This window comes from Vombatus ursinus, unplaced genomic scaffold (genome assembly GCF_900497805.2).
Source record: "Vombatus ursinus unplaced genomic scaffold, bare-nosed wombat genome assembly UNPS02001287.1, whole genome shotgun sequence".
Lineage (NCBI taxonomy): Eukaryota > Metazoa > Chordata > Mammalia > Diprotodontia > Vombatidae > Vombatus > Vombatus ursinus.
The window spans coordinates 12,097,371-12,161,463 of record NW_020941065.1 but is presented as its reverse complement, the minus strand read 5'-3'; the positions used below and the strand labels follow the sequence as shown (position 1 = coordinate 12,161,463).

At 48.4% G+C, this 64,093-nt stretch overlaps 1 protein-coding gene across 8 annotated transcripts; it reads left to right on the top strand.

The window, feature by feature from the left end:
- The first annotated feature begins 7,265 nt into the window (after positions 1-7,265).
- On the top strand, positions 7,266-57,071 carry GIT2 (GIT ArfGAP 2). Of its 8 annotated transcripts, none has more exons than XM_027863245.1 (20): positions 7,266-7,336; positions 17,767-17,900; positions 19,415-19,527; positions 20,341-20,446; positions 23,287-23,373; positions 23,537-23,667; positions 25,938-26,032; positions 27,273-27,318; positions 28,227-28,275; positions 29,301-29,373; positions 29,814-29,911; positions 30,676-30,787; positions 33,772-33,914; positions 35,216-35,365; positions 40,061-40,309; positions 42,320-42,409; positions 46,154-46,236; positions 47,044-47,232; positions 53,519-53,582; positions 54,128-57,071. In XM_027863245.1, the coding sequence occupies exons 1-20, from the start codon at positions 7,285-7,287 to the stop codon at positions 54,338-54,340; spliced, it is 2,277 nt and encodes a 758-aa protein (XP_027719046.1). In that variant the 5' UTR covers positions 7,266-7,284; the 3' UTR covers positions 54,341-57,071. The 8 variants fall into 8 exon arrangements, with proteins under 8 accessions (XP_027719046.1, XP_027719052.1, XP_027719037.1 ...); XM_027863251.1 differs by having other exon boundaries at positions 28,224-28,275; positions 35,216-35,320; XM_027863236.1 differs by having other exon boundaries at positions 28,224-28,275.
- The last annotated feature ends 7,022 nt before the right edge of the window (positions 57,072-64,093 follow it).

Below are 64,093 nucleotides of genomic sequence, written 5' to 3'. Positions count from 1 at the left end.
CACAAAGTGCTGCATGTTCTGACATTTAAGTCTGTGCTTCCTGGGAGGGTATAACAGTGGTTATTACTGCTGCTTGTTTCAGTTTCTGTCAAAGTGTACTCATAAGAGTTTTTGGGTGTAGCATTTCTTTTGCATGGAGGAAATAAATACCTGTCCCATATCTGATTTACTTTGTACACTGAATAAGTTTCTACTCTACCCTTTGGCAAGACTCTATACCTGAGTCAAAGCCTATGTTTTAAGTAATTTTTCCCCAGGGAGCTAGGATGGAGGTGGGAGGTATATATAATGAACCAAAGAATTTGAGTAAAGAAATCTGTTTGATTTTTCCATTCTAGGATTAGGCTGTCCCCAAATTGAACCCCGTGCAGACTGTGCATGTGAATGCGACCAGTGGAAAGAATGCTGGATCCTCCTCCGTCTCAGAGGAATTGTCAAACCACAGGACAAAATCAGAGATGGCTCAAAGGCTATCTCAGCCCCATCAAGATATAGAAGTGAAAACTGAGGCCCACGAGGAGTAAATGATTTGCCAAAGATCACCAGGTGGTAGATCTGAACCCAGGTCATCTGCCTTCAAACCCAGGGCTCTTTCCACTAGAGGAAAGAGTGCGCTCCTTGGACAGGAGCACTGATATAAGAAATATTCAGTCATTTCAGTGTTGTAAAGACTGCTGGTTACTGTTGAAGAATTCAATCCTAAACCTTCCTATTCATCATCTTATTTCCCTGTGACTAATTTAATGATCCTCATACCAGCCTGTGAGGAAGAAGGAAGGAGGGAGGGAAGGAAAGAAGGAAGGAAGGAAAGAAAGAGAGAAGGGAGAGGAAGAATGGAAGAAGAAAGGATGGAAAGAAGGAAGGTAAGGGAAAGAAGGAAGGGAGGAAAGAAGGAAGGAAAGAAAGAGAAAAGGGAGAGGAAGAATGGAAGAAGGAAGGAGGGAAAGCAGGAAGGTAAGGGAAAGAAGGAAGGGAGGAAGAAGGAAGGAAAGAAAGAGGGAAAGGAGAGGAAGAATGGAAAGAGGGGAGGAAGGGAGGGAGGGAGGGAGAATGGAAGGAAAGGAGGAAGGAAAGAGGGAGGGGGAGGAAGAATGGAAGGCAGGGAGGAAAAAAAGGATTTCCTAAGCACCTAGTATGATTCAGGCACTAAGCTTAGTGCTTTACAAATATATCATTTGATCCTCACAACAACCCTAAAGTTATTTGGTTGTTTTTCAGTCAAGTCCAACTCTCCATGACGCCATTTGGGGTTTTCTTGGTAGAGACACTGGAGTGCTTTGCCATTTCCTTCTCCAGCTCATTTTACAGATGAGGAAACTGAGGCCAGCAGGGTAAAGTGACTTGCCCAGAGTCACACAGCTAATCTGTCTGAGGCCAGATTTGAACTCATGAAGATGAGTCTTCCAGATTCCAAACCCAGTGCTGTATCTACTGCACCACCTAGCTGCCCCTGTAAGATATTATCTCTATTTATATTCTCTCTATTTTTATAGTTGAGGAAACCCTATAAAGTAGGTGCTACTATTATCCACATTTTACAGTTGAGGAAACCGAGGTAGGCAGAGGTCAAGTGACTTGCCCAGGGCCACAGGCCCTCCTGACTTCTCCAGGCCCAGGTCTCTATCTACTGTGCCACCTAGAAAGTACCATCCTAAAGTTGGGTGGCTAGGTGGCACTAGAGAAGAGTACCAGGTTGGAGTGAGGAAGACGTGAATTCATATCTGGGCTCAGAGACTTACTAGCTGTGAGACCCTGGGCAAGTCACTTCACCTTATTTACCTCAGTTTCCTCATCTGTAAAATGAGCTAGAGAAGCCAATGGCAAACGACTCCAGTATCTTTATCAAGAAAACTACAAATGGGGGAGAGAAAAGTCGGACAAGACCGAACATGACCATCCTTATGTACAGGGATGTGCCCTGCCCAGAGGCTTACAAGCCATGCGTCCGCTGAGGCAGAGGAGTTCTCCTAACCAAGGGTCATTCACTGGACTTTGCTGCTTTCTGTATTGTCCATCAATGGTTACCAATGTCTGGACAAGACCAACTTCACGATGAGCAAGACCAGCTCTAGGGAGGGAACCACCCAAGGGGAAGCCAGATGGCCGCCCAAATGGATGGTGTTGTATGGGAGATTCCAACTCAGATCTGGCCAGCCCTGGATGAGTCCTGGAGGCCCCTTCAGTTCTGGGATTCTAAGCTGGGAATTACCACCATAATGACTGACTTGGATAACGACTTCCTCAAAGAACAAACTGGCCAAATAGAGGAGGTGTGTTTGCTGAGTTTGTACGAGGAATGACATGGAATCAGAGGGCCCCGGTTCACAGAGGCAGTTGGGTATAGTCAGGAAGACTTGGAGTTCAAATCTGGCCTCAGATACTGGCTGTGTCACCCTGGGCAAGTCATTTTACCTTTGTCTGCCTCAGTTACCCCAACTGTAAAATGGGGATAATGATGATAATAATAATAATAATAATAGTACCTCCCTCTTAGGTTTGTTGTGAGGATCAAATGAGGTAATATGATGTCGCACATAATAGGTACTATATAAATGCTTATTCCCTTCAAATCTCCTCAAATCTCACTTTCTTCTATAACCTTGGGCATATCCATTTCCCTCTGACCCTCAGCTTCCAGCAAAATTGGATTGGAAGAGAAGGCCTTTATGGTCCCTGTCAATCAAAGGTAGTCTCTGATTCTCTCAGGGAAGGAGGAATCGATGTGGGGAATGCCGCTTACCCTGGCATGATCTTGGGTACGTGACTTCCCATTCCCCGGCTTCTATTTGCTCTTCTGTAAAAAGGGTCAGATCAGATGAACGAGGAGGCGCCTGACATCACTAAATTCTTGATTTTAACGTGACGGGGCCTTGGGAAAATCACTTCCCTGTCTAGGTTTCAGCTTTCTCCTGTGTAAAATGGAAGAGACCTAATCATTTTGGTGCCTGCAGCAAATAATACTAAAATGCACCCTCAACTCAACTCTGTAATTCGTGATAAGAAACACAATGAAAAAAGTGATTGAAACAAATTGAGTTGATTGAGAGAAAAAATTCCTTGCTGTGTTCCTGTGTTATGCAGGGCTAGTCACTTAACCTCTGTCTGCCTCAGTTTCTCATCTATAAAATGGCGATAAAAATAGTACCTACCTCCCCGGGTTGTTGGAGGATCAAATGAGATAATAATGCAAAGTGCTTAGCATAGTGCATGGCACACAGAAAATTCTATCTAAATGTTAGTTTTTATTATTATATAGTAAGCAATATAAATATATACTATATCTTATAATATAATATATAATAAGCACTATCTAAATGTTATTATATAGTGAGCAATATAATGTATACTATATCTTATAATATAATATATAACAAGCACTATCTAAATGTTATTATATATTGAGCAATGTAATATATACTATATATTATAATATAATATATAATAAGCACTATATAAATATTATTATATAGTAAGCAATATAAATATATACTACATATTATAATATATAATATTATAAAATTATATAAAATAATTATAATATAATATATAAGTACTATATAAATGTTATTAGATAGTAAGTACTATAAATATATAATATAAATATATAGCAAATACTATAGAAATGTTGTTATTATATAGTAAGTACTATAAATATGTTATAATGTAATATATAAGTACTATATAAATGTTAGTTATAATATAGTAAGCACTAAAATACATAATACATTATGATAGAATATAAATATATAGTAAACACTATAAAAATGTTAGTCATATAGTAAGTGCTATAAATATATAATATGTTATGTAATATATAGTAAGTACTATGTTAGTAGTAGTAGTAAGCAGTATAAATATATATTATAATATATAGTAAGCACTATAAATATGTATTATGCATGATATAATATACAGTATGTAGTAAGCACTATATAATGTTAGTTATATAGTATTATAAATATATAATATATTATAATATATTATAATACATAATAAGTACTATATGTTAGTAATAGTAGTAAGTACTATAAATACATATCATAATGTATAGTAGGCACTATAAATATGTATTATGTATAATATAATATAATACATAGTATGTAGTAAGCACTATGTAACATTAGTTATATACTAAGTACTCTAAATATATAACATATTATAATATATATGTCGTAAGTACTATATGTTAGTAGTAGTAAGTACTATAAATACATATTATAATATATAGCAAACACTATAAACATATTATGTATAATATATGATAATATAATATATAATATGTAGTAAGCACTATATAAATGTTAGCTATTATCATTATTATAGCTAAGAGTGGTTACCAAATTGGGAAGATCTAAGCTCAAACTCTCCTATGATACTAGCTGTGTAACACTGGGTAGCTAACTCCTGGAGACTTAGAAGGCATGCACGGCACCGGACTGCTACTGGGCCCCCAGGGCCAGGGTGCTCAGCTGTCCCAGCTAAGGGGCAGGAACCCCAGGCTTCAGTCCTGGCGGAGTTTTCCTGCTCAAGAGAAGGGTCGAGTTCTTCTTCCTCCTCACTGCCCCCTCACAGCCCGCACTCGTCATCCTGGGGAAGAGCCGTCAGAGCTCAGGTTTGAACCATGGCTGGGCTGTCCCCAAGGGGACCAGCAAGGACCCCTTCTTGATGTACAAAGTAGATCAGGTTTCTAGGTCAGTTCTTTATTCTCATCCACTACAAAAGAGATGTTTAAAACACCCAAGTTTTGTAAGCACGTGTTAACAAAGACGTAAAACAGGAGACAGTGACCTATTTGTCCTGTGCTGCCGTCCGAGGAAGTTGATCCTTTAAGCAGAGGACATCTGGTCCGATTGTGGGTGGGCATTTGTCCTTCCTCCCCTTGGCTCTGCCTTGTCTCCACAACTGCCTGAAAGTCCAAGGCACTGGAGAAGCCAGGCCAGGGCCGGAGTTCATCCTCCGTGCGGTGGTCATTGTATCCTCAGTGCACTTGGCACTGAGTGAGGGACCCAGGAGCTCATGAGGTCTCCTCTCAGGCTGGTAAACCCTCTGTCTCTGGACCACTACTGGCAGAGCCTTGAGGTCTAGACTCTGCTCAGTTCTGAGCCCAGATGCCATGTGGGAGCGGCTGCCAGAGGCACTGGGAAGGAGAACCTCCAGGAGTGGCCCAGAGACAGAGAATTCCATGCCACGTTTCCAAGAGAGAAGTCATCGCTCCCTTCAAAGTCGAGAGAGGAGACAGAGAGAGACAGAGACAGAGACAAAGAGAAACAGAGAGAGAGAAGCAGAGAGAGAAGAGAGAGAAAGAGAGACAGAGAGAAACAGAGAGAGAAGAGAGAGAGACAGAGACAGAGAGAAACAGAGAGAGAGAGAGAGAGAGAGAGGTTCTTCCTGGCAAAGGCTCTCCCTACTCGGTACCATCACAGGACCAAGAACCCCAACCAGAGGATTATGCACTCAGAAGTACAAGTCTTCCAGCACTGAGCTGACCCCAAAGGCAGATACTTACCTGTTGGGTGGCCTTGGGCGAGTCATTTAACCTTGGCTGCCTATATAACCTGTATAGAGCTTGCTTTGTACATATTTGCTTAGATGTTGTCTCCCCTTTAGATTGTAAGCTCCTTGAGGCCAGGGATGGTCTGTTGCCTCTTTTTTTATTCCTAGCACATAGTATAGTACCTGATACATGTTTAATACATGGTACATTAATGTTTATTGAATTAAATTGACTTGCCTTTCACATCTGTAAAATGGGGATAATAAAAGCACCTACCTCCCATGGTTGTTGTGAGAATCAAATGAGATAACAGTTATAAAGTGTTTAGCCCTTATATTACATTATAAAGGGTCGGGCTGGTGGTTAAGTGCTATATAAGTGGTAGTTCTTCCTCCTCATCCTTCCTCTTCTTCATCATCACTGAGGTCAGAGTTAACGAGGGGAGGTAACCCGGCTCATCACCACCACCAGGACGTGGCCCTGTGACATCACAGCCTTCCTCCCCTCGCTCTCCAGACTCTGTTCGTAGGGCCAGAGACTTCGAGTTAGAAGGGCCTCAGGAGACATTCGGTCCCTCACGCTACAGAGCGTAAGCTCCCACACCTCTCTGTGGAAGGAACCTGAACAGTAATTTCACAGATGAGGAAACTGAGGCCAGAAAGGTCAAGAAGTGACTTGTCCAAGTTCCCAAGTCTCCATGAGATCATAGACTTAGCCTGGAAGGAGACTCCAAGGTCATTTCATTCAACCCCTTTGTTTTACAGATAAGGAAACTGTGGCCAGGGAAGTGAAGTTACCTGACCTCCAGTGGCTTCCTCTAAGTCCCAGCTAAAACCACACCTCCTACAGGAAGCCTTCCCCAACCTCCTATTTCTCTGGTGGCCTTCCCTTGTTAATTATTTCCTATTTATCCTGTACAGAGCTTGCTTTGTATACATTTCTTTTTTTTTTTTTTGGCAGTTGGGGTTAAGTGACTTGCCCAGGGTCACACAGCTAGTAAGTGTCAAGTGTTTGGTCCGAAGCCGCATTTGAACTCAGGTCCCCCTGACTTCAGCGCCGGTGGCTTCTTATCTCCACCATTGGACTGTAAGATCCCTGAGGGCAGGGATTGTCTTTTGCCCCTTTTTGTATCCCCAGCCCTCATCACCTGCCCCGCACTTAGGAGGCCCTTAATAAGTGTTTATTGAATTAACTTAAGATCACAGGGGTAGTAAGTATTCCTGTGATCACAGCTTTGGATCTGGACGGGGCCTCAGGGGTCCTTTAACTCAAGGGCTTCCTTTTACAAATGAGGAAACTGACTCGGCCAAAAGGGATGCAGACATTCAGCACCAAGGGCAGGATTTGGACCCGGACCTTCTGCCTCCCAACCCGAGTTCTTTACACCACACTGGTTATTTCTGAGGACTCGAAAGCGTTTCTCGGGAGTCCCAAGCCGCCGCCCCGACTCTACTTCGGCGCTTCTTGGGGGCGGGCAGCTGTGACATTCCCGGAATCCGCCAGAAGGAGCCGGGAAAGGGCGTGGCGGCCGCCCTGCCCTTACCTAAGATGGCGGCAGGCGGCCGCGCGCCGCTTCCGGCCACGTGACGGGCGCTCCGCCTTCGGGCGGGGCGGCAGAGCCGGGGCGCCTGCGCGGCGCGCCTGCGCGCTGCCCAGGGGGAGGTGCCGCCGCCGCCGCCGCTGCTGCTGCCCCTGCCGCCGCCGCGGGGCTGCCAGCGCTGACGGGAGCGGAGCCGTCGGAGCGGAAGCGCCGCCGCCGCCGCCGCTGTCGGGCGCCCGAGGCGGGAGCCATGTCGAAGCGGCTGCGGAGCAGCGAGGTGTGCGCCGACTGCAGCGGCCCCGGTGAGTGAGCGGCCCGGGTGGGCCGGGCGAGGGGCGCCGCCTCCGGCCCGTCCGGCGGCGCCCCCCGGGGCAGCCGCGGGGAGGCGGGAAACGAGCGGCGGCTGGGCCCGGCCCGGGCGGAGCCCGCGGCAGGTGTCAGCCGAGGGACCCCGGCGTCCGCGTCCCCGCCGGGCCGGGCCGGGAGCCGCAGGGCCGAAGGGACCGGAGGGACCGATCCCCGGGGGGAAACTGAGGCCCGGAGGGGGCGGGATGGCCGGATCTCGGAGCCAGAGCTGGGAGGGTCCGAGGAGGCCGCTTAGCTCATCCCCCATGTTGTGGAGGGGGACTCTGGGGCCCCTAGGGCTGGGTAGGGCGGCGAGCACTTATTAAGCGCCTTCTATATGCCAGGGCTCGCGCTGAGGGCCTTGGGATGTAGACTAGAGCAGGAAGGGGAAACTGAGGCTGGGGAGGCGAGCTGTGCAGGCCTCTTTCCCTGCAGGACAGGGAACAAGCGTCCGGAGAAGCCAGAGGGAAGTGGGGGGCTGGGGAGGTCCTGGGCTCCAGCACCCCTACTTTGAGTGGCTGGCACCATCTGGTGTGGCGCCCTGCTCTCCCTGCAGATGGGGAAACTGAGCCAGGAGGGACCCTGAGGTCACCCAGGCCAAATCCCCTCACTCTACAGATGGGGAAACTGAGCCAGGAGGTCACCCAGGCCGAATCCCCTCACTCTACAGATGGGGAAACTGAGCCAGGAGGTCACCCAGGCCGAATCCCCTCTCTTTACAATGGAAAAGACCTTAGGGGTCATTTTGGCCAGGGGTACTCGAGCTGGGGCTGAGGATCCCTGAGTGTCCGGGGATAAATTTCAGAGAATCTTGTGAACGTGGATGGGAACAATTACATCTTTATTTTCACTCCCCTCTTAACTAAAATGCTGCATTTCTTTCAGTCGTTTAGAAACCTTCTGAGGAGGTGTCTCTCGGCCTCCCTGGGCCCCCCCCCCCCCAGGAATCTAGAGCACGAGAAGGATGAGAACTCACATCTCCTCCAGCCCCCTCCATGCGCACTGAGGGACCTTCCAAGTGCAGGCTTCTACTCCCTTACTTGACTGATGCTACCAAGAACCTCAGAGGTCCCCTTATTTTACAAGGGGCCGTTGAGGAAAAGTGGCCTGGCCTTTGGTGCCGGCAGCCCTGCCCAGGCAGTAGACTCTGTGGAGAGGTCCGAGCAGCTTCTCTTTTCTGTCATTTCCAGCCAACAGTCAAATAGGCTGCCCATTTTACAAATGAGGAAACTGAGGTACCTTGACCCAAGGGATGTGTTAGCCCAGGAGTTTGAATCAGGTGTTTGGCTTATGATCCAGGGCTCCTTTCACTTTATCTTCAATGAATCAACAGATTTTTATGAAGTGCGTCTTCTGTGCCAGGCCCGGTGCTAGGTGCCAGGGATCCTGAGTTCTGGCATCCTCTGGGAAAGTGACTTCATCACCTCACAAATGGGTCTAATCCAGCCTTGACATCTTAGGATCGGCTGGCGCTGGGGTTATTTACCTCATTCGCGTTCTGAGCCACCCAGATAGACAGGAGAGAGAAAGATGGGCTCGTCAGTTATGAGAGCTTATTTTCTTAAGATGTGTTTTTTGTATTTATTAGTTTGTTAGCTGTCATTGCCTTCTGGGCTCGTGAGGTTCTCAGAGCTTGTGGGGTTTTCTTTTCATCACTGTATGAGGGTCACCTGTTTATTTTAAAATAAGTTTTGTGTTGTTCAGTTGTTTTTCAGTTGTGACCCACTCTCCGTGACCTCATTGGGGGTTTTCTTGGCAGAGATACTGGAGTGATTTGCTTTTTCCTTCCCAGCTTTACAGATGAGGAAGCTGAGGCAAACAGGATTAAATGACTTGCCCAGGGTCTCACATCTCGTAAGTGTCTGAGGCCAGATTTGAACTCAGGAGGATTCACTGCCTTTAAAATAAGTTAGATGTATTCAACTTTTTCCTTCACTAGACCAACCTGTATCTCTCCTCACTTGCTCAGCCAGAGTCCTAGGGAAAAAACTGTTTCTAGTGGTTGCCTCGGATTCCTCATCTCTCATCCCTTGTCCCCTTGCAGCCTGGCTGCTGACCTCATCACCCAAATGAAATTGTGGTCTCCAGCGCTATCAGTTATCTCTGAATTGCCAGATCTGATGGTCTTTTCTCCGGCTGCATTTGATAGCCCTGACCTCACTGTCCTGCCTCTCCTCCCTGCCTGCCCATCCCTCACGCCCTCATCGGGCATTTCCTCCCAGGCTCTGACCTGGGCCCTCTTCCTCCCTTGGTGCTTTCTGTCTGGGTGATCTTATCCACTCCATTATCATCTCCAAGCACATGACTCCCAGATCTGTCCCGGCAGCCCCAGGGCCACCTCTCCTCCTGCCTCTGGGATCTCAGACTCAGCCTGTCCAGACAACTCAGTCTTGATCCTGGAACTGGCCTTTCCTAGGCACCAACGTCCCTGCTTCTTTCTTCGTTATTCTGGTGTCCAGGTACAAAGCTCCTCATCTGTCATGTCCAGTCAGTGGCCACATCTTCTGGTTCTCCAGCCTAAAGTGCAGGGTGAACTCTCAGATTCCCTAGTCTGTAAGCTCCAGGGGCTCTCTGCTGCCTTGAGGATAAGATACAAACTTAGTCTGGCTTCTGAAACTCTTCTCCAGCTGGCCGTGGCCCACCTTCCCAGCCTCCTCTAGTGTTCCTTTCCCCGTCCTTGGCGTTCTGGCCAGCCTGGCTGGTCCCCTCCATGCCCGGGACGCCTTCCCTGGGCCCCAGAGAAGCCCTTATTTCAACACTCCCTTCAAGCACCACCTTCTGTAGTAGTCTCGTTTAGTTTTTATTCTGGATATAGTCATCTATATACACATGTCTGTGCATGTATGTGTGTGCATACATGTTTGTGTATGTGTGCATACACAAACATACATGTTTATGTGTGCGTATACATGCTCACACACACACACGTACATTGTCTCTCCCAATAGAATGTAAGTTCAAAGGGCAGGGGGATTCTTTGCTCTTTGTCTTGGTGTGTCCGGTACGCGCAGGTCCTTACTTGTAGTAGATGCTTGATAGATTCTTGTTGATTGACTAACTGACCTCATCGATGGATGCGGTGAAGTGGGATCGTAGGAATTACAGGATTTAAATTTGGAGGGGGCATAAGGGGCCATTTCAAAAGTAAAGAAAGTAAGGCCCCAGCTAAATAATTTGATGGAAATTTCACATTTGGAAGCAGCCAAGCCGGAATTTGAACCCTGATCTTCTGATTCTTCACCGAGGCCTCCTTGTTGGCCTCTCTGTCAGCCTTCCCCCTGCAGTCCTTTCTTTGGAGAGGGCGAGAACACTCCTATCCATGAGGGAAATCTGCCGTTTAGAATTCACGTCATCTTCCATTTGACTTTGCATGGAGAAGTGGCTCCGTCTGCCTTTGGGATGAGGTTGCTGTTAGCTGTTTCCCGTCCTCATCCCCTTCTGAGGCAGGAGACTCAGGGTGGACTCTGGAGCCCCGTCCTCTCTGAAATAAGGATTTTCCATGGAATCGTTGGACATCAGTGTTTCTGCACCCATTTTTAGAACGTCATTCTTGTCGTGTTGAAGCTTGGCCTGAGCTTTAAAATGGGACTGAGTTAACCAAAACCTCATGTGGCAGCGTGAGTGCACGTCTAGGACAAGCAGGGTTATCCTTCCCTTTGAAGAGAGGGAGGGAAGGAGAGGCCAAGTTTTAAAAACAGCTGTTGCAAGAACTAGATGAGATTGGGTCCAGGAAGTGCATCTGACCGAGAATATCTTTATTCTCTGAAATTACAATTCTCTGAGTTTAACTTTCCACATTGCTTGTCTCTCCTTTCGCTTGGACTGAAGAGATGTGTGATTCAGATAAGTCTTGGGCCCAGCTCTCCCCTTTATTTCTGTGAGTCTTTTTTGACTCCCCAAAAGATTTTTTTGGCCAAAGAAAGATTGCTTCCCCAGCCCCAGGATGAGTGCAGACCCGGCCTTGTCCTCTCTGGGGCATTTCTCTGCTTTTCAAAGCCTCCTCATATCCATTGTTGCTGTAGGCCTGATCTGCGGGGCCTTGAGTCACTTCCTTCCTGTTTTGAGTATACTTAGAATACCTTGAAATGTGTGGTGAACTTGTGGACCTGGAGATTTGGTTTCTTTTCCTGCCGACGGGACCCAGAAGACTTTGAGTGGCTGCGGTTTAATCTTATTTTTGAGGAGTAACTCAAGTTTCACCTGTTGAAAGAACTGTGGAGACCCTGCCTCATGCCAGTTGACGGCTTAACCAGGGAACCTGTGACCCTCTAGGTCCTCAAGTATGGCCCTTTGACTGAATCCAAACTTCTCAGAACAAATTTGTGACATGTGGCCTCGAGGCTGCTGGCTCCCCACCCCGGCTCAGCCCCTTGACGGCCCATCCTTTCCAAATTAACCCTGGCGTTTTCTAATACTTGTTGGTAGATGATACTGCAGTAGTCAAAGCCCTTTGAGCCGAAACGTAGGGTGCATGGTTTGCACAGACCTGTGTCACTGCATACCTGCCATTAGTCCTACCGTGCAGATGTCTTTCATACAGTCACTGTATCTTGGGATTCCTCGTCTCCCGCACTCGGCAGGTGTAATGACCAAAATAGTATCAGAGATTTGGGCAGTTAACCGCATGGGTAGCTGTTTAGTTTTGATCCCCAATTTCTGGACATATTTTAATATTTTGGCGTTCTAATCAATCATTAAACTTTTATGAAGCGCCTACTGTGTGCCGGGCACTGTGCTAAGTGCTGGGGATACAAAAAGAGGCTAAAAACCATCCCTGCTTCAAGGCGCTTACACTCTAACGGAGGAGACAAACATATATGCCAAGCAAGCTCCATCCAGGATGCACAGGAAATGGTTAGCAGAGGGGAGGCCCTGGAATTAGGAGGTGGGGAAGGCTTCCTGGAGAAGGCCAGTTTTAGCTGGGGCTTTGTTCTAATTACTGTGCCTCGTTCTTGCTTAATTAAGTGGCTTGACAACCCCTCTGAGATTTGTGCTCTTGCATGGAATGGGACAAACTTGACTTTGTTCGCTGCTCTGCCTTGCGGCCCTTGTGGTCAGTTGGGTTTCCATCATACCTGCATGTGCTAAACAGACATGGCTGGAGCTGTGTGCGTTCTGATTTACGGTATGCCTATAGAGGGTGCTCTTTTCTTCTGGAGCGTAATAGAATGAGGATACTGCAATTCTCTGCTGCTCTTCCTCCCTTTCCTACTCCCTTCCTGGACCCCCTAAATATGTGAGTGAGTCCAGAGAGTCACCTGTATTGTGTGTATTGGCACCTTCGGTCAGGAGAAATGGTTCTTCACAAATCACCTGCTGTTGTGAATTGGCCTGACCATTCTGAAAAGCAGTTTGGAACTCTGCCCCCCAACGCTGAACCTACCCGTGACCCAGGGATTCCACTACCATGTCTGTGCCCCAAAGGGATCAAAGGAAGAGGACCCTCGTGTACAGAACTGTTGAGAGCAGCTCTTTTTGTGGTGGCAGAGAATTGGAAACTGAGGGGATGCCCATCCTCTGGAGAATGGCTGTGAAGGAGAAGGTGGTAGAATACTGGTGTTCTGTAAGAAATGAGGAAGGGGACGATTTTAGGGAAGCCTAGAAGACTTGGATGAACTGATGCAGAGTGAGGAGAAGGTTTTATTCAGTAACAGCAGTGTTGTAAAAACAGACAACTCTGAAAGGCTTCAGTACTCTGATTGACTCAGGGATCAGCCACGATTCCAGAGGACGCAGGACACATGCTCTCCACCTCCCTACAGAGCAGATAAAGACGTGGATGTATTTTTCAGCCGTGGCCAATTTGGGAATCTGTTGCTTGTCTCTGAATTTGTTACAAGGCTTTGTTTTTGTTGCTTTTTCACTGGGAGGTAATGGTGGGAGGGAGAAGAGGTGACTTTTGATTAATTAGAAAAAAAATTATTTAAAAAAGCTGCTCTTTTTTCCTTGTAGATCAGATGCTGGTTGATAACTGTCAACATCTAGAAAAAAAAAAATCAGTTTCTCACTACTCCTAACTTTTTGTTAATTTTCAGATAATTTGTAGAGAGCTGTGTTCAGTGCTTTCCTGTTTTTAACTCAGCTGAACGATGACTTTCTGTCCCAGCTTCCATCCTTTAGAATTTTCATATTTTCACTAAATGTTTAATTACTTCCAATCTGGGGCTCTTTCTAGTGATAGTGAAATTGAGTGAGTTTCTGAAGATAGCGGTATAATGCATGGAAAATAATTTCAAAAAACAAATTTGTCATTCGTTTGTTTTTCTTCATAGTTTAATAGATATACAGAAGAATTAGCACCTTCTACATGCTTGTAGGTTTGTACCAAGTCCGAAAAGCAAATTTATCAGGTGCAGTACTCAACTCAAAAATCCTATTAATTTTTCACAGTGTAGTTTGTAAGGGTCTGTATTTGGTAGTTTAAAAAAAAAATAAAGGTCCTCTGTGTTTTCCCAGTGATTTGGGGCTACTTAGGGGCATTGCAGATTTTTTTTTTTTAACACTGGAAGGACCAGCTATGTCAATTGATACAAGGACTTTATTATAATTTTACTTTGAAATAACAATTTTCGTTATGGATTTTAAAATGTACAACATTGATGCAGGTTGGTCCTTCAAAGTATTCTGAAATTCTGGACTTTCTGGTGTCAAAGGATAAAATTCTCTCTTTAAGGTAACTTGAATGGTACCCATTTTTCAAGCTGTCAAATGAAAAGGCAGGTTTCATTCATTTTTATTTTTTAATATTTAATGGACTTTCGTCAAGTTAGTCTATTTACTGAGTTTTTTTGTTTGTTTGTGTTTTTTTTTGCTAGGCAATGGGGTTAGGTGACTTGCCCAGGGTCACACAGCTAGTAAGTGTCAAGTGTCGGAGGCCGGATTTAAACTCGGGTCTTCCTTGTTTCAAGGCCGGTGCTCTATCCACGGTGCCACCTAGCTGCCCTTATTTACTGAGTTTAAATCTCATTTGTTTTGAAAGCAATGAGGCTAAGTTCTGTAGAATTTTATAGAGCAGAGATATGAACACTCAAAATACAGCTTTCTCATTTGAGATCTTGGCCCCCTATGGCCCCCTGGTTTTCCACCTCTTAGAAAAATGGAACATTTACATTTATTCCCTTCTGACTTTGATCACAAATTGCCCCCATTCACACCCGCAGTATCATTATTCTCTTTTATCTTCTTCCTTGCTTCCAACAAATATGCCCGTCTTCCCTGTCCCTCAAAACCTCTCTTGATCTAATCATCCCCGCCAGCTAGCTACCTCCCTCCCTACATTTCTCCTCCCTGTCTTGACTCAGCTCCTGGAGAAAGCCACGCACAGTTGGCCCCTCTACTTCCTCTCTTCTCACTCTCTGTAGTCTGGCTTCCCCCCATCATTCACTTGAAACTCCTCTCTCCAGAGCTCCCATTGACTTCTCAAGTACCAAGTCCAATGGCCTTCTCGCACTCGGGTTTCTCCTTAGCCTGCAGCCTTGGGCCCAGTCAATCCCTTTGTCCTTTAGGCTGCTCTCTCCTCTCCAGGTTCTCTCCTGCCCCCTCCCGCTGTCCATTTGCTCCTCCTTGGTCTCCCGGCCTGGCGTGCCCACTCCCCGTGGCTCTGTCTGGGCCCCCCGGCTTCTTGCTCCGTGCACTCTCTCTTGTCGATCCTGCCCCCTCCCATGAGTCTCGTACTTGATTGCCAGATCTGATCTCTCCCCTGATGGCGGGTCTTGTGTCTCTAACTGGCTCTTAGACGTCTCCAACAGGATGTCCGGTGACATCTTAAACTCAGCTCGTCCCAAATGGAACCTTCAACCCCTCTACCTTCTGGACTTTCCTCTTCACTGATACTGCCGTCCTCCTACAGCCAGGGTCTAGTCCAGGCCCGAGGGCAGTTGCCTTCTAACTGGTCTCCTGGCTTCCTTTCTCTCCCTGACTTGAGGTTGCTGGTTGTGTAACCCTAGCCAAGTCACTACATTTCCCAGGGTCTCAGTTTCCTTCTCTGGAAATAATGAAGATAATACAATACCACCTCACATCGCTGAAAACCAACTTGGAAAATCTTGAAGTTCTATGGAACTATGACTCATTATCACATATTCTAGAATGTGAGTTGGGAGGGACTTTGAGATCCTCTGGACGAATCCCTGTCTGAAGAGGAAGTCCCGCTGGAACCCCCTAGAACAGGTGGCTCTCTGCTCGAAGAGCCCCAGTGACAGAGAGCTGTATTTCCTCTCTATCCATCCTAAACTTGTCTCCTTTCAGCTTTGATCCACCGTTCCTGATTCCACCTTCTGGAGCGAAGCAGAAAAAGTCTAATCCCTCTTCAGGCTAAAGATCCCCTCCCCACTCCCTTCACCCAACCCTGGTCATCTTTCTTGGACTCTCCAGCTTATCAGTGTTCTTCCTGCGCTGTAATGGCCTGAACAGAGCCCAGTGCTTTAGAAGTGGTCCAAGCAGGGCCAGAGGACATTGCTGGGAGTGATTGTCCCTCTCTTAAGGAACCCCACAGACACATTCGGTTTTCTGGCTGCCAGAACACCGCCACTCATCGAGTTTGCACGTCACTAGAAACCTCAGATCCTTTTCAAAACAACTGATGTCAAACCGTGACTTCCCCACCTTCCCCTGGTGAAATGGATTTTTTTGAACCCAAGTGACATTAATCTCTAATGAACTTGATTTAATTCATCTTATTAGCTGCAGCTCAGTGCAGTAGCCTGTCAGTGGCTTTTTGGATCCTGACTTGGTCCTCCAGCTCACCGTCTTTCCCAGTTGTGGGTCATCTGCAGAGGTGCTGAGCATGCCACTTATGCCTTGATTCAGGTCACTGATAAAGTGTTCCACGGCTGAGCATCAGTCCTTGGGCCCTCCACTGAGGACCTCCTGCCATGCTGACATCGAAGCATTAATGACCACTTTCATGAGTCAGACTATTCAGCCAGTTCCAAATTCATCCGATTGTCTTGTCATCTGGCCTACGTCCCTCCATCTTTTCTAGAAGAAAAGATACTTTGCTAAAAATGTGGGTGGGGCAGCTAGGTGTCTCCATTTGGACGGAGTGCTGGGTCTGGGACTGTTTGACCCTGGTCAAGTCATTTCACTCTGTTTGCCTCAGTTTCCTCGTCTGTAAAATGAGCTGGAGAAAACCCCGAATGGGGTCGCGGAGTCAGACACGACTGACAAATGACTGAGCAACAAAATCTACGCGCAGTTTAGTGACCCTGTCACAAAAAGCGTAGCGTGTCATGACGCGATGAGCCCTGCTGCCCAGCTTCCGTTCTGAAATGTTCCCTAGCCTTCTCCTGAATGATCAGTTCAGAATTTCCCCAGGAATTGATGTCAAGTCCATTGGCCTGTAGTTGATGTAAAGTAAGGAGTGGCTGCATCTCTGCAGAGACTTCTCAGCAGAGGTCAGCTCTCTGTATGACATCAGAGCCTTCCAGTAACTTCTGGCCCTTGTCTGGGATGATCGAGGCTTCTGTTGCACTTGGTGCTGCTGCTGTAAGTGTAGATCCACTCACAATCTTCGTAAAATTAATTGAGATGGTTTGATTGGAATTGTGATTGGATCCAGCTGCAGACAAGTAAGGACGTTTGACATCCCAGGCCCATGGAGCTTTGTTATGGAGGGGTTCCTAAGCTGTTGCTCTCCCGAGTGTTTGCACCTCCTGTAATAAATACGTCATCCTGGGCTCCTAGCACCGGTTTGTGATTCACTTGAAAAGTCTCTGACTGTTGGCTGCATTGTGGAGCCTGAAGCAAAATGTCAGGCTTGAGGTTTGAATGGACACTGTCCTTCCTCTGCTCCATTGAATAAGATGATGGTACCAGTCTTCTTAGTAGGGCTGGTGCTTTAGGCTCTTTTACAGATTTAGAACGTCCCTTTTTAGTTCTAAAGTTGAATTTAGTTTAAATATAATTTAGTTTTAATCTAAAATTTAGTTCCAAATTCCCATTTAGAACATCTGTGCATTCCCACCTTGGGTCACTGTCTGAGCTTACGTTAAGCTGAAGTCTGGCTATAACTTACCCATGTGGAGATTGAACATGTGACCTGAGTATCATTAGCACTTTGCTTCGGGCCAGGCACAGATTAACTCTCCATCAGTTCAAGTCAGCAAATACTCATTTATGCTGGGTGCACAGCATACAAAGACAAGTGATAAATCATCCTTGCTCCCGAGGAGCTCTGTTCTGCTGAGAGATACAGCATGTAAACAGATAGGTTTAAATAAAGTAATCTAATGAGAAAGAGACCACTGAAAACTAAGGGAGCATGTGTGCTTTAGGTTTCTTTGGGAAAACTGAATTCAGTTCGTAGCTCATTTTGCTGTTTTTGCCTATACTGTATCCCTTTGTCATATTGTATAATATAAAATACTGCTTTGCTTTCCTTTCTTAGATCCCTCTTGGGCATCAGTCAATAGGGGAATTTTGATATGTGATGAGTGCTGCAGCGTACATCGGAGCCTGGGACGTCACATCTCTCAAGTGAGGCATTTGAAGCACACGCCGTGGCCCCCCACATTGCTTCAGGTAAAGGCATGGGTTGTATTTCTGCTGGTTTGTGATGTCAATTAGATCGGACCTTCTTTTCATTAGTCAGGGTTCTGTTTGCACTAGGCTATGGCATGAAACTTACATAAATGCTTGAGCAGCATGGAATGAGGTTAGCATTGAAGAGAGCTTCTGTTTTTGCACCCTTCTTTGATGGATCCCGTATGACCTGACCTGGCGCCCGGCTCATGCCTTCAGCTCCAGGGAACCCTCACCAGCTCGGCTCCCTTTGTGACAGGACGATAGCATTTGTGTTCACCTTGACTCCTTCCAGTAGCCAGCACTGCCCTTTTTGTGTGGTGAGGTCTTGTGGTGGTATAATAGAAAGAGGGCTGGACTTGGAATTCGTCCAGACCTGGGTTCAAATTCTGCCTTGACACTGGCCCTGTGACCAGATACGAGTTAATCCCTTTGCTTCCGCTTCTGTAAAATGGAGATCATAGGACTGGGGTGGCTCCTGCACAGGGTGGCTCAGAGGCTCAGATGCAGCCAGTCCTCGGAGCTAGACAGATGTCCGCAGTCATAGTTCTTTCCCCAGGCTCCTGCCACAGACGATGTTCATCATTGTCCTTAAATTCCTGGGTACCTGCTAACGTTTTTGAACCGTATTTCTGCAGTAATAAAGACTTCATGTCTTAGGACACTTCCACTTTTCTAAAGTTGGTACTGGTTGGGGTTGCTCTAGGTCCTGCCGGTTGTGTCTCGTCTTTCCTCTGGCCGGTGCTGGGTGAAGTCCTGGCTGGGTTTTTGCTTTTTGCTTGAGGCCCATTGTAATTTCATACAGGTTTCTATTTTGGTTTGACACGTTTTACAGGCCGGGGCGCCCAGAGTTAAGCATGTGTTTCTCCTCCTATATTTGTCTCGAACACACGTTTCACTGGCGCTGTGGCCAGATACTCGCCTCATCCATCAAGCACGGCCTCAGTGACCTAAGCCCCAAACACATGGTGTTTGATCCTTTCCATAAAACTGTCACACGCTGCTGTGAAGGCAGGCACCTTAGTTGCTGGGTCATCCTTTCTACTGTAAGTGGGAATTGGGGTAGAGGGCGGATTAGTAATGATGAGCTCTCAAGTTCACAGCAGAGCCTCTGTTCCATTCTGTTGCAGAAAGTGGTGCTCTGTGAATTTTAGAACCAAAGTATGGTATTAGGTTTGTGATGGATTTAAGATGTGAGTGCCTTTTGTTCTGAGGAGTCGGGAAGAACTCTTCCGAAATTATAGCCTCTGACAGTGGTGCAGTGGAGCTCTGGGGAGAGCACCGTGTGTTTTGTGCTTCTGCTCCTCAAGCATACCACTCTCTGATGCTGAGAACTAGGGCCCTAGGCACCCTCTTTATTCCTGACACTGATGTCAGGGGGTGGCCAGCCTTTGCAAACTAGAACTCTCCAGTTTAGTTTTCATGAACTCTACAGAGTTCATTTCCATGCATTGCTCATTACTAAATGAGCAGAAACTAAAATGTGACTTTTTTTTTTTAACCTTTGCTTTTAGATGGTTGAAACTCTGTATAACAATGGTGCTAATTCTATCTGGGAACATTCTTTGCTGGACCCTGCCTCCATCATGAGTGGGAGGCGGAAAGCTAATCCACAGGATAAAGTGCAGTGAGTGGAAAGTTTATAAATACCTTTTTTCTTTGTAACTGGGGGGGGCATTTAAAGCAGTGCTGTTATTTTTGTTTAGTCTCACAGGGGCAGCAAAGGAAATGATGAGCCTGATCTTAAAGCAGGCGGCAGTATTGAGAACGTTGGAGAGATTGGTGTGGATGAGCTACTTACCGCAAACATAGTCACCTTTATTTATTGTACACCTTTGTTGATTTGATTCTCCATTTGCTACCCAAATTACCAAGACAGTCATTATAGTATATAAAACAAACTTAGGAGGCTAAATGAAATGTAGTATCATTTAGTAGAAAACGCCCTGAAGTGCTGTCAGGAGCTCTAGGTCCTGTGCACCCCTCTGTCTTGGCCAGGCATCTTGTGTAGCTCCCTTGCTTTCAGTTCCATGGTAGTATTATGAAAACAAACAGGTATAGGAGCAGCTAGGTGGTAGAGTGGATAGAACACCAGCCCTGGAGTCTGGAGGACCTGAGTTCAAATCCGGCCTCAGACACATAACACTTACTAGCTGTGTGACCCTGGGCAAGTCACTTAACCTCAATTGCCTTGCCCCCCCCCCCCCAAAAAAGGAAGAAAAGTAAACCGGTATTGAGGTGCATAGGTAGGGGAGGGGAGTCGTATTCTTGCTACTGCTGTCCCATAGTAGACATCGCCAGGCCCCACTAACCCCTTCAGTGTGGAACTCGAAGCCATTTCAGCGTCTTGTAAGGCTTGTGGGTCTCCTGAGGTTTAAAGATTAGGGAATGATAAATCGGAATTCCGAGCGATTGATTTTCGGTTTTGATTTTTAACTAGTCCCAATAAAGCGGAATTCATCCGAGCCAAGTACCAGATGCTGGCTTTTGTTCACCGCTTACCTTGCCGTGATGATGACAGTGTTACTGCCAAAGACCTTAGCAAGGTAAGCCTGGGACTTTTTCCTTCTAAAAATCACTGCAATTCTAGGCAAACACTCAGTGTTTTTGAACCATTTTTATTTTGTCAGAAAAATCAGTTTGGTAAAAACCATGCATTATTTGTAGCCTCTGGGTCATTGAGAGCTCTGTCACATGAGGTTGGCGGCCCCTGCACTGGAGATGGACAGAATCTCCATTGCATGGAGGTCTCCAGTGCTGGGGAGCCGCCACTAGGCAGGACAGCTGGTTCTATTTTGGGGTCAATCTGATGATCACTTTTGGATAATTGTAATTGTTAGAGAGTTCTGCCTCCTCCCCCCATCACCCCCATCAAATTTAAATTTGTTACTTTGCCCTCTGGGGCCACTTGCACATGATAGACCTTTAAAATTGCTGTTATCACACGTCTCAGCTGCCATCCTCCCAGCCATCTCTTCGCCTAGACAAATGTCCCCAGTTCCTTTAACCCAGCCCTCTGTGAGAACTTGAGGGCCTTCACTCCCCTGGTCCCGTCTTCTCTGCATCCTCTCTACAACCCTGATCAGAGTTCCTTCTCAAATGTGCCTGAATACAGTGCTTCAGGTGCAGTGGGGCCAGGACGCTGGACAATGGGATTTTCCCCTTTGTAGTCCCGGAAGCTTGGTGGCTGCAGAATCATACCTTGCAGAGCTAAAGCTGAAATGGTCCTCAGAAACAGTCAAGACCAGCTCCTCCCCCTCCTTGTTTTAGAGATGAGAAAACTGAGGCTTGGCGATGGGAACGGTGAGAGGCAGGATTGGAGCTCGAGTCTTCCTGACTCCCAAGGGCAGCACCCTGCCCCACATATGCTGCTGCCTCTCCAGTTCACGTTAGCTGTGTTTGGCCAAGAAGGGAACGCACAGTCTGCATTTCATACAGATGTTTTTCAAATTTGGGGTTTTTTTTTTTGATGTTTTAAAGTGTATAAAGTGAGGGAAATTCTTTGTTTCTAAATACTTATGGATATTATTGAGTGGACACATTTCATTTCCTTTCTGTCTCTGCCCTTGTAGCATTAGTAGTGAGCAGAAGAAAGCCAGTGGAAGAATGTGAATCTTTTCAGGCCTGTGGGTGACGGTCCACGGAGCAGACCGTGGGCTGAGTGGCCTTCGTGTCTGAGTTCTTGAGCTTGGGGTCCTGTGGGCTGACTCAGCTGTTATCTGTGGAGGGCCCACAGCCTTCTCGTGCCTATGAAAAGCTGGCATGAAAGGAGGAGACTGCTTTTGCTTTGAGAATATTGATTCTGGGCCTCCTTCTCCCTCTTTTCGACTCCTTGGCAATCTCATTGGCTCCCATGGATTTAATTACTCTCTCTATGCTAATGATTCTCAAATCTATCCATTTTGCCCAAATTTCTCTGCTGACCTCCAGTCTCGTGTCTCCATCTGCCTTTTGGGCATCTCACACTGGATGTCCAGTAGACATCTTGAACTCGACGTGTCCAAAACTGAGCTCGTTATCTTTACCCCTGATCCCTCCCCCGCTGCCCATTGCTGTTGAGGGCACTGCCATCCTGCAGGTCCTTGGGGCTCCCAATCTAGGAGTCATCCTGGACTCCTCACCGTCTTTCACCCCCCAGATCCAATATGGTACCCAGGACCAATACTGTACCTTTGAGGCATCTCTTGAATATGCCCCCTTCTCTCCTCTGACACTGCCACCCCTCTGGTGCAGGCCGTCATCACCTCACATTTGGACCATTGCCATAGCCTGCAGGGGGGGGGTGTGCCTGCCTCAGGCATCTCCCCTTTCTAGTCCAGCCTCCGTTCAGCCACTGAAGTGATTTTCCTAAGGTGCAGGTCAGATCTCTCTCTCTCTCTCTCTCTCTCTCTCTCTCACACACACACACACACACACACACACACACAGCCCTCAAACACAGTCACACTTACTCTCTCTCTGATTTGGCTCCAATGGCTTCCTGTCTCTTCTGGCATCCAATAGAAAAATCATCCCTTTGACTTTTAAAACCCTTTCTAAGCTGCCTCTTCTGACCTTTCCAGAATTCTTACTCCTTCTTGGGTTCCTCCCTTCCCCTGCACTGTCCCAGGGTGATCCAGCCCCACCCTGGCCTCCCGGCTGTTCCCCTCAGAAGACGCCCCACCTCCTGACTGTCTCACTGTCACCTGATTTCTCCCCTGTCTGGGACTCTGCTTCCTCATCTCTGCCTCCTGGCTTCCCTTGTTTCCTTCCGGGCCTAGCTAAAATCCCACTTCTGTACAAAGCCTTTCTCAGTACCCCCTAATTCTGTTGATTCTTTCCAGTTTATCCTGGACACAATTGTTTTCCTGCTGTCTCCCCTATTAGACTGGGAGCTCCTTGAGGGCAGGCACTGGCTTTTGCCTTTCTTTGTGTCCTCAGCACTTAGCGCAGTGCCTGGCACATAGTAGGCCCTTAATAAATGCTTAATGACTACCCAGGGAGTACGTCCACCTCTGCTCACTGACAAGGTTGGCCTTATTCAGATTCTTTGTACAAGCTGCTGTGACCCTGGTCCTTCGCTCTTAGAGCTGGGGCACTGACAGGACAGTAGATTACTCCATGTCCCTGGGGATGGTTGGATTCCAAAATTCTTGGTTTGACCCAAGAAGAAGGCACAGGTAATTGTCATCTGAAGACACTTAAAGCTTTAGCACAGCTCAGCTGGTTGGATTCCGGACTTGGGTACGACGGTGGTCCTCCTCAAATCCCATTCATGGCATGGAACTGCCAGAGTCCCCTTCAGAGCCTTGTAGAGAGGGAACCGAGCTGTCCCGGACCAGCGGCGGGTCTAGGGTGCTGCTCCTTCCCTTTCTTCTTCTAATGCACCTTTTCTCCTCTTTTTCAGCAACTCCATTCGAGTGTGAGGACCGGAAATCTGGAAACATGCTTAAGGCTGCTGTCTTTAGGAGCCCAAGCCAACTTTTTTCACCCTGTATGAAAGTATATTCTCATATTAGCATTAAGTTAGTGCTAAGTATGTTTGGTTTATGCAACGGACAATCAAGTTGTTTGGTTGTATTTTTTAGAAAACATTTGTTTGTCATGATTCTCTTGTGTAAACATCACGTCTGCTTCTTATTACTTCTTACTCCTAGGAGAAAGGAAACACCCCACTCCACGTGGCTGCCAAAGCGGGACAGATTTTGCAGGCTGAGCTATTGGCAGTGTATGGGGCCGATCCGGGCACCCAGGACTCAAGTGGGAAAACCCCCATTGATTATGCAAGGTAAGAGCCCCAGATTGTGCCTGTGCGCCTCTCCATCAGTGACTGGTGAGCTTTGTGTGAATTTATGAGGAATTCCACGGCCATGGAATTAAAGTGCTTGCAATTAGCATCTAACGCCCCTCGGAGGTAAAGACCCACTGTCATCTCATTTACAAGATGAAGACATTTGAAACAGATGAATGAATTGCTCCCAAACTTAACATTGGAATAGAAGTCATGTGTCTGTAGGTTCTGGGTCGAAGGCACAGTGCCATTTGGCCCTGTTCTGGCTCTGAATGGAGGCGCTGTCATGTCAGAGTGTATAGCAGGCTCCTTTCCTAAGCTGGAAAGCTGACACGGAAGCCGTGTGAGGAGCAGGGAAATTGTTCAAGGTTCACTTTCTTAAGTCGAGAAGCACTGGCTAAGCTCTCAGCACAGGTGAGGCTGGATAGCAGCAAAGAGGCACAGTCGGGCCTGTCTTCACGGGGTTTAGAGTCTCCTTGGGCAGACGAGACAAAAGCATGTGAACCAGCTCAACGGTAGTTACAACGATGACGATGTGGTGAATCCAGGTGCCGCGGGAAAATGGCGTGTCGGGGGTTGGGTTTCTTCCCCTTCTGATTTCAGTGAAAAATATTGATTAGATGCCATTCTGTGCTCCTCTAGTAAATCTTCTTACTGGTTCTATTAAACTAAAACCTCAGATTCTCTGCGTTCTTGGAAATTCCTTGAAGTCACCATTTGTACGCATTGCCGCCACTCCTCATTCATCTGGCGTCTGATCCCGCCTCTCGGCTGAGCGAGCCTCCTCTCCGGGGTTCCGAGGGCCTTTTGAGCTGCTGAATCCCTCGGCCTTCTCTCAGTTTTCCTCCTCACTAACCGCCGCCCCCGCCCCCTTGGTGGTACTGCTTCTCCTCCAGCCCAGCTGCCGATGCCTTCTGCCCGCTCTTGGCTCTGTCATCGTCCTTTTCCTCCTCACCAAGTGAGGGGGTCCCCCGTTGACCTCACCTCTGCACAAGGGACTTCCACTTCTGGAGGTCCAGCCACAGTCTCTGCTGAAGTGACTTCTCACCTCACTGGCTGCCTGCCGGACATCTCTCTGTGGGTGTCGCATCAGCCGTTCAAGAAGAAAACGCCTGCAGTGGATCTGCTCTCCCCCTAGAGTGCTGCGTTTCTCTCAAAGCGGTTGTTTGCTCTTTCTCCTCCTCAACCCGCCCAGCCTATCACTGGCTGGGTGTTCTCAGTGCTGCCTCTGGGGCATCTCACCCCCAATGTCCTGCCCCCTGCCCCTGCTCAGGCCCTCAGCAGCTCACACCCAGACCGTTGGCATGGCTTCCTAATTCGTTTCCCTGCTGTTTCTGACTTCCCTCCTTGCTAGTCCACACAGTTCCCTAGAAAAATCTAGAATGACATGCCTAACTGTGTCATTCTCCTTCTCAGAAACCTTCAATGGCTTTCTGTTGCCTCTAGAACAAAGAAAACCACCTTCGCCTGGCCTGGAAGGTTTCTTGCAGTCTGCCTTCCAACCATTGAGGCAGCTGCTTGATGCTGTATGTAGGGTCAGGAAGACCCGAGTTCACACCCAGCATCCATAATTGCATTTCTCTTCCAGGATTGTCGTGAGGCATCTTTGCAAGCCTTAAAGCCTCTAGAAATGCTGGTTCTGAATGTCGCGCCTCTTTATAGCCTCTGTGTTCCAGCCCATTTGGGCTACAGGCTTTTCCTTCAAACCACTACTCTTGTGTATGTCCCTCTCTGGTCCATTCCTCTGGCAGAATGGAAACACCTTGAAAGCTGAGTTTTTTGGTTGGGTCTTTTTTTTTTTTTTTTTTTTTTTGAGGCAGTTGGGGTTAAGTGACTTGCCTAAGGTCACACAGCTAGTGAGTGTTACGTATCTGAGGCCAGGTTTGAACTCAGGTCCTCCTGACTCCAGGGCCGGTGCTCTATCCACCGCACCACCTCGCTGTCCCTGGTTGGGTTTTTTTTATCCTCAGCAGCTAGGATTGTAGACCATAGGTGATTTAAGAAATGCTTGTGGTTGAATCCGATTAAATTCTCTGCCAAATATGTGTTCTGCACATGAAAAGGAATGGGTCTGTATTTAGTGCAGTCTTGCTTTTATAAAGGTGGCTGTAACCAGAGGATGTTCCCCTGGTAGAAGGAGGCTGATTGTTCTAGACTGGCAGTTTTGGTCAGGCTTTGGAGGTGTCCTCAGAAGCGTCTTTGTCCTTTGGTGTTTTAAGCCAGTGAGCCGTGTGTGACACAGACGGTGCTTTGTTTTCTCTCGGCAGACAAGGAGGGCACCGAGAGCTGGCAGAACGTCTGGTCGAGGTGCAGTATGAACTCACGGACAGACTCGCCTTCTACCTGTGTGGCAGGAGGCCAGGTGAGCAGGCCTGCAGCTTCCCTGCATCCGTGAGCCTGGTCAGATCATTGGGGGCAACAGGCCAAGGCCAGCTTGGGTCACGTTAAGGAGCTTTGCACAGAAAGGTTCTTTGGTGAAATTATAGAAAACTGCCTGCTGGTCCTTTATAGGATGGAGGTGGTATGAGGCCAGAACACTTGGATTTGCCCCTTCTCTCCATCTTATCCAGAGGGTGGAATATTAGAGAGGAGTCAGAGCCCTATGGCATAGCCAGGAGTAGTGTGGCCACTCTGTAATGTGGAACTTCTTGCCATGCTTAGCGGATCTTGTGTTTGGGTTTGGTTATTGAAAAGAAATGGGAAAAGTCAGCCTTCTGATCATAGACGTCTCTCAGTTATGGAGGTGGGAGGGGGGTCATCCCCAGAGATAATGGCCTGGAAACAGGATTCGTTTTCTTAGAGTTAGTGTGCCAGCCAGATCTTTTTGATACAAGCTGGGCCTTTTCATTTACTAAAATGATATAAATTCTTTCCTCCAGTTTTTCCTGGTTTGTGTTTGTAATGTAATTCCAAAATGGTATGGCCAACAGGGATTATCCTGGTAGAAGTGTGATATTTCTGGCCTTTCCTCATGCCAGAAATTGCCTCATTCATTTTGCATCATAGAAACCCAGAGAACAGTGTTTAGCAGCAAACATATTGACAGTTCACTCGCACATAGGAAGGCATTTGACCCTAGGCCAGAGCACCATTTGAAAAGCTCAAGTTGGGCTGTCAGTAGGAAAGTCTGGACTGTGGAAGGTCCTTTTTAGAGCATGAACAACTTCCTTCCCTAGTCCTGCTTCTAGGAGATTCTGTGCCATTTAATTAATTCAGAGGTAGTCCTCAATCGTGATGAAGCCCGGCAAAGTCAATAGCATGTGAGCAGTCCTTACCCCAAACCAAGTCACCTTTTCTAAATGCCCCTTCTGTGGCTGCAGACCACCACATTGGAAAGGACTAAGACGTAAGGGTCAGCAGAGGAGGTGGGCTCCTGGCCCATTCTGCCCCATTATCTGGGCCTTGGTTGGCCCCAGAGGCCCTGCCTGAGTAATATGGCTCAGTGGCTGCTGAGCAGGCCTTCAGAAATCCAAAATAGCAGCCTGACAATTTAAGTGGAAAAACAAAGAAGAATTGGAAAATGTGAATTGACATGAAGTCCAGAGAACTTTTATAGTGTTTTCAAGGCATAAAAACAAACCTTAGGTTGGTTTCTATTTCAGATCATCAAAATGGACAGCACTTTATTATACCTCAGATGGCAGACAGGTAGGATCGCCTGCATTCTAAAATCCATTTTACACACCACTGATGTTAAGTGTCTCGTGGCCTGTAAGTGTCTTGTGGCATTGTGAATAATACATCATAACAAAGTCCATACATTTTTTTCTTTTATGGCTTTGCAATTGGAAATAAGACAGCTGTAAGTAAACCACTGTAGATTTTAGTTATTTATAAAATGCAAGTTTGCAAAAAATACACAATGGATTTACTTAAAAAAAAAAAAGAACAACAAAAAACCAAACCAAAACAGCTCTCCTGAGTCACCATCATTATTTTAACCAGTTGATCAGAGTCTGTGTTTCTCCTCTTAGAAGGAGGATCCTTTTGCTTCTCAGCCTGTTTCTCACCTAAAGGAACTTCTCCAGGCCCTTCTTTAGCCCCCAGATCCCACCAGTTTCTGAGAGAAAATTCCCAGAGCCTTCACACAGGGTTCCTAGCAGAGGGCCAACCCCTCCTCTCCCCAATATGAGCATATTGTGCTTTTTACCTCACAAACCATAACTTCTCCCCCAAGAAGTATCAGCTTGGGAGTAATCTATTTTGTCTTTTAATTTGTAGGAGGGTTTTGGCCATAAAATATTCCCAGCATTTAATATTTCAGGAAGGAAAGAATTAATATGACCAACTGATTCTGCTTAGAATTTGCCACTGAGCTCTGCTGGGGTATCCTATGGCTGCTTGTATTGACTGTCACAATTATATCCCAGGGTTATAATTAACTGTAATATGATTGTGTTGGTGGTGTTATAGTATCCCTTTGAATTGTATTATAATTAGGTATAATGTTGGAAACTTGGATTGTTAATTAAAACTGTTACAGAGCTTATGAAAATGGCTTTCTTAATTGTTTTTCATATTGAAATTTGTATTAATTTTGTGAATTTTCTTAGCAGCCTGGATTTGTCTGAATTAGCAAAAGCTGCTAAGAAGAAACTTCAATCTGTGAGTATCTCCATATGCTATTAATAAACTGTAGTGTGGAACTCATAGCAAAGCCAAATACCAAGAGAGGTGGAACTCCATCGTGGCCTGGGCAGTGGGTTTGACAGCTGCTTAAATGGCCAGACTCGTATCACATGTGATGTGGTGTGGTGTGGTGTGGTGTCCCCAGTGAGGGGTCTGTGCTGGACCTGGGGCTGTCTCGCATGCTTATGAATGGCTCTGACAGAAGCATAGGTACACGCTTACCAGAGTCTGCCAACAGAAGGAGCGGGCTCTGAGGCTGACACCATCTCCCCAAACCTAGACCACCCAGAACATTGTTCAGCACAGTCAAATTGAATATGGATAAGTATAAATTCAAAACAACTTCCCAAAGCTAAAATGAAGAGTGAAGTCAGAGCTAAACAGAACTTTGACTGAGAAGGATACAGGTGTCTTGATAATAGCCATTACCCCGTAAGATGGTAGTGATATGATACAGCAGCCAGGGAAGTTTTGAGTCATGTTAGGAGAGTTAGAGCATCCAGGATTGAGGAAATGAGAGACCCACTGTGCCAGTCTGCCCCAGCGAGGTCATGTGGTTGGATGGATGGATGGATGGATGGATGGATGGATGGATGGATGGATGTGTGGATAGGTGGATGGGTAGATGGATGTGTGGATGGATGGATAGGTGGATGGGTAGATAGATGTGTGGATGGATGGATAGGTGGATGGGTAGATGGATAGGTGGATGGGTAGATGGATGTGTGGGTGGATGGATAGGTAGATGGGTAGATGGATGTGTAGGTAGATGGGTGGATGGATGTGTGGATGGATGGGTGGGTGGATGGGTGGGTGGGTGGGTGGATGAAGGGCATTTACTATGTGCCATTTTAAGACTTTGATCACGAACAGTCATTCACTCCTTTCTGTGTTGATGAGGAGCGTGCATCCTGTGAGTGACAGATACAACATGGGGAATTTATCGTATCTTCGTTGTTCATGATAATCCTTGTTACTCATGGTTCTTATTTTTGTTTCAGCTAAGTAACCACTTGTTTGAGGAGCTTGCCATGGACGTGTATGACGAAGTTGACAGACGAGAAACTGATGCAGGTGACTCACTTAGACTGGACAAAATGGGCTGTTTTCCCCTCAGCTGTTGGTTGGAAGGGACTTAGGCTCTTGCTATCTAAATGTTGTGCTTGTACAGTTTTTCATGGGGAGTGTTACTTTCTGGGGAGCTCCTTTACCAAAGTCACATTTCGTTATTTTCCTGTTGTGTGTGTAATGCAGAAGCCCTTCCCGTTCTCCCGTGTGGGGAAGCCTGTGCACCCCTTCCTCCTCAGAGTGAGGCTTTTCAGTGTATAAAGCAGAGTGCTCAGGAGTACAGAGGAAGCCTGTTAGGTTGAAGCACAGTTAGCAGCGTATCAAACAACAGCCCAAGTTCACAGACCCCTGTGGGGAACTGAGAAGCCCTGGTGTCTGGGGGACCCCATTGTCGCTCCACGTTGTAATGAGCTGCCGTCTCTGGCCCTTTTCTTCTCCCTCACTAGTGTGGCTTGCAACCCAGAACCATAGCACTTTGGTAACCGAAACAACAGCCGTCCCTTTCCTTCCAGTGAATCCGGAATATTCTTCAACAAGAAACCAGGCAAGTAAATTCTGTGGATGTTCTTTACTAGTATGTGCTGTGTCATAGTCTCGGTCTGGGCGCGGGGCGTTCTGATTTGTAGTGGGCACAAATGAGCAAGCAGGTCTTTATGGTTGGCACTCTTGAAGCTTGTATCAACATTTTATAACCAGCCCCCTCCTGTTTCCTCAAAAATTAATTTAAGTTTGGATCAGTTTTTCATCACAGGTTCTGATTGAACTCTGGCTTAGTGTTAAAAAGAAAACATTAGATAGTGTCGTTTGATTTTGCACACAAAAGTCACTGGGCAGTGTAAGAGTGACTAGTCTTGTGAAATCTATATAACTATCTATAAACCTGGGAGGAAGGGCACTGTTGGGTGCTATTCTAGCTGTGGTTCCTTGTGCTTGAACCTGTCTGACCTCTCTGAAGGCCTCCCTCACATCGCCGTGTCGCTGGGTGCTTGAAAGCTGTGCCAGTGAGGCTCAGGTTTTGGCGGCTCTTAGCAGATGGGTGAGGCCTGGAGGATGGGCCAGTATGCATCAGAGTGGAGAGGCTGATCCCCAGGTGGTGGAGACCTTAGCCACTCAAACTCCTGGAACTGCCTGTTAGGGCGTCCTCTGCACTGATGGAGGGAGGGTCCACACCCAGCACCCGCGAGGCCTGAGCTAGTGGTTCAGAGCTGTCTCTCAGACCACACAGACAATAATAGCCTGACCAATGAGAAGTTATGTGTGAGCCTCTGAAACAGCTGGAAATATTTTTCATGCTTTTTTGTTCCTCAGGGCAGACAGAAATTAGCCCGGTTTAACGCTCATGAGTTTGCTACACTGGTCATAGACATCCTGAGTGATGCCAAGAGGAGACAGCAGGGGAACCCGAGCAGCGGTTCGAAAGGTGACGGATGCAGCCTCCCGCCTTGCCATACTTTCCTTTCTAGTCTGCTTACCTTGTCCCCATCTCCCTGATTCACCCTGGCAGGGGCCAGCCTAGAGTTTAAGGCACATATGCTTAAAGCAGCTGCCCATCAGCGAGACTGTACGTAGCCTTTTCCCACAGTCCTGGGGCTTTTACTCTTGACAGACATCACAGCATTATGGAAAAGTCCTCCAGGATTGACCCAGCTCCCTTCAAAGTAATGTTCTGCTGCTGAGATTTGTCATCTTAGATCCCAAGTCACCTGCAGCTTTCTTTTCAGAGATGACATTTTAAGTTAGCCCAAGAGCAAAACTTGAATTTGGTTAAAGAGGAGTCCATTTTGAGGAGTCCATTACAGAACTACAAGACTTAGTTTCAGACCATTAAGAGATGGTCTTTCAACTCCAAAGATCCTGGTGCTGCAAGGATTATTGTATTTGAGGGTGAAAGAGTGCTGGGCGTGATCCAGCTGTTCCCGGCTAGATCTCCCCAGCTGTCCTGCACCCTCACAGAATCGCCAGATGTAGAGATCGAAAGGGGCAGCCGTGGCCTCTTCTGAAAGATGCCCATTGAGATGAAAACCCACGGGCTCCTGAGGTGGCCCTGTCTGCTTTGAGGTGGAGCTCTTAAGTCTTGGGAAATTTTTTCTAGCATCTCGTCTCAGTTTGCTTTTTCCTGGCTTCCTCCTATCCTGGTTTTGTCCCTTGGGCTGCAGGACTCGTCTGCCCCCTTTTCCACACATCAGCCTCTGAAGCCTTTGCAGCCAGCCAGCTGTCCTGCTCTCTCTAGTCTCCTCCAGGCTGGACACTCCTTCAGCCATTCCCTGTAGGACTTGCATTCAAGGCTCTGTACCATCCTAGCTGCCCTGCCCTGGATACTAGCTGAGCACTATGTTTTCTAAATTCCGGTGATCAGAGGAGGACAGAGGGACAGTCACCTCCTGGATTCCTACAGGCTCTGCCTCTCAGTGCAGCCCACGATCCCATTCTCTGTTTGGCCTCCATCCCGTACCCCACTGCTGACTCCTGCTAAAGCCCCAGATGTCTGTGAGGTGCTGCTGTCTAAGCAGGCCTTCCCCCAAATGTAAGCCTTTCCATTTATCCCTTTGGATTAAATTCAGCCCAGAGCTCTCAGCTGCCAGGGCGAGGGGGCGAGGGAAGGACTGACTAGTAGCATCCATTGTGTTAGCCATCTCTCCCAGCTTTCTGCCAGCTGTACATTTGGTGTTTGTGGAATTTATGATGAAAATAACTGAGGCTGATCCCAAATTCGTCCAGTTGTATTAACATGTAGTCCACATGCGTCCATCTTCTCCATGAGAACAGCATGAAATGCTTCATCAAATACTTGGTCAGGTCTCCATAGACTCTGTCACATTGCTATGATTTACAGGCGTGGTGACCCTGTCAGAAAGGGAAGTGAGGTTAACGTGGCGTGGCCTTTGAGGAAGTCCTGCTGGCTTTGCAGTCGCTGCCTCCTTTTCTAGGCGTTTGCACACCATCCCTTAGTGATTAGTTCTTGACTTTTCCCAGGCCTCAGTCACACTCTTTCTTTTTTTGAGGATTCAGGCTCATGGTGGGCCCTTCTTTCACTTCCTGTGATCTTGCAGATATGAAAGTGCCTTGGCCGTGTTCACTGACGACAGGGTAGCTCGGTGCTCTCTCGCCTTCTCCTTCATCGTCTCATCGTCTCATTCGTCATCTCACATCAGTTCTCAGTCATTTCTGTTTTGTCCTTTCTGGTGCAGAGAGTGCCGAAGCAAGTGAGGATGGCGTGGCTGGCGTGACCTGGGTGCCCTCCTTTTCCTGCCAGCACAGCCAAGATGTGGCCTCCCTCCTCAGGCCCAGCTTGTTCTGGCCTGTTTGTGTAGGACCGGGCCACCATCTTCCATCCATCCTCCCGTACCTCCTCCTGCCTCCACCTTCCAGGCACATCTTTTACATGTCTGACTCCCGGACTTCCCTGAGCATTCCCAGTCTCTGTGGACAGCGCCTTTGGCTCTTCAGAATCTCACCCTCAGCAGTTCCCTGTCCCTTCTGGGCTGACGTCTCCTGTAGAGTTGTAGCTCTGTCCTTCCTTCGGCCTGGCCCAGCTTTGCTTTGTCCTCAGCCTTGCTGAGACAGCTGTGGGTGCAGGGCCTGGTCCTCGGCCTCGGATGCTCACGAGCTTGGTTTGGTCAGTGTCCCCAGAGATGATCTGTTCTGTAGGCGGGTGTCTGATGCCAGCAGCTTAAGAGACTTGATGAGACTTCTGGGGGGGCCGCAGCATTCCAGGGAGCAGCCGACTGCCAGGCTGCCCAGCAGACTAGTTCATAAGAATGTGTTTGGATGAGCCCAGAGGCAGGGCCCAGGCCCCAGAGAGTTTTGTGGGATGGGCCGTCTGGGCTCCGGTCGAACCCGGAGCCTTCCTCTTCCTCTGCTCTGGAGTACGCCGGAGTGCTTCATCACTGCCTCTGTCTTTCTCAGCACCGAGGCAGCGCACGTAGAGAGCCCCTCCTCCTGGGTTCCTGGCAGACCAGCACCTTGCCTTCTTACACTTGCCTCAGACTTGGTTGGTTAAGCGATGGCTGACCTGTATTTCTTGTCACTTCACTCGATTTAGCAAACCGTCATTAAGTGTTTCCTGGGGTGGGGGATAGTGACCTTCTCTTTGGGGTGGGATGTGCCCCCCTGGGAGGCTGCTGAGGGAGATCGGGGAGGCTCTCCTCATGCCCCCCCCTTGCCCCCCCAGTTCTGAGGTCCCCTCTGCCGGCCGTTTGCCTTCCCGTGGGCTGAGGACAGGAGAGCCCAGGCACAGAGCTTCCCTTGGCTTTGATTGCTGTGATTTTTCTGGAGTGAGTGAGCTCTGCTGTTTGGTCTCAGGGCGCCTCACAGCTGAGTCACATGATCTGCAGAGCCGCTTTTCTGGGTCTGGCCTGGCCTCGTTTCTCCGGCTGATGTCACTCTGTTTGCTTTTGTTGGTAGACAACGTGGAGCTCATCCTGAAAGCCGTCGGCAGCCAGCCCAGCGTGGAGAGTCAGGACAATGACCAGCCAGACTATGACAGCGTCGCGTCTGACGAAGATCCAGACTTGGAGACAACAGCAAGTAAAGCAAGCAGGCAGAAGGTGGGCTGACCGGGAGGGTGGCCCCTGCAGCCAGGGGTGCGGGCTGACCGAGAGGGGTTGCGGGCTGACTGGGAGAGGCACGGGCTGACCAGGAGGGGCGTGGGCTGACCTGGAGGGGCGCTATCTGACTGAGAGGGGCGTGAGCTGACCGAGAGGAGTGTGGGGCCAGACTCAGAGAGAAGCAAAGACCACAAATGAATGCTATCTGTGTCGTGGTATATTTTTATTTTATTTTTGTTCACCATTCCCTGATTACCTTTTAATCTGGTTCATAAAATTTTGGAGAGAGTTCGATATACCTGCTGTAGTGGTTTAGGCATGGGAAGGGGAGCTACAGAGTTCTGGGTCTAATCCTGCCTAGACTCTGCCTAATATCAGTAGAGTAGATGATAAGAGTATTCCCCTCTGAGGGTTAATTATGGTCAGGCTCCAAGCAGAACGTTTGTTTTTTTGGTTTTATTTTTGGAGGTAGTCTGGGTAATGACTTGCCCAAGGTCACATAGCTAGTAAGTGTCTGAGGGCAGATTTGAACTCGGCTCCTCCTGACTCTAGGGCCAGTTCTCTAGCCACTGCGCCACCTAGCTGCCCTTCAGAGAGTGTTTGTAAAGCATGCAGCCCCACCTTAAAACACCTTACAAATGTCACTTGTTAGCATTTTACCAATAAGTTCATTATCTGTTGGGCCAAAGGTGCAAATGGGCCTCAGGGAAGTAAAGAAAGCTATGCCTGTGAGAGCTGCTTAGTTATTAAATGAGGCCAGCCTCTCCTGACCCAACCCTAAGTGTTCCGTCATTGGTACCTCCAGACTCTTTAGAGGTAATGAACCCCAAATTGGTGAAAAATGGGGTCACAGTTCCAGAACAGACCCGTCAGGGAAGCCTGGCCTCTGGAGCCCTGCTCCCTTCTCATTTACAGAGGAGGAGGATGAGGCCCAGAGAGGGACCATGGAGAACAGATGTGGCCTGGCCGGGCTCAGGCTCAGGCCCTCGGAGCCTCGGCTGGATGGACGGCTTTTCCCCTGGGTTACTAGACTCAGAGCTGAACTCGTCCAGAACGTGTTCCGTTGGCAAGGAGCCAGGAGCTGTGAGAAATGCCTGCTTACTGTCTGCTGGCAGCCATGGCTGAGGTGGAGGACGCCCAGGGCATCTTCAGCTTACTGTGCCCCCTCTCCTCATGTGCCCAGGCGCAGTGCCAGGAGGAGGCCGCGTTGCCGCGGCTCCCCAGAGCATGCAACCGTCTGCTCGGGGCCTCTCACGGGGCTCTCTGTCCTGCTGACTCTTCTCCTCTTGGTTTATCTTTAGAGCCTGGATTCCGACTTGTCAGACGGGCCAGTCCCCATCCAAGAGTTCATGGACATCAAAAATGCTCTGGTGGCTTCCGAGGCAAAGATCCAGCAGCTCATGAAGGTGAATAACAGCCTGAGTGACGAGCTGAGAGTGATGCAGAAAAAGGTAACCCACGCACCGCACAAAGCCCGGTTTGCTTTGATAGTCCGCGGTGTCCGCCGAGCGTGAGGGGAGAGTGTCCTGGCCACCCTGACAGACGTGAGAAGCCTCTCTGGTGGTGGGCACCAGGGGCCCCGGGGCTGGAAGAGGTCTGAGAGGAGGCGCCCATCACGGGTCGTGGAATTAGCGCCTTAGGGACCTTAGGGGCCGCCAAGTTCAAACTTATTTTACAGATGAGGAAACTGAGGCAGGGATAGGAGCAGGGGCCTGCACCAGGGGATGCAGCTAAGTGTATGAGGCAGGAGTTGAACCTTTCTGCTCACAGGTGCCCACTGTGCCCTGCTGCCTTTTATGCTCCAAATGACAAGGGCAGGATCCGAACCCACGTGAGCCAAACGCAGTGGATTGGCAGCCAGATTACAGGATGGGAGGGGCCTGAGAGTCTGGAGGCAAAGACGGTACGTGGTGGCACCAGGATTTCAACCCAGGGCTTTCTGATGTCTAACCCAGCATCCTGCTGCCTCCCAGGGTGGCCCAAAAGAATTTTGAGAGCTTTGATGGGTTATTTTTTCTTAGCACTTACTGCCTCCTTCCTCGAGCAAATCCGGAGTTACAGACCAGTAGAGGAGTGCCGGGATTAGCGTAGCGTCTTCAGAAAACTGACAAGATGCTGGATCGTTCCCAGGAAGGCTCACAGGGGTGAAGGGCGTCCTGCGTGGGAGTCTTGGGGAGAAAAGTTGTGGCCCCAAGTAGCCAGCCGTCTAGCGGGTCTCATGCCTTAAAGGTCACTGGGCAGTCGTGGCGACGAAGTTGTTTCTGGATCGCGGGTCAGCGAATGAGTCGTTACAGTTCCAGATCCGCAGAGGCTACGTTAGTCATCAGGCAGAGTTTGGCCTTCCAAAAGTACCTTGCTTCCTAGCAATGTGAAAACCATTGGACTGGATCCCGGAAGACCTGAGTTCAAATCCTGCCTCGGATACTTAGTAGCGTGACCTGGGCACCTCCCTGAGAGTTAGACTAAGGTCTCTTTTCCTTCTACGTCTACGAGGCCTGATTTGGATCATTTGATGGAGGAGGAAAGTGAGGCGCCGAGGAGAGAAATGACTTGCCCAGGGTCACACAGGGCGTCAGTCTCAAGGGCAGGAATGCAGCATAGATTGACTGAAAGTCCAGGGCTGTCTCTGCTGTTCCGTGCTGCGCCCCGTTCTCCAAACCATAAGTCAGCTGCCCTGCCCTTAGTAAGTGGTGGGTACAGTTAACCTGCAGCACCGTGTTAAGTTTCTGTAAGCCAGCATCTGAAATAAGGACATGTTTCAAAATACTTTAAAGTGATATTCAGAAGGATGGACGAGTGAAATTGGTTTGCTCTGAGACTTCCCAAGTAAGAGATCCAGTATTCTAATAAATATTATGCTTTTCACATAACTTAGGCAGCTGGGGGGCTCAGGGGGTGCAGCTCTGGGCCAGGACTCAGGAAGACCTGAGCTCCAATTCATCCTTGGACACTTACTCGCCGTGTGACCTTGGGCAAGTCACTTCACTTCTGTTTGCCCCAGTTTCCTCATCTGTAAAATGGGTGTAGTAACAGCCTCTTCCTCTCAGGGTTGTCAGGATCAAACGAGGTCATGAGTGTAAAGCTCTCAGCACAGTGCCTGACACGTGGTAGGTGCTGTATAAACACTTAGTCCCTTCCCCTCAACCCTTGCGTTCTTTCTGTTACTCCCATTTTTGAGAATGAGAGTTTAATCAGCTTACAGTGGTTGCATTCACTAGTTCTAGAGAATAAGTGTTGTAAAGGAAGAGCAGAAGCATTTCTTCTCTGTCTTTGTAAGTCTTTTGAGTCATGCTCTGTCCTTTAACCATAGAAGACAGCGTTCCTGATTATTCCATAGTATGGGAGTCCGAACCTGGAGAAAATAGGCCCTGGGGGTAGAAGTGTCTTCTGCAAAGGGCCCGGGAGGGTGACTGCCCGTCACAAGGCTGGGGGCGGCTCGGCACAGGGGCCGGATCGTCTTTGTTTGCAGCGATGCTGTCTGAAGGCCCTGCTTCTTTTAAATACCTCCGAGTTGTCCCTGTTACCCCGGTACTCATGCCTTTCAGACCGTGATCTCAGAAACCTCCCCCCCAAAAAAGAGAGTACTTTTAAGTACGGAGGTTTTCTTAGCCTCCTTTACTAGTGAAAGGTGTAGTCTGTGTGTGCGAGGCTATGGCTGTAGCCTCTCCCAGTACTGTTTCACTTTGGCTCCAGATGCCAGCCCTCCTGTGGGCTCTGAGACGTAGCTGCGGCCATGGTAAGAGGGGAGGAGACGTACATAAAGCCAGCACCCCTCCAGCTCTGACTACAACCCCCAGGGCTGGAGCGCTCCCCTGGCAGGGCCCAGCTAGTGTTATCCATCCCCTTATCCTTTGCTCTCATGGTTCTCTGTCTTGCCAGAAAGGTTTCAGGTAAGTGGGCTTGATAGGGACCTGGTTTTGGTTGGGGAAGGTGATTTCTTCTGGAAATGTGTTGCATCTGCCATTTTGCTGACCTCCAAGGTCCGTCTTGCTCTTGTAGTGGTCATTCTAAATTTGTCACATGTCACCAGAAATAACCTCATTTGCCAGTCTTTTATGTCCTCTACTCCCGTGAGAGATACAGAGGGCGAAAGACCCATTTGCCAGCCCACATTCACTCATTGCGTGTCTTCCATTGGAGACAGTCTCTTGAGATCTTGGCTTGTTAAGCTAGGGGATTTTTTTTTTCCTAGCACAATTTTTGAAACAGTGATGAAATCTGAGAGTTAACAAGTTGAACACCATTAAGGGTTATCCAAGTACATCATGTCAGTTAAATACAGGGAGGGGCCCAGAAATCAGAAATGCTCATCTTTGGACCGTGGAAATCATCATCTTTGGGGGTAGCTAGTTGGTGCAGTGGATGGAGCACCGGCCTAGATTCAGGAGGACTTGAGTTCAAATCCAGCCTCAGACACATAACACTCACTAGCTGTGTGACCCTGGGCAAGTCACTTAACCCCATTGCCTAGCCAAAAAAAAAAAATCATCTTTGTAGAGGGTCAGTTTCTGCAGAGCTCAGAGCCTGTACATGTGGCTGTGTTAGGTGAATCACTTCTCTGGCAGTAAGAAAACCTGTTTGGAGTGGAGACACAAGCAGGTGACTCGGTGAACCCTTCCCATCCAGTCATTTGTGCTCTGAACCTGCTCGGGGATAAGCCTCTTACTTGGATTCCGAGTGGACGCACCTCACTGCAGCCGTTCGTGCATTGCGTACCAGCAATGGTGGGGTGGGTCCAGAGGGGGCAGAGGGGTGTTGAGAAAGGAACATGAGGGTCAGTTCTTGGTAACTCATTTTAAAGAATAGATTTATTTTAGCAATCCACTGTATCACAGCATTTTTGAATTTTGCTTTTTTTAGTAGGGAGTTGGGGTTTTTGAGTTTTCTTTCAGGTTCTAGCTACAGTTGTAAGCTGCCTCCGTGTTTTCATATTTATCAGAGTAGCAGGATTTGTGTCTGACCTTTCACGCTTAGTAGTCGCTTGGAAAAGATGCTCATTAAAGAGGAGGAGGAGCGCTCCTATTGATGAGTTTCCTTATGGTGGCCTCCTGACGCAAGGATGTTTGCTTGTGGCCGTGACCCTTGGCAGTACTGGGAAATCTGGGCAGGTTTTACAGTCACTGTCTAGGAGCAGAAGTCTGAAATTACACCCCACTCAGCTTATAAAGATGGCCTGGAAGATTAGGGCCTGAAACTGGGCAGGCTGAACTAGATTCATTGTGTTTAAGGAATAGTGCGGCTCTTTGCTGCCAAATCTTAAGCCCCAATTCCCCAGAGCCCATGCAGCAGACCGCCCTGCCCAGAAAGCAGGCGAGGGGCTGTGCTTGGGATGAGCTCAGCTTTTCTGTATGGTGTACAGGCAGAGGAAAAGGGCTATGGCTGAAACTGCCCCGGGGAAGTTCATGGCACCAGCCAAGCCCAGGGAGGGCCGGGTTGCACGTGACAGTCTTGGCTCAGAGGTCATCCGTCCCCCAGGGAAGCATCGACACCATGGAGTGCCCCGTGCGCCTCCCTCTCCCCGCTCCCCGAAGGAGGCTGAGTCTCCAAGGGGTCTGTGGTTTTCTTCCTGCCGGCACGACAGCATTCTTACTGGAGTTGACTGATTGCAAGAAAAGGGCCAAGTCGTGTGAATCATCAAGAATATTATGGGAAAAAAACCTGTTCACATAATATTTCTTGTTGGCTTTTGGGAAAACAGCTAATCTTCATTTCCACCAGCTAAACCTCACTGTCTTTCTTGCTTTGCGAAGCACCTCCATTTTTCATTCTGCTGCTACTCCAGCATCTGTGCTCTGATTTTGGCACTTGCAAATTAATAAGGGCTTGTTAAAAGAAAAAAAAAAAGTCAGGTTCTAGTGACTTTTTGGTGGTGCAAATGAAAGCATGCAGGGCCTGCCTGCCCATTGCGGGGTCCAGCAGCCCAGGATGGCTGCCCTGGAGGCTGTCCCCAAAAGGCCAGCCCCCCACCCCCAGGCTCCCAGACCACCTGCCCATCTGCACTGCTTAATTAAGTTGCCCTGATTGTGGAAGAAAGCCCCTGGCCCCGCTGGCTGTCAGAGCCGGCTGTCACTCGTCCTTGTCTGTTCTGTGTTTGCCTTTCTGCTTGCCGCGGACAAACAGAGTCCCACTGCTCCACTCTCTTTCAGCTTCTGACCCTCCAGAGCGAGAATTCGACCCTCAGGAGGCAGGCCACCACCCATCTCTGTCAGGTGCCGCCTGGCTCTGAGTACCCAGACCCCTCCAGCCCTTCCTCCTTAAAGCGGCGTCCATCTGCCCGGGGCAGTAGACCCATGTCCATGTACGAGACCGGATCTGGTCAGAAACCCTACCTCCCCCTGGGGGAAGTCGCCTACCCAGAAGAGAGCGTGGCCAGACTGCAGCCTTTCCCCCCGCACGTAAGTACCCCCGACCACGGGCGCTCACTTGGTGCCCTCGGGCTCGCTGCTCTGGCGTCCCTACTGGTTTTCTCACCTAATTCTATGCTTCTTTGCCCACTCAAGCTCCAATGCTCAGTCAGCTGATCACTGGTCACTGTGTCTGCTGGAGGAGCTTGCCAAGGATCTCTCTTAACATATGAAAATAGGGCTTCTGGCTTGTGCACAGGCCTTTCTTTTCCCCCTCCTTTACAACCGTATTTGTTCAGCTAGCCAGGGCACGGACAGGTAGTTGGAATCAGACTGGTAAGTATTCATCTAGCACCTGAGCCTTGGAGGCAGACCTAGCAGGGTCCACGACCTTGTCCAATAGAGAGCCTTTCCCACTCCCAGCATCTTCCGGAAAAGGTCATTGGGCCCAGGGTCCGCGGCAGGAGAGCACCCCAGCTCACGCAGGCTGGCCTTGCTCCTTATGGGGTGTGGGGCCACCTGGCTAGCTTCCATGCTCCATGTTGGTTTTGGAGAAAGCGTATTTGATCATAATTTACATGATGAGAGTGAAAGCCAGTCTGCATGTATCCTAAAGGTCAGTGAGCTGTGTCCTCTGGCACCATGTCCACAGCCTTGTCATAAGACGCCCTAAGGATCATGGCCAAGGGTTTGGCGACGTGGTATGTCTTGGGGGCTGCCCCGTAAGAAAACCTCACATCAAAAGTGTTACACCCAACCTCCATAGCACCTTGTGGTTCACAATCCACGATCCTCTGATCCCTGGAGACTTGGAGATGACCATCCTCAGTAACAATCATGGAAAGCAGTTTCCATTGTCTCAGAGCTGTGGCCTCCCATGTTGCAGTGTGATGATTCATACCATACCATGCCATACCATTCCATACCATACCATACAGAGGGCATGAGAAAGCCAAGGCTGCCAGTGGTTTATTTTGGGCAGATGAGGTGCGTCCGTCACTGGGAAGTTAAGCTGTGGGCCAGCTATTTTAAAAAATCTCTCCACTGAGCTTGTGTTTAATTTTATGAGTTTAATTTCATGGGAGAAAATCATGTGATTATGAATTTAGATCACCTTTATTTCAGTCCAGCTGTTGATTAGGGTCAGCGATAGGAAAAGGCTTTTGAAAGAGCAGCTTTTATTAATAAATAAACATGTACTTAACCATTGATTTTTGTATGGCAACTTTGGAATCTGGAGATAAGTAATAAGAGACCAGACCAGAATACTGCACTAATGTTGTTTGTAGAAGAATACTCTAAAGCGTGATATTTTTTTTTGTTCCTGTAATTTCTCATTTTTCTTCCCCAAGAGTAAATATTTCTTATGCCACATAATTTTATTTTGGGTTTCTTTTTTAAACATATTTCCACGTTAGTCATGTTGTAAAGAAGAATCAAAACCAAAGGGAGGCACCACGGGAAAGAAAAAAGAGAGAAAATAGTATGCTTGGATCTGCATTCGGACCCCTGGTTCTTTCTCAGGCCTGCCTGAGTCTTAGGTCTTTGTGTGGCTCAGAGGGGCCACAGGTAACAAAGTGGGTCATCGCACGATGTTGCTGTTACTGTGTACGGTGTTCTCCTGGTTCTGCTCGTTCCACTCAGCCCCGGTTCATGTAATTTCTCGTTTTTAATGTCTTGGTGTAACGATTGCCTTTGCAGTCCTCGTTCTGAAATGGGCCTTTTTGCTTGTTGTTTCATGTTTGCAGTTACTGAATCTCAAAATACGTTCATTCCACATTTTTTCCTACTTAAAGCAGTCTTCTGTGGATTGTTTTGTTTTGCTAAAAGCTGGCGTTTCACTGTGGGATTTGACAGGGATTCGCATCATTGGATTGTCATAGCAGCCGGCTGTGTGTTGCCGGAGGCCAGATCTGGCATCATGTCCCAGGCCACCTGGGGCAGTCTTCTCCCTCTCCCCGGCAGCCCCCTGCCAGGGCCCAGCAGGTCTGTTTGGATGGGTGATTCTCGTCCCGTATTTGTTTGTTTGTTTTCCGAGTGTGCTTCTCTCTCCCCTTGTAGATCGGGAGGAGTGCGTTTGCGACCTCCTCTTCGTCTCTGCCTTCCTTCCCCTCCACGCTTTCCTGGTCGAGGGATGAAAGCGCACGAAGGGTTAAGTACCTGCTGCCTTGTTGTCTGGAGGATGCTGCGCTGGCCGTGGCCGGGGAGCTTGGCGCTGCGGGCCTCTCCCCTCCCTCTGCTAACCTCCCTCCCTTCCTGCATGTGAGCGCCTGTCCTTCTGACTTCTCACAGCGCCTCCGCCAGCAGACTCACAGAGACCCCGCCTCACTCTCTAACTCCACGGGGCCGATCCCGTTTGGTCCTTCACACGATACCGAAGTCATCCTCAGTCACTGATTCTGCAGCATCACTGCCTTTGCAGAGTAATCAGGAGGATATTAGCTGGCTGCTGGTCAATGATCTCTTCTTGTGGATTTGGAGTGCGCTGAGTAGAGTTGGCACCTCCCGTTTGGTGGGAGGGAGCCGCGCCTTCTGTATTCACAAGTGGGGTGTGGGGCCTTCCGATGGTGCAGGAACTGCCAGGAGGCCTGGCGTCACTTGGGTCACTAGGTCGAATCCAGCTTGTTGAGATCAGTTGTCAAGGATTCCAGACAACAGCACCTTGCAGTGACCAACCAGGGAGGAGGCGTTTGACGCGGCCTTGCCCTTGGCGATCGTCAACGTTCGGGTCGGTCACAGGCAGCAAGAGCAGAGAATGACCGGCCTCGAGTCTGTGTGACAGACATTGATGTGCCTAAGGCCCCGGGCCAGGGGGTGAGCTCCTCAGAGAGAGCCACTGTGGACCCCGTAGTCTGGCCGGGCCCTCAAGCCCTACTGGCCATCTCCCCGTCCTTCATTTGGCAGCCTTAAAGAAACCCAGAAACCGAGGCCCGGCTTCTCTCGGGTGGCGACAGTGGGTGAAGGGTCATGACGTTTCGGAGGAGGGGGGAACCTGTAAAGAGAAAGCTAGTGTGGCCCAGTGCCATCTTATAAGCGTCTCTGCTCGTGACCTCACCGAGCCTAGTCTAGAGGTGTGGTATCATCAGTAGTGAAGCCCTTGGGGGGCCGAGGTGGGACCCAGTTCTCATTGCTGCGAAGTTGGCCACTGGGCATGTGTGCTTTTGGCCCAGCAGCTCCTAAAGACCCAGAGAGGGTGGGGAGGGAGTGACCGGTCTAGGGAGAAGAGCCCAGGCAGAGCTAGTGTTAGTTCCTAAGATGAAAAATTAGGCCCAGATAACCCGAGGGTTCTGACAGTCTGATGGACTCTGGGTGCAGAAAAACCAAGACTCTAGTTCATGAACTGAACCAGCACCAGTTACCAGGTCACTTTTCTATTAACAGCTTTGGAAAAGCAACACTTTTAACCAATAGATCTTGGCTCTGCATGCTTGTAATAATTGTTCGTACAATTAAATGCTGAATAATCTGAGCACCTGTTTGCATATCATCCTTCCCACTGAGGGAGGTAAAGGAATTTGGCTTCCCTAGTGCTTAAGGATCGGGTTCCTAGGGGAGGGGCCCCTTGGAGAAGGTGGATGGGTCTGTGTCCTGGCACTCCCTCCCTTCAACTCACCGTGTCATCGTAGGAAGGAGATGGAACTGATCCCGTAATATTTTCGATTTAATCCTATTTTCCAGCGTTATTTGAACAGACATATCTCACTGGAGCAAACCCAGGAATAGAATTTAAATCCTTTTTGCTTGCTTTCCATTTATGGATTATGATTTTGAATGGAGTGGAGATTGAAAATTAGCATAAAAAAAGAAAATTAGCATAAGGCAATTAGAACTTTGGGAAGCTAGTCAAAAGAGTTGTTCCTTTTTTTTTTTTTTTTTTAATCTGAATTCTTTGAGGGAAACACATTGGGTTGGGCTCCTGTATTTCGTTGATCATAGACTCAGTTTCTGATGGGCAACCATTCACTTACCCAAATCATCACAAAGCAGGACTTCTGCTCTGGAAGTTGTTGAGCCTACAAGGTCAGCATGGTCATTCTTGCTAAAGGCAGATGTCCAGAAGGAAGTTTATTTTGACAGCTGTGCTAGATTTTTTAGAACTTGGTATTTAAGACTCTCTTATCTAAGTAGCCACTCCCTCTTAAGGAATCATTTTTGAGTTACATTGGAATAGATTTATATGTGAGGCTTGGGTTGGTTTGGGGGAGCTGCCGCTTGGGGTAGCATAGCCAGCAGAAGACAGGGTACTTGTGGGGGGCAGCAGCCAGACTAGAGGAGACGTGAAAAGGGACCACGGGGCAGAACAGGTCAATTGGATGGGCAGATCACTTTTTCACTCCCACAGTAATTAGCAGCCTGTCAGGTTTAAAATGCTGAGCAGCATCGATCAATAAGAAATCTGGCCAACTGCAGAAGTGAAGGGCTGAAAGCCTGATACTGCTATTTCCATTGAGTATTTTGTTAAATTATAATTATGAATTATTCTTTCAAATAGATGGTGACAAACTTGGCTTCTCTTCTGTCCTATCCCTGTAGTTCACAACTTTTTGGGGACAGGACTTTGTCTCTGCATCATTGACAGTGCCTGGCCACCTGTTTTTCTAGTAAAAACTTAGGCATCTCTGCTTAATTTCAAATTGGGATTCCCAGAATAATCTCTAGACATTGATTTATAGTCTAAATAACTACAAGCCCCTTTCCCTCCAGACAAGATAGAACTGTAAAACCAGTACATTTCATTTCTTCTTAAGAATTCACAAGGCAGAATCTGGCTAGCCTAGTAAATGTAGTCCCTTCCAAAGCAAGCATCTGCTGTGCTCAAAACCTTTTGGGAAGGGGCAGCTAGGTGGCACAGTGGATAGAACACTGGCCCTGGAGTCTGGAGGACCTGATTTCAAATCTGGCCTCAGACATATAACACTCACTAGCTGTGTGACTCTGGGCAAGTCACTTAACCCCAATTGCCCTCACCAAAAAAAAAAAAAAACTTTTGGGAATTGTCTGAAGGACCTTTGTCGCACTCTTTGGAGCGGCCTCACCCCAGTAAAATCTCCTGGCCTCTCTAGTCACCTAGAATCAGTCTCGTGACTATAGAAACATTGGGTTCTCCTCTATGGCTGAAAAAACAACTACACAGGAGAGCTCTTATCTTAAAATGTCTTGAGCAGGGAGAAGACTTTTGGTTTTGTCCCAGAATAGTTCATAGGTTCAGCGGTCGTAGTCCTAACAGAAACTCCATTCATGTGGCACCTTGGGGATTGTGAAGCCCTCTGCTCACAGCAACCCAGCAGGCTAGGGCACGTGTTATTGCCTGTTTTTACGGATGAGAAAACTGAGGCTGACAAAGATTAGACTTCAGCTCCTGACTGGTTCCAGCGTTCTTGCTGTCATGCCCAGGGGCCTCCAGAGGACTGAAGTTGAAGCTGCACATTAGCTGTGTGATCTTGGGCGAACCACATAACCTCTGTGGGCCTCTGTTAACTCATCCATTAAAATGAGCAGGTGTTCAAGACGCGCTCGAAGGTCCTTCCACCTCCTTCCACAGATGTCTAAATTGGGATCTGTTTTGTTAGTCAGTCAGATTGTTCTAGAGCCCCACATGGTCTTATTAGGGAGGCTCATGTGGGCCTTTCTGCCAAGAGGGAGCAGCCTCTTGGTTTCTCCCCCTGGAATGGCGCTATGCTTGCTGGACTAGAGTAGCTGATGATCTTTGGGGGTAGATTTAGGCATTGGGGAGAGAATTGTGGACCCCTTGTCCTGCTGCTTGTGTTTCCAATAGAGAGTTGGCCCCGGTCCTCAGTCACATGGAGGCAAAGCCAAGTCCTCCAATGCCTGAAGGAGGGCGCTTTGGAGGGTCTCGTGGCTTTTGGTAACAGGCACCTCTTCTGTTTGTTTTAGACTTCCAAGTTAGAGAAGCAAAACAGTGTGCCGGAGAGCGACTATGACAATACCACCCCTGACTCTGAGCTGGATGACACAGGGTACAGAGGGCCCACGTGGAGGGCGGGGGGGGAGCCTGGCTCGGGGTATCCCTGCCCGTGCCCGCCTGCTTTAGGCAGGCACGGCTGGTGTGCTAACAGATCAGCTGAGTCAAATTCCGAGGCCTAGGTGGGATCATGTTTCATGGTAGAGCCAGAGAGGCCTGCTGTCCGTCTGTCTGCCGTCCCTCCATCCCCCACCCTTCTCCCCCTCTCCTCCCTTCCTCACTCTCCCTACTCTCTCCCTCCCTCTTCCTGTTTGTCGCTATCAGCGATATTTCTGCGTGAATTTACACCATGATCTTGTTCACTCTGAAGTGAATGTACAGTTTCTATTCTGGTTCTCCACTTGTAGCCATGGGATTGTAGCCATGGAATAATGAGAATCCCCTGCCTGTCACTGTTACCCATCTTCCTCATTCTACCTTTTCTATGGAAAGAAATCTAACATCTGAGACCCTAGAGCAGGAGAGGACCTTAGAGGTTATTGAGAAATATCCCAGAAATGGGCCTAGGATAAAGTGATTTGCCTAAGGTTATAGAGATGGTAAGTGGAGAGTCAGATTCCTACCCAAGTCCTCTTGACACCCGATCCCTGGCGCCATATTGCCTCCGTAATCACGTCCAACCTTGAGGTGGACCAGAAAGGTTCCGTGTGAGCCATAGCTGCCTCATGAGGAAAGGAAGAGACCAAGGTTTGGTGCCATGCCCCCGGACTCCCCCAAGTGAGCCAGGATCCCCGTTTGCACACCAGAGGAGAGGGAGCATGCCCCCTCACTCTTCAGCCTTGTGTGCTTCATCCCTTCCTAGGTCAGGCAGAAAGGCAAGACAGCGGAGCGTCATCTGGCCCGGGGAGGGAGCCATCCCTGAGGTGGGAGACCCCCATGGCGTGTCGAGTTCTACCCTTCCGAGCACAGAGGACGTCATTCGGAAAACTGAACAGATCACCAAGAACATCCAGGAACTCTTGCGAGCAGCCCAAGAAAATAAGCACGACAGGTAAACCGAGGTGGCGAGATCCAGAACCTTCTGGGAGGGCACCATGGGGCGGCAGGAACTGGAAGAGAGGCGATTGTTTCTGTTGACAGCAGTTCAGAGGCATCTCAGCAATTAATCTGTTGATTAAAATGTGACGTTTGCCTAGCGGTGGCCGGCTATTTGAAGAAGTGTCGTGTGGGAAAAGGATGCTAGAGACTTATTTCTTTGGGCTCAAGGGGGACCAGGAGGGGAGGCACCAGGAACACTGGGTGAAAGTTGTAGAGAGGCTGGCTCCACCTCGATCTCGGGACAGGGTGGCCGTGGGGGTGGTGAGCCTCCCCTCCCTGGACGGCTCCTCACGGAGGCCAGGTGGCCCTGGTTGGGGCTGGTGTTGCTGCACTAGGGAGCCTCTTGGACCCTTCCAGTTTTGAGATTCTCAGAGCCTGTGAAATTCTATCATTTATTTACATTTTAGAAATGTTCATTTTTGAACATCTTAAAGTAAAAACCAACCAAAAGTGGCAGCATGGTCTATGGTATCATAGGTATCCTTCTACCTGGAATCAGGAAGACCTGAGTTCAAATCCAGCCCCTGACACTTACTCTTGTGTGACCCTGGACAAGTCTTTCAGTTCACCATCTGTAAAATTAGGGATAAGAGCGCTTATCTCTCAGAGTTTTTGTGACGATAAAATGAGATAATATTTGTAAACCTTAGAACACTGAGTAAATGCTATTTATAGCATTAGCTCGTAGTAGTAGTGGTGGTGGTGTTGGTGGTGGTGTTAGGGTCAGTGGTTGGTGGTGGTGGTGTTAGGGTCAGTGGTCAGTGGTTAGTGGTGGTGTTAGGGTCAGTGGTCAGTGGTTGGTGGTGGTGGTGTTAGGGTCAGTGGTCAGTGGTTGGTGGTGGTGGTATCATCTGTGCAGATCTGGGTGCCGTTTGCTTTTCACCTGCAGAAAGCGTAGCTTTGCCACACGCCTCCCCGGGCGCCTCCCAAACCAGCTCTGGTTCTTCCTGTTGTGCTGTGCCAAGCCGCGTTGACGCCGAGGGTCTGATGTCCTCTGGGGCGTTTTTCTTGCCCAAAAGAAGTTAATCCTAAGTGAAAGATGATCTAGTTGTTGCCCCAAAGGCAATGGGAAAGGAAGCTCCTTAGACAGACACTCCCTCTGGTTCTGTCGTGAGCTGAACCCCACGGCATGCGGGGTCAGTTGTGGGTTTGAGAACATTATTTGCTTTTTCTTTGACTTGCATAGAGTTTGATTTCTTTCTGGAGTCGACCTTGTCAAAGGTACTGAAAAGTAGAATTCTTTAATAAGAAAAATAGTAACGGTTCACATTTACATGGTGCTTGAAGGTTTGCAAAGCACTTCACAAATATTACCTCATTTGATCCTTACAACAACCCTGTGAAATAGGGGCTACTCTTAACCCACTTCCAGATGAGGAAACCGAGGCTGGCAGAGGTGATATCATTTGTCCCAGATCATTTCTGGGTCTGGCTTTGGGCTTAGCTTTTGCTGAACCCAGGCCTGGCCCAGCCCTCTGGGCACTTTACCTGGCAGCCTGTTCTCCTGCTGAGCTTGGGAAAGCCAATTTCAGCATTCAGAAATGAAGCAGGCTGCTCTCCCCCTCCCACAGCAGAGTGTTCCCACTGAGGGGTCCCACGTCTGAGGGGCAGCGCCTGGGCGCTCACCCCTGATGCCTCCTGGCCTTCTCGTTCTGTTTCTGTTCTCCGGTGGCTTCTGTGCCTTTGTGGCTCTGCAGGGGCCGTGTCCCGTGAGGCTTCTGTAACTGGCCACCTCGGAGGCCCGAAGCGAGGTCATTGCTCGGCCATAGGTTCCTTGCCGGTTTCCTCCGGCCCGCTGCCCTCTGTGCTGCAGTAAAGGCTTCTTAGCGGCTTCGCCTTATGAGATATGCTAGAGTAGCAGCCTTTCACACGGATGCTGCGGGGGTTTCATCTGTTTGCGCAGCCCAGGTTTTTAGCCTCCTTCACTGACAGAAGGCGACTCTGTTCTCAGTGTGAGTCTCCAGGAGCTCGGGAAGGCTTAACGCGCCATGTCAGGGTAAGTTAGTGTAGTTCTCGCTCTCAGGAATACATTCCCTTTCTTTATCCTTGTTCTTCCCAGTTCACGAGCTCCATGTTTGGTTCTGAAGGAAGAATCTGCCTGTTTTTCTTGTTTTCTCTTACTTTTGTTAAAAACAGATGTATCTTCCTGCTGTCCCTTTGTGTCTCCAGAGAGTGCAGGACAACTCTTGTCCTACGTCCGTCCTCTGTCTTTGGCTCAGAGGAAAGTAAAATGGGCAGGAGAACTGAGGCAGAAAAACAGCAAGCAGTGAATTTTCCTGAAATCGAGGGGGAAGTTCCAGGGAAGCAGCTGTCAAAGATACAGCTCCTTGAGCTCCAGGGCCCAGCTCGTCTTGAAGTCCCCTGGTCTTAGTGAACAAGGCATTTATTTAATCCACATTCAAGTGCAGAATTTTGTACGGATGAGGCAGTGAAGGTGCTGAGGGGTTAAACCTCTTGCCTGGGGTCACCCAGGCACTAAGTGGCCGGGCTAGGCCGCCAAAGGCAGCGTTCTCCCTGCTCAGCTCAGCGGGGCCCCCTGGAGGAGATGGGCCCGAGGCTGGGAGGTGGCCTTCCTCGAGGGCCTCCCTGTCCCCCTCTGTTCCTGCAGAGTGCACCTTCAGCGCATGCCCTGCCCCGCTCCTGTCCTCCCTCACTGCTCTTTTTTAATGTTTATTTTCTCAGCGTAGATCATTAAGGGGTGCACAGGTGCTGTTCCTCGAACCCACTGACTGCAGTGGTGGTCTCTATCTTTCCCTCATCTCTCTCTCTCTCCCCCCCATCTTTCTCTTTCACTCTCTCTCTCTTCCCCTCCGTCAGTCTCTGTCTCCCCCTCTAAGTCTCTGTCTCTCTCTCCCCGTGTCTCTGTCTGTCTCTCTCTTTCTTCCTCTCTGTCTCTCCTCCTCTGTCTGTCTCTGTCTCCCCTTCTAAGTCTCTCTGTATCTCTCTCTTTCTTTCTCTCCCTCCCCTCTCTCTCTCTGTCTCTCTCTCTGTCTTTCTCTCCCCCATGTCTCTGTCTCTCTCTCCTTCTGGCTTAGTACTCCCTCTGCACACATATACGCCCGTCCCAGGGCTGACCACAGGTCCCACGTAAGGCACAGAAGGCTTTGGAGCAGGTTCTCAATGTCACATGGACACAAATACCCCCTCCCGGAGGAGTCTTCTCCGTAATCACTGCTTCCTTTCGCGCTTTCTAAGAACTGCCTCCCAGCGTAGGGAGGGAGTGGATTCTCCAGAGAAGCTGTAGGGAGAATCCCTTTTTCTCGTGGCAGGGAGACTGGCCTGGCCTTCTGGCCCAAAATGGAGCCTGGAGCCAGGCGAACAATCTGGGATGTGGGGCCCAAAACTGGCGTGGTTTTAGGTGAAATTCTTGGAGAAGACGGTGAAAGCCCCTTTCCTGAGTAGCGCGAGTGGGCTTGTTCTGTGCCTGGTGTGCCACATGGTTGTCTGCGCCTTCAGAGTGACCAGCAGGGCAGGTAACCGTGCGTCGGATCAGGCTGTAAAGGGAGAGCCGGCCACGCTTTGTCCTAGAAGGTCTTAGGGAAGGTGGGAGTTGTGGGGGATTTGGTTTGTTTATTTCAGTTTAAATACACATCGTGATGAATTTACAGGATAAGACAGGACAGTGTAGGGAACCAGTGGGATCATGGGATTAGAGCCGGCAGGGACCTGAGAGGCCACGAAACCCAACCCCCTTGTTTTACAGATGAGGAAACTGAGGCAGACAGAGGCTAAGTCACTTGCCCAGGGTTACAAGGCTGGTAAGTGCCTGACGCGGAATTCTAACCCATATCCTCCAAGACCAGGGCTCTATCCACTGCTTCACGTGATCTCTCCAAGGTGAGGAAATGCCCTCTGCCAGTGCAGGTTGGCACCGTCTCTTCAACATTTACTCTTGATGAGGTGCCCAGAACACAAGTTCGCCATCCATTGCACCACACTGCCTCTCCGCTTCAGATAGCCTCAATCAAAGCAGTTTTGTTAAAGTTAAATTTATTATGGTAATCAGGTAGAAAAGTGAAAGCTGCTATCATCCTTCAGAATAAACTAAGATGTTGGCTTTTGTGCTTTACAAATCAAAAACATGGGGAAACAGATGTTTAAGATACCTAAGGAGATGACCCTGTCCAGCTTCCTCACCCCTCTCCATGTCCTCGGTGATCCAGCGATCACTGGTCCCTTGTCCCTCCACAAGACGCCGCTGTGCCTGGCTGCCCTCCCTGCTCACCTCGGCCTCCCTGGCCTCCTCCAAGTCCAGCCAGGTGCCCCCCTTTCTGAGAGGCCTTTCCGGAGCCCCCTCAACGCTCAGGATTCTCTCTGATTTATCCTGTACTTACCTTTTTTTGTCTGTCACTCATCAAACATGTATCGAGGGCCTGCTGCGTGCCAGGAGCCATGCTGAGCAGTGAGGGTAGAAAGGAAGCTTGCAGTCTGAGCAGGCACAGCCCGCCAGCAGCCAGCGCTAGGCAGAGAAGCCAGCTGTGGGAAGGCCCTCACAGTAGTGGGATCGGGAGAGGCACCAGAGAAGGAGGGATTTCATCTGAGACAAAGGAGTGAGAGTGCTCCAGGCATGAAGCAGGGCCAGGGCAAAGGCCTGGAGTCTAGAGATCCAGGGTGTGGTGTGAGGAAGAGCCAGGAGTCACCAAGTTCATGGCAGGGTGTGAGGGGCAAGAAGGCTAGAAAGGGGAAGGGGCTTTCAAAGCCAGAGGATTCTCTCTTTAACTCTGCAGGCAAAAGGAAGCCTGTAGAAGTGATTGAAAAGTGGCATGATCAGATTTGTGCTTTAGGAAGATGGGTTGGGCAGCCGATGTCCTGGAGAGGGGGGAGGCTGGAGGCAGGGGCTCTGAGGCTTTTACCAGGGCAGTGTCCGCGTCACAGAGAGAAGGGAGCAGGAGAAACACCAGGCCTTGGCACCATCTTGGATGTGGGGGGTGAGAATGAGGTCAGTTGGGGGCATGTTGAGTTTGCCATGACTGCTGGCTGCCCAGCTGGAGACAGCTGAGAGGACCATCTGAGCATCTCCGCAGAGGTGGGAGCTGGTAAGGTGACCCGGAGCAGCAGTGGTGGGTGCGGGCAGGTGGGAGCCCCCTGAGAGCAAGGGCTGGGCTCTGGCCTCCCCTGCACCTCCAGGACCTGGGGCACTTCATAGCTGGGCCTGGAAGGGCCCAGTGACTGGACCTTCTGGTTTTTCAGCCACAGATTTTTTATTCACAGAGAATCCACATCAGTCATGTATTTCATTACTAAGCAGATTTTCTTGAGAGCTGAATTTGTATGGGAAAATGCACATTTTTGAGCCTCATTAAAAGTCTTAATTCTTCTCATCGTCGCCAGCTTAGGATGTCAGAGACTTCAGCTCTTTGGTGTCCCAGAGGCCTTGATGAGGCAGCGTGGTCAGCGGAAGGGAGGATGTGGGCTGGGGGCTTCCCCAGAGTCATCTGGGCCTCCCCCAGGCCGGGCTCACAGTGGGCCCTTCACGCAGGCCCCTGGGAGCTGATTGGGCAGCAGGGCAGTCCTGAGGTGTCCAGGAATCCCCAAACAGGCGTGTTAGTAAAAGGCAGGTGTTGTGAGGCCTTTGGGGTCGTTTGTTTGTTTTGAGTGAAGTTCATTTGGGAAAGCGAGCCTACGTTTGTGTTTTTGTGTTCTCCGTGTACGTGTTCATTTACTTTGTAGACAGTCTGACTCTTTGACCCCTGCCAAGGCTCAGAGTATCCTTTCTGAAAATAAAAGATGGCCTAAATGACTCTCAGGTTCCTGTGTCCCTGTGACTTCTGGGGGCTTTTGCCCAGGAACCTTTATTCTGCGTCAGGAGCCGAGGAGACGAGGCCTGGGAGGAGTAAGCGGCCGGGGAACAGAGTAGGGTGCTTAGCTGGTGCGCACACCTCCTTGCAGCCCCGCTAATCATCCCATTCCCCTCCAGTGACTGCCGGCGTGATTGCCGTGTGCCAGGCAGGCGCTGTGCTGAGCGTGCAAAGACAGGATGTCCTCGAGGAGCCCCGGTGTCTGCCAGCAGGGGGCTGTGGGCGCGCTCACACACACAGTCCTGTGTCACTGACTTCCCGTTTCATCGTGAGGCTGGGCACCCTTCTGACGGCCCGAGGCCCCTGAGAGCCCCTCTGCCGAGGGGGTGCTGCCTCTGCACCGTGACTTTGCTTCTGGAGGAGTGGCGGCTGACCCGCTGGACGGCCCCACGCTCTGACGTAGGCTGTTGCTTTTGAGTAATCTGTGGCTTCCTCTTGCAGCTATATTCCGTGCTCGGAGAGGATCCACGTGGCCGTGACTGAAATGGCAGCCCTCTTCCCCAAAGTAAGTCACGCGTCTGGGGTCCTGCTGGAGGGTCAGCCCAGTCACAGGGTCCGGGGGCTCTTCTCCCGTTGTTGTTTGCTTCATGACCTTGGATAAGACACCCATCCTCTGGGGGCCTTGGGTTCCCCATCTGCAAAACGAAAGGGGGTGGTTTTGGATAGTCTGAATCTTAATCCAGTGTCTAAACCCCTGATCTCACAGACATTCTGCAGCACTAATGAGAACTCTGAAGGAAGGCAACTTCTGGACGTTCATGAAACTGTTGGTTAATAGGTATTCCAGTTGATGATGTGACGTGCCAGATAAGCCAATCAGGGTGAGGAATCCTTGGCCTTGAGGCCACGCGTGACCTCTAGGTCCTCAAGTGCAGCCCTTTGACTCCAAATTTCGGGGATTTGTTCTGTGAAGTTTGGGTTCAAAGGGCCGCACTTGAGGACCTAGAGGTCACATGTGGCCTCCAGGCTGCAGGATCCCCACCCTTGCCCGACTTGGAGTGTGTGCTCGAGGAAATCAGGTTGCATTTTATCTGCTGTTTTCCTCTTTAGAAACCCAAATCTGATATGGTGAGGACTTCTCTGCGCCTCCTGACATCCAGTGCCTACAGACTCCAGTCAGAGTGCAAGAAGACCCTGCCGGGGGAGGCCAGCTGCCCGGCGGACATCCAGCTGGTCACCCAGCAGGTCATCCAGTGTGCGTACGACATCGCCAAGGCAGCCAAGCAGCTGGTGACCATCACCACCAAAGAGAACAACCACTGAGGGGCCTCTTCAGTTTTTTAGTCTTTGTAAGATCCGAGTTCAAATTTAGACATGGAACTTTACAGATTTTTACGAAAAAAAAAAATTTTAGTGGCAGAGTAAACTTTTTAAAATAAAACTCAGTATTATTTTTGCATGTTTTCTAACAAATTTTCCACTGTTAATTTAACCCACTTGCCTTATTTTTTGCCTGTTTCGTTATTGATCCTAGTATGTTGTAAACAGCTCTTGGGTTGATTTGTCTGTTACATGCAAAAAAGTCTCGCGTTTGTCACCTCCTGCAACTTCCCGTCGTCTCTGTTTAAAATTATGGAAAAGAGCTTTAGGAAAACGTATCCTCGAGAAAATTGGACCCAAACTGTACAGTCTCTGTCTCATATGCAAGCATTGTGCAATTGCGCGAATTTCGCCAGGTTCCTGGGACGTCTGCCGTGACCGAGCCCGCCTTGGAAGGAAGCCCGGGGACCAGCAGGGTGGAGATGACGGCGTCTCTTATCTACAGGCTGGTCCCTCTCTCTCTGTCATCCTGGAGCGAGGCCCCACGCTCTTTCTTCATTGTTAGGCTAGGTTGGGCCAAGACCACCGGCTGCAGGGTTTGTGTCCGGTTAAGGCCTTTTGCCCTGTGATTATGGAGCTGAAAACTGACTGCAAAAAAGCACATGGGCTGAGTAAGCCACGGCCGGTTCTCTCAAGCCCCCTCTCACGCTGCTGCCGTTGACTGAGGTAAAAAATCAGAACCAGCCTTGGTCGCCCCTGCCACACGGGGTGTTCCTTCATCCCCGTCAGCCTAGAGGGATTCCCTGCAGAATGCGTCTTCATGTTCCTCAAGCTGGTTTTCACCCTCCCTAAAAAGTAGCCGCCGCTTGGAAAAAACTCCTCTAGCTCACGTGCTCCTCAACTGCCCGATGTCCCAGAGCTGGGACGGATAGTCAGCCGTGGCTTCCGGGCCCTGGGGGCTTTCTTCATTCTTAGAAGGAGGGTCCGTTCACCCTGATTGTGAAGGTCTGTGTGTGAGTGTGGCTCAGATAGTGCAGGGCCTCTGGGGACTGGGTCGTTTGTGGGCGTTCCTGTCTGTGGTCACCTTGGCTGTGAACCCTGGTTTGCCCATAAAACAGGGCCGTCGCTGCTGTTTGTTAGAAGGGCATTGGCTGGCTCTCTCTTCTTTTAAATTACATCTTCCGTAGCCTACTTGTCATTGTGCAGATGAACACATTGGAATAATCAGAGTAAAATGTGCTTGGCCGCTTCCAGTTTTGTCTAAGCTTGTCTGTGTGCTAAGTGGATTCCTCTTTTCACAAAATGGTTTGATGCAGAAACGTGTTTGTAGCTTTGGCCATACCTGTCATGGAATCACTCCATGGTAGCATTTCCAGTGCATTGCAGATTGGGTTTCCCCCCCCCAGCTTTACTGTCTTGAAGATAAAGAGGGGATGTGCGTGTGTGGGTACATGCGTGCATGTGTGTACGTGTGTGTGTGTGTACGTGTGTACATGCGTGCGTGTGCGCATGGTGGGGGAAGGACTCATTTCTTGTCATTCTCGTCCCCTTGTTCGCATTGCCACCAAGTGCCATAACCTTGTCGGACGCTCATATGGGGCTGTCACTGTCTCTGCCTTGGACAGGGGCAGCTGGGGGTGGAAAGGTCACTCTGTGTTTTTGTTTTTTAAAAAAAAAACAACTGCCTGGTAACTCTGTTTGTACTAGGTGCCCTCTCTTTGTCCTTCTACGTTGTAAATACTTGCTCCACCTGTTTGGTTTAGCCCCCAGACCGTAGCCGGTTAATCGTATGGAAATACAGGTGACAGTTCTGAATCGGTGCCATTGATGAACTGAGCAATAGAAGGCAGAGTGTCTCAACTATTGGGAAAGCTAAGCTGTTATCAGTCTGTTGATGAGCTCATCTCAAGTGACAAGAAAGATGAAGGAAGCAAAAGTGTTTGTAGGCAAGATGCTGCGGCGTGAGCACTCTCCCTGTGCCCGGCCAGTGCCAAAGCCACGCGAGAAATCCTTCATTACCACAATTAGCAGGAACGCCAGTGGGCTGTGTCACGCCTGCCCGTTCCAGAGGCTTTCTGTTCTGTTGGCCGAGGGCACCTTGCCCCGGGGTGTTGTTTTTGGTCCCCTTTTTGCACGTGTCAGGGTCAGAGGGCACCAGAGAGCCCTCTTTGCCGTGTCTGTTTTTCTTCCGGAAGCATGCATTGCTCCCCTTCTGAGAAGCCAAGAGGACGGAGGCGCACTTTATGACCAATGGCACTTTAGGAGCAGATAGGACAAACGCCTTTGCCCTCGAGGCCCCCCAGCCCAAAATCCCATCCTGCCTGTCGGGTGCAAATCGTTTCCATTTGCCAAAAAGGGGAAAGCTGGGCCCTCAGAGGCACGGCTCAGGATCTGGGACTCGATGCCGATGTGACTTCACTGGCAGGACCTCGGAGGAGGCCCTTTCTTCTTTCTGCAGGTGCATCAGTGAGCTGCCAGCAAGTTCATCTCATGTTTCTTTCCTTGTCCTGGGTGGAGTGAAATCCTTTTCTTTTCAAAAATGCTGCATAAGAAAAACAAAAATGCCTTTTTATTGAAAAATGTATTTATCAGTGTCACTCATCATTCTGTACTTAGGTTTTCGCTTCTGTTGTGCATTCTATTATTGTAATTATTGTACAACCTTTTAAATGTTGTAAAATTGTTTTGCATTCTGTGCCTGCTAGTTACGCAATAAACAGGCTTTACAAATGTCTGTGGCTACTGACGGTGTCCTCCCCAACTAAGGAGCTGATTTTTCCATATAAATCTGACCATTCCCCCTTGGTTCTAAATCCAAGAGATTCAAAATGTGCCACCCATTCATCTATCTATCCATCCATGCATCTACTCATCCACTCATCCATCCACCCATCTATCCATCCATTTGTGTGTCTGTCTTGCCACTGGGATAATGAATCTGGCATCACCTTGGTGAAGGAATTGGATGGCGGACTCAGGATACTCTGACTTAAGACTTGGCTGGTCACTAACTGGCTTTGTGACGGTGGGCAAATCAAATTTGTCAAATTTGACAACCGACATTTAACAAATGCCTACCTTGTACAAGGTACAATGATAAATAGCACTTTCCTTCGGGGAACATCACTTTCCTCCTCCTCCTCTGAAATAAGGGAGTTGGGCCCAATAATCTCAAAGAGCCCTTCTAACTGGGTCTGGGGTCACAGGACCCAAGTTCCAGTCCCAGCTCTTTTATTTTACCTTTGTGGCCTTGGAAAAGTCCATCTACCTCTTTGGGCCTCACTGCAGGATGAGGGGCCTTGACTAGATGACTTCTAAACACCCCTTTAGTTCTGTGCTATCCTGTGTGAAGGATGGAGAGGTCCCATTATGGAGGCTGGCAAGGGTGGACTTTCATTTATCAGATTAGTATTGGGGAAAGTAAGTTGCCCCTTGACGCATCCCCCATTCTCTGACAAGCAGCTGAAGTCTAAGATTAGGGGTAACCCTGAAGGCCCTATGATCTAGTGAAAGTGGATCCTTCAGAGAACCAGGAAAGATGGATGAGTGGGGAAGAGGGGAGCTCAAGCATCGGGCTTGCTGGATGCTGGGAAGATAGGAAACTATAGGGAAAGCAGCATAACTAGAAGGAGGGAAAGAAAACAGTAAGCAGCACTGTGCTTACTGATTATTGGAGATAACAAATACAGAAGCAAGGAGTGCTTGACCTCAGAGAGCTTACACTCTAAAAATGACGCAGTACGTCAGTACGTGTGAGCAGGGACATGATTGAGTCAGGTTTAAGGAAGAGTAAGAATAGGATGGGCATTGAAGGCAGAAGGTACCAGCAGGTGCAAGGGGGCAGGTGGAAACAAAACCAGCAGGATTTGGTAACTGATCAGCGGTGAGGACGAAAGGGAGGAGTCAAAGTCAACCATGAGTTTAGGAAAAGGAGTTTGAGTGAATGAGGGTTAGAGAGTGGGATTATAATCTGGGTTTAACACCACTTGGGTGAGACCCTGGGCAAACCAATCCCGTGGGTCTCAGTCTCCTCACCTGTAAAATGAAGGGACTGGATTAGACCATCTCTAAAGTTGCTTCTAGCTCAAAATCTACGATCCTATGATTTCCAGATCTATTTATCCAGCTCTAACGTCTCCTGAGTTAGCCACCCATCACCGACCGCCTATTGGATTAATTTCAACTGGATGTCCCAGAGACCCTGCAAACTCAATATGTCCAAAATGGAACTTGTCCTGCCCTTCTTCCAAACTTTCCTGTTACTAGTAGTGCAGGGTGCCACCATCCTTCTGGTCATCTAGGCGTACAAACCCCTGGTGTCAGCTCCTGACTCCTCTCTCTTAACCCACCTCTCTAATTAGTCAAGACTTGTAAATTCTTTGTCTCTACAAGAATTTTCAGAGTCCCTTTCAACTCACAAGTTCAAACCTCATCGCTTCTCACCTGGATTATTGCAATAGTCTCCCGATTGGACTCTTCCTCAACTCTGCTCACTCCAATCCATTCTCCACTCAAAGAAAAGCCATGTTTCTGAAAGCATAGATCTGATGCAGTAAACTCTCATGATGCCCCATGATTTCTGTGATCAAATGTAAACTCCTGTGGTTGGTATTTAAAGCACTTCACGACCTGGCCTCTTTCCATCTCAAGTCTACATGCTCTCTTCTATGATCCAGCCATACTGGACTTTTCTTTGCCTACAAAGTTCCGCCTTCCATCCCTGAGCCTTTGTGTTGTCTGTGCCTCATGCCTGCCATGCTCCCTAGAATCCTTAGCCTCTTAGAATCCCTGGCTTCAAGACTCAGCTTAAGCAGCACCTCCTCCAGGAGGCCTTCCATGGTCCCCACAGCAACTAGTACCTTTCCCTCTAAGGCAGATATCCATCTGCTCTATCTAGCTTGTATGTTCTGTGTGTGTGTGTGTGTGTGTGTGTGTGTAGTGTATGTATATATATATATATGTGTGTGTGTGTGTGTGTGTGTGTACGTGTGCATATATAGGTCATAGGCTTATCCTCTCCAAGCTAAACATTCACGTTCAACAAAAGAGGCATCCCCAAGGCAAAATGACTACCAGAAGAATTAATTAGTTAATTAAAGAATTAAAAAATGAGAACTCCACAGGGTTTACCTGCAGGATAGTTCATCCATCTCTAAGAAAGCAGCATTTAATTCCACCAAAAGTAAAGTATAAGCAAAGCTTAGAGAGATGCAGGATTCTTGGCTCAGTAAGAAGGCAGGTGAAATTCAGTTTTATGCTGATAGTAACAATCCAAAGCACTTTTATGATGCCCTGAAGGCTATCTATATGCCAAAGACCTATGGTGCATCTCAACTACTCAGTGTTGATGGAGCCACATTGATTAGTGATAAGGACATGATCCTGGAGAGGTGGGCTGAACACTTCCATGGTGTTCTCAACAGAATGTCATCAATTAATGCTGAAGCCATTGACCATTTACCCCTAGGTTGAAGTCAATTCCTAGCTGAAGTTCCAATTAAAGAAGAGGTTCTGAATACCATTAGGTCCTTCTCATGTGGCAAAGTGCCTGGTGCTGATACTATTCCAGCTGAGATTGTGGAAAGTGCACTGTTCAAACAAAGCTGACTGAAATTTTCCAGGTTATATGGCAAGAGGAGGTTATCCACTAGGAGTTCAAGGATGCCTCCATTGTCCATCTCTATAAAGGTAAAGGAAATAGATTGTCCTGTGACAGTCACAGGGGGTCTCTCTCTTAGACATTGCTGGCGATATTCTTGCCAGAGTCCTCCTTGAATGGTCATCTACCCGAGAGCCAATGTCACTTCAGAAAGGGCCAAGGAACGGTCGATACGGTGTTTGCTACCCAACAACTCCAGAAGAAATGCCAGGAGCTGAACAGAGGTCTGTACACAACATTTGTAGATCTGACCATGGCCTTTGATACTGTCTGTCATAAGGGCTTGTGGAAAATTATGTCAAAATTTGGTTGCCTGGAGAAGTTCACTAGCATTGTACGTCAATTTCACAATGGCATGCTTGCCCGGGTTCTGGATAATGGACCATGCTCTTGTGCTTTCCCAGTCACCAGTGGAGTGAAACAGGGCTGTGTGCTTGCTCCCATGCTTTTTAGCATGATGTTTTCAGCCATGTTGTCAAATGCTCTCAATGAGAATGAACATGGCAGCAAGGTCAGCTACTGCACTGATGGTAAATTCTTCAACTTGAAAAGGCTACAAGCCAAGACCAAAGTAGAGGGAATGTTGGTACATGATTTTCTGTTTGCAGATGATTGTGCACTGAATGCAGCCTCTGAAGCTGAGATGCAGTAAAGTATGAATCGATTCTCTGCTGCTTGTGCTAACTTTGGTCTAATAAATAACACCAAGAAAATACAGGTGCTCCATCAGCTACCACCACATCACCCATAGGTGGAACAATCGGTTACAGCAAATGGAGGAGTTTGGAATGCTGTGGATAAGTTCATTTACCTTGGTAGTGTATTTTCTAGCGATGCACATGTTGATAATAAGATTGACGCACACATTGCCAGAGCTAGCTCAGTGTTTGGAAGGCTATGAAGGAAAGTGTGGGAGAGAAGAGGTATTAGACTGACCACCAAACTGAAGGTCTATAGAGCTGTTGTGCTGACCTCGTTGTTGTATGTTTGTGAAACCTGGACTGTCTACCAGCACCATGCCAGGAAACAATCACTTCCATCTGAATTGTCTTAGGAAGATTCTGAAGATCGCCTGGCAAGATAAGGTACCAGACACTGAGGTCCTTTCTCAAACTAAACTGCCAAGCATTCAAACTCTACTGCAGAGAGTGATGGGCTGGCCACGTTGTTCAAATGCCAAATGTACACTTGCCAAAAAGACTATTTTATGGAGAACTCAACACAGGGCAAGTTCTCACGTGGTGGTCAGAAGAAGCAATACAAGAACGCTGTCAAGGTTCCTCTTAAGAACTTTGGAATTGATTGTGTGGCATGGGAGACACTGGTGCAGGACCACCCAGCATGGCGTGCCCACATCAAAGAAGGCGCTGTGCTCTATGAGCAAAGCAGAGCTCAAAAGAAATGCGAGATGCGCAAATTTAGAGAATCCTCCCCAAATGTTCACATGGATTATTTGTGCCCGACCTGCGGTAGAGCATTCCGAGCTCGTATTGGGCTGGTCAGCCACAGTGGGACACACTGAAACTAGCACAGTCGTGTCATTGTGGTCCTCTTCGAGAACAAAGGACAACAACCAGCCAATATATGTGTGTGTGTGTGTACAGATATTGTGTGTGTGTGTGTACAGATATTGTGTGTGTATATATGTATATATATAATACACACACACACATAAGTATATAGTGTGTATATATGTAGTGTTATTTATGTGTGTATATGTATATGTATATAAAGTATATGTATATATATAGTGTGTATATGTGTATATATACATATAGTGTATATATATACATATAGTATATGTATATATATAGTGTGTTATTTATGTGTATGTATACGTAAAGTGTATGTGTATATATATAGTGTGTGTATATGTGTATATATACATAGTGTGTATATATACATATAGTGTATATATATACATATAGTGTGTGTGTATATATATAGTGTGTTATTTATGTGTGTATTTGTATGTATATCTATAAAGTATGTTTGTATATATATGTGTGTGTGTGTATGTATGTATGTATACATATATAATCTTTATGTATATGTTGTTTCCCCCATTAGCATGTAGGCTCCCTGAGGTCAAGAACTGGGTTTGTCTTTCCTTGTGTCCCCAGTGTTTAGCCCAGTGCCTGGCACACAATAAGTACTTAATAAATGCTTGTTGATTGGTAGATTGCTCCCAAACCCTCCCCTCTCACAGCCTCCTGACGTCCCTCTCTCCTCTTCTTTCTTCTCTCCCTGCCAATAGCTCATTTCTCTTCCCTCCTCAGAGCTCACGCCGCCTTCACTCTGTCCAACCCCTCTTTCTAAGTTCCACATTTCTCGCTGCCTTCACACCCTTCTCACGGTTCCCCAAACTCCTTCCTCTTACTATTTCAACCCCGCCCCGTCCCCCAGAAAAGCCCTCCCCATTTCTCTTCACTCTGAGTGTCTTGTAACGTAAGAGCTTCCTAATCTGGGGTCCCTAGCCTTGTCTTAGTTTTTGGCTTTCTGAACACCCACATTTCATTATAGTCAGTGCCCTTTGCAATCCCCAACTACTCTGTTTTTTGCATTTAAAAATAGGATTCTGAGAAGGGGTGCACAGGCTTCCCCAAACTGACAGAGGGGTTTATTGTCCCCCCAAATTGAAGAACATCTGCCCTTTCCCTACATAATCAGTATGCATTATTAAGTGCCTTCAATATGCCAGCTACTCTCTAGGCTCTGGGGGTGCAAGGACAAGAAAGGAAACAGTGCCTGCCCTCAGGAAGTTTACAATCTCTTGAAATCAATAGATCTAATGATTTAAAAAAAACAGGAATAATCGTTAATTATAATAATAATTAAAGACAACGATTAATCAAAAACAAGAGCAAAAAAGCAACAAGCATTTATTAAGCACTTGCTGTGTACAGCACACTAAAGTTGGAAGGACCAGACAAAGGAAACCGTCTCTGCTGTTAAGTAGCTTGCATTCTCTTTCTGGGGCCTTGCAGAGCTGCCTGAGGCAGGGGTTTTTCACCTTTTTCGTGTTCTGGGCGCTTTTCCAGATGTTTTTTAAATGCATATATGTAGGCTTACAAAGGAATGCAATTATCAAAATGTTTAAAAAAAAATAATAAAGTTACTGATGGGCAGCTAGGTGGTGCAGTGGATAGAGCATTGGCCCTGGAGTCAGGAAGACCTGAGTTCAAATGTGACTTCAGACACTTAATACTGGCTGTGTCACCCTAGGCAAATCACTTAACAAAAAAACATTTTTTTCAGCTAAAAAAGAAAAAAATAAAGTTACGGAACACAAGTGAAGGATGCTCTGTGGGGAACTGAAGTTCAACTCCCCATTTACTAATGCCCAAAATTTGTTTCTGTCTCACCGCAGCTAGGTGGTGCAATGGGAAGAGCGTGGGACCTGCAGTCAGAATAGACCTGAGTTCAAATCTAGTCTCAGATATTTAATAGCCATGGGACCCTGGGTAAGTCATTTAACTGCTGTTTGCCTCAGTTTCCTCATCTGTAAAATGGACATAATAACAGCACCTACCTTTAGAGGTCGTTATGAGGATCAAATGAGATATTTGTAAAGCACTCAGCACATTGATTAGCACATAGTAGGTGCTTCCAGTCTCAGATGAAGAAATAGCCCGTCTCCTTGCCAAAATAAAGCTCTCTACATCCACCTTTGATCTCATCCCTTCCAGATTTCTCCAGCAAATTGCCCCCACTATCATCCCCACCCTCTCTTTAACCTTCAGTTTCCTCCTCTTTGCTGGCTTCTTCCTCACCACCCACAAGAATGGCCATTGTTTAAAAGAAAAAAACAAAGCCAGCCCTCTCCGGATCTCACTCCCCCTGCTGGATTTCATCCCGTATCGCTTCTCTTTTGCTCAGTTGCCTAAGCATTATCATCATCTCCAGCTGGCATCTTCACTTCTGCTCTCTACCCTGAACTCTGCAGTCTGGCTTCCAACTACAACATCTGCAATTTCTCTCTGCAGACTCACCAATCAGCTCCTCATTGCTAAGTCTACTGGCCGTTGCTCAGTCCTCATCCCCTTTGACGCCTCTGCCTCATTGACACAGTTGGTCACCTCCTTCTGGATCTTCCC

Excerpts from the sequence above, each read along its gene's own strand:
- GIT2 (XM_027863236.1), top strand. The coding sequence starts at position 7,285 with ATGTCGAAGCGGCTGCGGAGCAGCGAGGTGTGCGCCGACTGCAGCGGC. Across the intron at positions 19,528-20,340 it reads AATCCACAGGATAAAGTGCA|TCCCAATAAAGCGGAATTCA; the intron begins GTGAGTGGAAAG and ends ATTTTTAACTAG. Across the intron at positions 40,310-42,319 it reads TGCAGCCTTTCCCCCCGCAC|ATCGGGAGGAGTGCGTTTGC; the intron begins GTAAGTACCCCC and ends CTCCCCTTGTAG.